The sequence below is a fragment of the Amblyomma mixtum genome, chromosome 6 (genome assembly GCF_055824585.1).
Source record: "Amblyomma mixtum isolate Tamu chromosome 6, ASM5582458v1, whole genome shotgun sequence".
Lineage (NCBI taxonomy): Eukaryota > Metazoa > Arthropoda > Arachnida > Ixodida > Ixodidae > Amblyomma > Amblyomma mixtum.
In genome coordinates, this window is record NC_143017.1 from 66,100,118 (window position 1) to 66,161,065 (window position 60,948).

Consider the following 60,948-nt stretch of genomic DNA (forward strand, 5'->3'; position numbering starts at 1 on the left):
CCTGCGCCTTCGCCAATTGCTTGTCCGGGGGTGGGTAAATCCTCCGCTCGAGTCTGAAATGGTTAGTAATGTCATGAAAGGATACCAGCCCATCTCTCGTGGACCTTCCGGGGACGTCCGGCTGACGAAACTTCTAGCATTCATGTGAGCCGTCTCGTTCCCAGGGTTCCCAGAGTGTGCAGGTACCCAGACAATTTCCGCCTCCGTAGTCCCTCGCCCCGTGGCCCGCTTCAGCAATCGCGCCGCTGTGACAGATATTCTGCCCCTCGCCAAATTTCGGATGGCTGTTTTTGAATCGCTGAAGATCAGGTCAGCATTACAACTAGTTATAGCTAGTGCTATCGCCGCTTCCTCTGCAGTTTCTGGGGAGCGGGTTTTGACTGATCCAGAGGTGATCAAGCGTCCCCGCCCGTCCACCACCGCAATTGCAAATGCGTCCTTGTCCTTATACTCGGCGACATCTACATATACTGCCCCGTTGTACTTCCCTTACTTAGCATGTAAAGCTTTGGCTCGTGCCTTCCTGCGGTCCTCGTGATGTATTGGATGCATGTTCTTGGGCAAAGGTTTTATGTGCAAGCCCTTGTGCATTTCCCGTCTCGTCTGAATTTTCGTGTCACCGGCTGGAACGTCAACTCCAATGCCGATCCTTTCCAATATGTCCCTTCCCGCTTTTGTTTTTGAAAGCCTACCGAGCTGCATCACCAAGTGCGCCTCCCGTAGTTCTTCTAGGGTGTTGTGCACCCTTAATCTCAGCAGCCTTTCGGTAGACGCATTGTGAGGCAACCCAAGGGCCGCTTTATACGCCTGCCTAATCACAGCCTCCGCCTTGCCTTTTTCCGTTGGAAGGTCGGGTCGACAGGATCGAAGCTAGACTAGGCAACATTGAGGAGCGTCTTCACGCCTTCACCAATGACTTGCGGGGTTTCCAGACCCAGGTAATGAGCACGTTTAAACAGCTAAATGTTATGCTAGAGGTTAGATTACCTCCTGTAGTCGGCCAACAGCCGATGTTAGTGAACCTAGTGCCTCACCATGGCCCCTCGCCAAATTGAAGTTTGGCAGTGGAACTGCAGGGGCTTCCGTCGCAAGCGGGGGAACCTGCAGTTGCACATAAAAAATCTGAATAGTAAGCCGGACATTATAGCTTTGCAGGAGGCTAGCGGCTCGGTCAAATTACCGGGATTTAAGACATTTACACCACCACAGGTTGATCGAGGGGGCGTATCGAGCGTCTTCACGGCCGTGCTAGTCCATCGCAACACCACAGTGATTCAGCATACCATAGATAGCAGCAGGGAGGACTTACGTCCTGCTGGAGATTTTGCCCAAAAGAAAGGACGATAAGAGTCTCTTTGTTCTTAATGTATACTCTTCGCCAAAAGATAAGGGGGTGGGCTTGCCAGACCTCATGATAAAGACGCAACGGCTAGCGGCTAGGTCTCAACTCATCGTGGTTGGGGATTTCAATGTGCCTCATCCGGAGTGGGGCTACATCCGAGCCAGCCCGAAGGGAAATAAGCTTCGGAAGGTTGCCCAGGACCTGCGATGGACTATCTTGAACAACCCGCTAGATCATATGAGTATAGGCAACAGCGTGAGATAGAAACCTCTCCAGACCTCACATTTGTGAATGGTATCAGGGATGTGAAGTGGGTAAACACGGGACAGCCACTTGGAAGTGATCATTATATCCTTTCCACGATATTTAGTGCTGCTAAGCACAAAGACAAGATGAAAGGAACTCGAGTGACGGACTGGGACCGATTTCGGAAAGTCAGGAATGACACAGTGAACAGGGAAATCGAGGACTTAGGAGCCTGGGTTGAGGCACTCAAGCAGGCCGTGAAGAGTACCACAGAAGAGGTTCCGACGGCGGAGGAGGGCTTTACGGCTGACTCTAGGTCGTTACACATGTGGGAAGCACATGCGAGTCTCCTACGGAGGTGGAGGAAACAAAGGCATAATGGTGTCCTCCGTAGGAAGATGGCCAAGCTAGAACGAGAAGTCGAAACCTACACATTGGCGTTGCAATGCATACATTGGGGACAGATTTGTGACCGGATGAATGGGCAATACGGATGCAAAAAAAAAAAACATGGCAGTTGTTGAGGCACCTTTTAGACCCGGCGGCAACAAAATCTGCGCAGAAGGGGCAAATGGCTAGGTTAGTGCATCGGTATCAAGGCACGATTGGGGAATTTATACATGAACTCCGAAGTCGTTACATAAACGGAGAGGCGGGCGGTTGCTTGCCGGACTACTCGGGAGAGGAAAACCTTGAATTAGATGCACACTTTACGGTGGCGGAGGTGGAGTTTGCAATGGGCCAGCTTCGTAGCACGTCAGCAGCGGGTACGGACGGGATTACTAATAAAATGCTGAGGAACCTGGATTTCAAGTCAGTGGGGGCACTCACGAATTTGATGAATAAATATTGGGTGGCCGGGGAGTCTCCGCCAGAGTGGAAGCATGCTAGGATTACATTTATTCCTAAAGCAGGGAAGAAGTTCTGCATTGAGAATCTGCGTCCCATCTCGCTAACGTCGTGCTTGGCCAAACTGATGGAGCATGCGGTCCTGAACAGGCTTCAGGGTTATGTAGAGGACAAGGCGTTGATACCTGAAACAATGATTGGCTTCAGGGCTAATTTATCAACGCAGGACGTCATGAAACAGCTCAAAAAAGACGTGGTTGATCATGGGTACGGCACGGGCACCAAGGCTATCTTGGGGCTCGACCTAACTAAGGCCCTTGACAATGTTACCCATGAGGCAATATTGAGGAACCTATCGGACATAAGCCCGGGGGGTAGAACCTTCCGGTACATCAGATCGTTTCTGGAGTGTAGGACTGCGGCGATTGTAGTCGGAGAAATGAAATCGGATCCCTTCCCATTGGGGGGCAGGGGGACACCGCAAGGGTCGGTATTATCGCCGTTCCTATTTAATCTCGCCTTGATCAAGATACCACCCAGGCTGCAATGGATATCGGGACTTAAACATACATTTTATGCGGATGACATTACTCTATGGGTAACAAGAGGCAGTGACGCACAATTGGAAGAAACTCTACAGCAGGCGGTGGATATTGTGGAGGAGCTAGCAGGGGAAGCAGGATTCTCGTGCTCTCAGCCCAAGTCCGAGCTTTTTGTGCTGAGGGATAAACCAAGAGGGATACATGCGAGGCCCTATGTGCCGCCACCGCCTTTAGAGGAGAAAGTGGGGGGAGTACCGGTCGCTGAGGTCCAAACGATCAGGATCCTGGGTATGTATCTGCAGACTATAGAACAGCGAGTCCTTGGAAATGCTTAAAAACACGGTCAATGCTACCGTGCGGCTAATCAGGAGAATCGCCAATCGTAAGAGAGGTGTTAAAGAAAAGGACTTGTGTATGCTAGTGCAGGCGTTTGTGCTCAGTAGAATAGTGTATGCGACGCCTTGATTGTCGTTGTAGAAACGCACCTGCCGCCACATCTCGGAACACGCTATGCTGCACATCCCACGGCTGTGACCTTGTGACGGCTGTAAAGGCTCAAAAATCGCTTGGGCTTCAGGGGGGCAGCGGCCTAACTTCTTGTACCAAGAGGCGACCCGCGCATCGCGTACAGAAACAGCAATTAGTGAGGCAAGCGAAAGGTTCGGGAAAGAAACACTTGTCCGGTGAAGCATGAGTATGCTTGTGTTCCTTGTAAAGAGGGTGTAGTATAGAGAATTCCATTATCTTGTGACAAAGTGTACTACCGGGGACAAAAGTCCCCGTACCATACCGCACGGTTTCGGAGCAGCCCGGAGTAAAACCCCTCAATGAAGTAAAAGTAGCGTAAAGCTGAGAACTTTACGGCTCTTCTCTCCTAGAGCGCCGCCGGATAATCGAGCCTCCCATTTGTCGAGGCGCCATGGTCACGTGTTAGCGCGCGCTTTTTGGCTCCGCAGCAGACGCCGACGCGCGTTTCGCTTTCTTTTTGTGCGACAAAGTTTTGGCGGGAAGCGTTTCGCCAGCTTTGACGACGTCTACGCATTGCGGCGATGACGAGCTTCTGTTGCGCTTACGGGTGCAGCAACCGAAGAGGCAGTGGGAAAAGGTTTTTCGTCATTCCGTCCGGAGAAAGCAATGCGGCTCGCCGAAAGGTTTGGCTGCACAGGATCGGCCGGCCAAATTTTGAAAATATGCTGGATCCCCGTCTTTACGATGTGAGTGGCCGTTCTTCAGTTGTCAGTCGCATTTTTTTCGGAGGGTTTGGTGTGAAGCGCGAGCGACTGCAGTCTTTCTTCGAGGTTAATGACATTTGGCATGGCTGTAGATGGATTCGTTCGCTCGTGGGCTGCGAAAGCCGTGCTTCTTCTTGTCTTAGCACCGCCGTTCTCGCTCCTGGCCCTGCTAGGCTCTCCGGGTGTAGCTTTGATCTCGCGCGCATTACGAGGCGTAGTGGTTTGGTTGTAGTCGGACTCTTTCCCGGGCTCGACTCAAAACTTGCGCTTCATGTTGTTTGATCGCCGCCGTTTACGCTGCTTGCAGTGCGGGTCTAGCTTTCATGTTACGCACATCGCTTTTTTTTCTTTTTACTTCGTTTTTCGCGTTACTTCATAAGTCTTCCGGCAATATTTTCTAAAAGCTAGCCATGGGCCAACCAGCTTTCGCCTCGTCTGGTTTGTCGATTGACGAACTTGGTAACTACTGCGCTGCCTGTGAATGCTTGAATCGTTTCGGCTGCACCTACAGGCAACATTTACTGCACATATATACTGACATTGGCATTGAAAGGCATATAAAGAAATGTTCCCGAGGTCGGGTGTCAGTGAGCATTATGGAGCAGAAAGTTTATGGTTTGTATGGGTTTAACGTCCCAAAGCGACTCAGGCTTTGAGGGACGCCGTAGTGAAGGGCTCCGAAAATTTCAACCAACTGGGGCTCCTTTAACGTGCTCTGACATCGCACAGTACACGGGTCTCTAGAATTTCGCCTCCACCGAAATTCGGCCGCCGCGGCCGGGATCGAACCCGCGTCTTTCGGGTCAGCAGCCGAGTGTCATATCCACTGAACCACACCGGGCTTTTTTTTTTTATGCGAAGCATATTACTAGAGCTACACTACAGCCCGTCGAGCGCGGCGGTGGAGCTACCATTGACCTTTAGCGTGACCACGTGACACCACGTGACAACATGACGTCACAGCAGAGGAGATATGGGCTGCCGGCTCGCGCGGTCGGCCGCGGCGGCGGAGGCTCCACATCAGAGGCGCGGCGGCTCACCACGTGACAACATGACGTGACAGCAGAGGAGAGATGGGCTGCCGGCTCGCGCGGTCGGCCGCGGCGGTGGAGGCTCCACATCAGAGGCGCTGCAGCTGACTGCGTGACGCTACAGCAGCGGTATAAAGCTGAGCTTGCCTCGCTCTCCGGGCACTTACGAGGCGGCCAGGTGTTGGGATGCCGCCTAGAAGCAGGGCTGATTTGAACGAGAAGCGAAAGCTTCAGCGTGCCACAGAGACCGATGAAGAGCGGGATGAACGTCTGGCTAAGCGGCGTGCTCAATATGCGGCTCGGCGACAACGTTCTACAAAAGGAAAGCCATGTATTACCAAGCCTAGCCATCAATATGCTTCGCATCTGACTAGGTTTAACCTTAGCTAAGCCTCAGCCATTTTTTTTCTTTATTGCCGACTATATAGACAGCCACACCGCCACACCGGGCGGTGTGGCGGTGTGGCGGTGCTTTCTGCCACACCGGGCAGAAAGCTTCGCTACAAGAAAGACAGTGCGTTGTGCTTCTTTCTTTGTAGAAGCGGTCGCTCACCGGGAAATTTTCCCGGTTCGCTCATTTCTTGTCTCCGCGTTCTCTGTAGGCGCTCGTCAGTGCTCGCTCACCCTTAAGAAAAAATCTAATGACTTTCTTTAGAAAGTCTAGTGACTTTTGACATTAGGATCTTATGCCTTTCTCATGACTTTCTGGTGATTTTCCTAATGAATTCCTAATGGCTTTCTAAAACAAATTGGCCACCGTGGTTCTAGTGTGTTCTTAATGTATGCTTTTCTGATGATTTTTTCTTGACTCTCTCGGGTCCTACCTGCCGTTGCAAAACCTGATCCAAATAGGGGGATCACTGATGCAAAATAAGAGCCGAAATAAAAAAGTGGGGCAAAAACAAAAAAAAAACAAAAAAAAAGTTGAATAAAAACTGCCGGCCTCCGCGAGGATTCGAACCGCTGACCTCAGACTCCGCATCTTACCACGCTAACCACTACACCACGCCACCTTTTTTTTTATTTATTTATTGCCTGACTTCGGCAAGAACCACAGTCCACAAATACACTTACAGAGCGCAATGAGCAATAATTAACAACACTATCTGCCCGGGGGTGCGTGGCTTCATCATATTAAAACTCCTTAAGCGTCACCAAAGGCTCGACTCTTTCGAGCCACTCGGGAGCTTCAGGAGCAAGTTTCTGAACTTCAATATACTTATGCATCCACTCCCGAAAATAGATCCGTGCTGGCCGTGCATCAGGATCGCAATGATATCCTGCCATTCTGGAGCGCCAAATACAATGGAGGCCCATTAGCATAATGAGGTCGAATGGTGTCCCATCCTCACTCTCTACAGGCAAGTACCGAATACCATGAGCGTCGAGCGGAAATTCCTTTTTTAAAGTCCGTTGCAAAATGTCCCAAAAGTATACCCCCTCCCAACAGTGCAAAAAAACGTGGTCTATTGTTTCTGGTTGTTTACAAATTAAACAATGTGATCCCCAAGGTAGAAATAACTGCTTCCTTTCCAAGAATTCCTTTACTGGTAATGTTTCGGTATGTAATTTAAAGAAAAAAGTTTTTGCACTTGGCGGCACCTGCATCGCCTTCACACGCTTAAGTACGTCACGTCCCTGGCCTCCATTGTATAAGGCCCTGTACATAGGCTGTGGAAGAACTACATTGCACAAATCTTTATACAACTTCTTCCTGCTAACAGAAGATAAATATTCATACGAAAATCGAACAGACAGGAATCGAACACTCACGACAACCTCTCTAAAGTAACCAAAAATACGTCCCGAGAAACTTTCGGTTGTGACAACAAAGTCCGGCAGTGCATTTCCGAGCCTTAATTGGCACACAGTGCGCAAAAACGGATCGCTTACATCGCGCACAAAACAAAATCTGCTTACAATCTGCCGCAGAAATAAGTGTCCCAGACTCAGGCCGCCATCCTTCACCCGCCTAAACAAATTGGTCCGGCTACAGCGTTCCCAGTCCGCAGCCCACACAAAAACGGCAAAGATCCGGTGCAGTCTCTGTACGTGCATCCTTGCACAATGCAACACTTGCATCACGTACCACAGCCTAGACATAAAAAACAGATTGCACACTGTGGCCCTTGCGAAAATTGAAAGGTGTCGCCCTTTCCACCTTTCCACCTTTTCACGCGTGGCTTGCGTCTGTGCTTTCCAGTACGAATCGCTATCGCGATGACCATCCAGTGGAACGCCTAAGTACTTTACTGGGGTCGTCACCCAGGACACGTTTGCAAAATTGCCGGGCTTCGTTGGCCATTCTCCGTGCCAAAGCCCCAGGGACTTTGACCAATTCACTTTACTACCGGTGATCTTGGTGAATTCTTTTACGCATGCCACGGCCTCGGTTATACCTTCCCGGTTCACTGTGAACACCGCGACATCATCCGCATAAGCCAGCAGCTTAACTTCTGCTGCCTGCAGCTGGAATCCTCGAATTTTTTCACTTTCCATGATATTCAAACACAACGCTTCAATGTAAATGCAGAATAGAAGAGGGCTGAGGGGTCAACCCTGGCGCACCGAACGCTGCAGGCTAATGGGGGCCCCCAAACTCTTATTTACAATTAACCACTACACCACGCCACCAGACGTTAACTAGTCAGCTTATGTGGCGTGATAAGCGCAGCCACAGTTGTTTCTTGTTCTTTCCATTGCGAGCATTTACATGCTCGCACGGGACAACAACGTTGTTCAGAAGGACCTTTCAGGCCTGTTGGAAGTGCCAACGTATTCTGAGCCTTGACATACAGCGCATTGGCCGTAACAAACCGCTTGGGAAACTACAAGTCTCAGAGCGACAGCTGTCCGTTTTACTGTCTTAGCGCTCCTAATCCTTGGTACAGACCACAGCGTTGTGCAAAACTGCACTCCGGGGCACAAATTACTCGAATAATGTGCTAGGTAGCTTCAAAACCTGCGAGCATGTTAGCGACTCACATCTTTCTAATCCAGCTAAACGTTTGAATGTTCTAAACACACATGAGGAGGTGACTGAAGATCGAGACTGCGCTGTCTTTTTTTTTATCTTGTACACTGGTACATCGCATGCTTGTCACTTGTTTTTATTTTCTTGTTGCGTTCCTTTCTGCACTGTTCGGAGTTATATTGAAAACAGCGCGCGCTTACGCTTTCGACGTGACGCACTATATGGAGCCTGCGACTGAGCCAGCCTTTGATATTAAGTTGTTCGTTGCTGTATCAGTGTCTTCAAGCCTATATATTGCACTTTGCAGACAAAAAGAAAAGTTCTTCCTTTCACTCCTGCTGGTAGCATGTTTTTTGGTCACTCGTATTAACGCCACCGCGCGGTACGTTCATCGGATTGAATAATGATCACAGGTAACGACCACTAGCCTGGACATTAAAGAGCAAAAAAAAATCGAATTTTCCGTGTAATGTTTCAATAGCTGTCGACAAGCTTATTTTTTTTTTTAATTTCACTGACCAGTAAACAACCTCTCTCTTTCTAGAGTGCCGACACAGTCATAAAAGCGTAAATTATAGCGCCCCCCCCCCCCCCCCCATGCACCCCCTTCCCTCTTAGTGCCTCCGGCGCTTGCTGCATTTATTTCATGCATGCCTTTGTTCGTACCACAAAGGCAATGGCATAAGAGAAATTCGTGTGAAATAACATCTGAATCTGTTGTGGTATATTTCTGCATGGGGGTTAACGGCGAGAACAGTCACTTGAGTGTCTGATGGCCGATGACATAAGGAAATCTTCTGTGTTAACGAAAAAGAGTCTCTGCTGAGTTTTTATTGTCGAAAGACATGAATACCTGACTTCGTGGTGACTTTCTAATGTGTCACAAGGAATGCATGAACATGACACCAGAAACTCAACGCCCATTTTTGTAAGGGCAAGTTTACAGCGTCTTGTCCGACCATTCGAATGAAAGAGGCAACAGAGCGCGACTGCCGCGCTGGAAATGCGTTGCTCGCGGTGTTGTATTCCTTGCTTTATTTCTTCAGTATGGCCTTCTGCACTGAAGAGAGGCGAATACGAGCGACGAGCTTTATCGTAATGGATGGCGCGGGGACTTTTGTCCCCGATAGTATTTGGGTCAAACTGGCAGATGTATCAATGTTCGCTTACGGGAACACGAGAGATCACTAGAGATTGGTAGGAGGTCAAATTTGGTTACGCAGTGTAAGGGGTGTAAAGGCTGCCATCCTTTTCTATCACATACGGTTATGTTAGATGCCCATTCGGCAAAGATCAACCGGGAAATCACTGAGGCCAGACGTATCACGAGGTTAGGGGAAGAATGTGTCAGTGACCCTCCCATTGCTTTAACAGATAATGAGGTTAGATTTCTTGAACAGGGCATGTGTAGGGGGTCATCATGACAGGGGTTTTTGGTTTTTGATGGTTGTGTGGTTTTGGTGCTGCTTGGTTTGGATATATTCTGTGTTTTCCTCAATAAACGTTAGTTGAGAGTCAGCGCTCGTCCTGTTTACTCTTCTTCCTCGTCTTTAGCGCTGTTTATTCATTATGTCACCGTACCAACTAGCCCAGATGTATCTTCTTTTGTAATATCCATGCTTCATCGCACATGGTATATAGCGTTAAGCGTAGCCCGTATGTAGCGTTTTTCCGGGCGATTCGTCGGCGTCGACGGCAGCGGAGCGTTTTTTTTTTTTTTTTGCCGCCGGAGAGGACGTTTTTGCCAAATCGTCGTTTTCTGGCGGAACAGAAAAAAGCGCCGACGCCGCGCCGACGCCGGGAGAGGGCAGCGACAGAGGGCCAATGAGAGCCGGAGAGGGAGTCACATGATTCTGGACGGAGCCACGCCGGCCGAAGGCGGGTGTTTTGCGCCCCGAGGGTACCGAGGCTTGGGTTTCGTGTTTCTCGGCCGAAACGGCCGAGCAGCATGTTGTCTTTCGAAGGGGTCGCTTTTAGCTGGCCGTGCCGTAGCGTACATCAGGGGCACGCGTAAAGAGTTCGTGACTTTAGGCACGCGTAAACGGTAGCGCCATCTAATGACAACACGCGAAAGCACATCAACGCTGTGTTGAAGAAATTTTCATCCGTAATTACTGATAACTAGGGTACGTGCATTGCGAGCCTTTTTTCGTTCCAAGAGGAGAAACTGCAAATAGATGAAAATGTAACAAGTGACTAAAAGCTAGAAAACTGCTTCGCCAGATGTCGTTTTTGCGAGGTAAACACATGGCATTTAGTTAGGCCTAAGAGCTTGAAAACAGCCAAATTATCTGAAAAATAGGGGCTAGTTATTGCTTATACCTCTACGCGAGGGCGACCTGTGCGAAATACCTAAAATCGAACCGCTACCATTTGTGCGAGCTATCGCGTCGAAGAATCCAGCGGTGAGCAGGGTGCCGCCATCTTGCCAAAGTATCCCGTAGCGCGCGCCGCTCGGCTGCTGATCATGCGGGAGTGAATTCGTCGACGCCGGCGCGGGCGTCAGGCGCGCGATGCGATTTCGCGGGCAAAAAAAGTTCCACGCGGGCCACGCTTTGTGGTCTGCTCTTGACGCCATGCAAGACCGTGATGACGTCACTGAGGGTTTTCGGACCACTGCTGATGGACAATACCGGCAACGCCAGGCTTCGCTGTCAATGGTCCATTAATTATCAATGCGCATATGAGACCCACCGACGTTGCTCAGTGGTTTTGGCGTTCGACGACTGATGCCAAGGTAACGGGATCGAATCCCAGCCGCGGCGGCCGCAGTTTGATAGAGACGAAATGCAAAGGTGCCCATTTTTCTGTTGGTCTATATTAGTCCGGAGCCCTCCACTATACGGCCTCCCTCATAGTTCACGTGTCGCTTCGAGACGAGGTTTTATGCGAAGCATACTACTTTAGCTACCACTTCAGCCCTTCACCGTGGTTATGCGCCTCCAAATCACGTGATAGATGACGTCACACCACGTGACACGATGACGTCACGACAGTAGAGAAACGGGGACCCACCTCGCGCCGTCGCTGTGGTTGTGCGCCTCCAAATCACGTGATGCATGACGTCACACCACGTGACACGATGACGTCACGACAGTGGAGAAACGGGGGCCCATCTCGCGCCGTCGCTGTGGTTGTGCGCCTCCAAATTACGCGACACGATGATGCTTCGCATTCTCCAGGCTTAACCAAGTTAAGCCTCAGCCATTTTTTCATTACATAACTGTAAACCGCACAATTTACAGTTGTATAATGAAAAACCCAGTACAAATTTTATAAATTGCGCTAAGTAGTCATCCACGTACGGAGCACTTACTTCAGAAGTCCCTACATTAAATTTCCACGTTTCACATCAGTCAGTTAAAGTGGATGGAACAACGTGAAAACTCTTTTCATCCTTTTCCAGTTGACTATTCGAGCTCCTAAAGCAATAACCTTTACTCTTGCCACAAAGGCATTCCTCGTGGTAAGGTACCTTCCTACGAATGATCCCAGGGGATGGCATTGCAATAGATATCCTTTGAAGTGTTCGTCCAAACGATCTGAAACTATATAGCGAGCGATGTCACATGTCAACGCTGCACGACGGCCGCATAATGCGCTTATTCTCTTTGTCGCCTACACTACGACGATATACAGGGTGTCCCAGCTAAATGTAACCAAGCTTTAAGGAAAGACGAAGTGCCCTAGCCCAGTGAGACCAACTGAGGGTTGTTGCCAGTCGCGTGTCCTAGTCTGTAGTATTTTTTTATTATGCAAACATGATTAATTATCAGAGACTAATTAGCTAACTTTTTAATTATTGCCTACAGGAAGAAAGTGTCAATGCAGGAGTTGTAGATCCCATAAAAAAATAACCGTTTGCCGTGTTTGCAGCCAAGTACCACTGATACAGCTTCTTTTATTTGACTTAAAAGAAAGCCCGCGAAATACAAAAAGAACCACGTGATAGGGAAGCAGTTTCAGCGCTCCCAGACGACCGGCCAAGCAACGACATTCGCTTATCTTTGCAACGTTGCCCTGCGCGGGGTTCGGCGTTTTGCGATGGTTGCGAGATATATGCCAGCACTCTCGCTTGGGCGCTAGGGCGACCGCTTCTTCACTCGAGCCGAGGTTTCGCGTGAAAAAGCGCTCCATGCGAGCCGCGCTTTACTTCCTTGAAAAGCAGTGCCCGCTCACTTTCCATGACGCATAAGCAGTTCCTGGCGCATATCTCGATTTAGAAAGTGACAAAACAGCTGGCAACACACGCAAACCGTTGTGTGATGGCTGCGTTCATGCGTTGCCCACTGGAATGCATGGGCTCAATGGGCAGCTTTCCCTCTAGAGTTGGTTATATTAACTCTATGGTATCAATGGTTATTGGCTGCAAACACGGAAAACGGTTATTTTTTATGGTATCTACAACTCCTGCATTGACACTTTCTTCCTGAAGGCAATAAATAAAAAGATAGCTAATTAATATCCGCTAATTAATCACGTTTGCATAATAAAAAAAAATACTGCAGGCTAGGACACCCCAGCAAACCACAAACCTCCCATAGATGTCCAGATTAAGTCTGAACGTCTATGTACCAAACCAAAATCTCTCAGACGTCTTATCTACCAACCTTTTTTCGTGGAAAAGCTGCAGACGTACCCACGACATCATATCTGCCTTAACCTAGACTTCTCGTAGATATTACTTGTCAAGTCCTGGGTATGTAAGCGAGATATATAATTTAAGAATTCCATATTTTTCAATCGTTCGATATTTCGTGTTGCCTTACTGCATTTAAAGTTTGAAATCGCTGTTGACTACAAATTGGAGGCATGACCAGCGCTGCCTGTGTTTTTGTGTTTTTTCGTGCTCGCTTCACGGCAACGTTATCCTGCCTAGAAAGAAGAAAAATACGGGAAGTAGTAAAGACAAATCTGAATGCACACGCATCAGGTTTCTGACTCAACTGTACGCAGTTGGTTTGAAATGCCAGTCACTTTGGTCAGGATTCGCATTGTTATTTCATTACTATTCTTACATTCAATTTATACCTTGTGCTACAGCCTGCAAGCTATCTCAACCACACTGAAAAGTGAGGACACACTAAAAAACTTGTTTGTTATTTAGCAGCCAGGACTATATAATAACCATTTTTTCTGATTAGGCATGTTTTATTCAGCTTATCCAACTATTTAAAATACAAGAATTGGTTCAGTTCAATTTTTGGGAGTTATTTTTTTTCAAAAATGTCTTAAATTGCTAATCGTGCTAGCAATGATAACTATTGGAATGTTGAGCTGAGGAAAGCTTAGGCATTTGTGTTGCTGAATGTGTGACCTCATATTTCTTGAGAATAAACTTCTTGAGTCCCGCTTTTTATCATCATGTCAACACTGTAATCATGTCCAGTGCAGGCCAAAAATTTCTCCAGTTAACCCTGTGCCAGCGGCGGCCCCCTTATCCCAGCAAACTTCCGAACCTCATCTGCCCACCTGCCCTGATCCTCTCTGCTGTGCTTGCATTCTCTCTGAATCCAGCCCGTTACCCTAATGATAATTGGTCATCTTGCCTTCATGCTACATGCGCTGCCCATATGCCTGTTCTATGCTGCGGACAGGCGGCGGCGGGGAAAGTGCGGTGAATTGTGTAAGCCGCCATCGCGTTGTAGTTCGTATCGTATTTTATCAATAATAGCGCAAATTGCGCATGGCGATTGCAGCTGTGAAAAAAGTAATATGCTACAATTTAAAAATAATTAACTTATTTTTCATGCCACACCAAGCCTGCTACTAAGTACAAAAAAGAGACGATACAAAATATGTGACAGTTTCGCACATCCGCACGAGGCCATACGAGGCTAGGTTCAGCCATGGCGGCAGTGGTAGAGCGCAGGGCATGGAGGAAGGAAAGAACTATGGCGCAGGGCGTGTGCGATTTCAATCGTGTTCCGTGGGAACATTGTGTTTGAAGAACCTCGACACAGAATTAATTATTCCCTTATTATTGCTGGCGAGATTGTTCAACCGTTCTTTCCTTGATGGAGCTGAAGGAAGACAGTTTGCTTGCTCATGGGCGTCCGGAGGGGGGGGCAAGGGAGGGCGGCTGCACCCCCCTGGAAAATCACTCACTCGAACCGTGAGTGATGGCCGCACGCCAGGGGCGGTGGTGAGCTCAGCCAAAAGGGTAAAATCAGCCCCGCTTCCACGCTTTGGGGCACATCTGCGAAATGCCGCGTCCGGGCGCGCGCCGTCCCGCCGTTGTCAAACCACGCCATCATTAGTTCTACAAAAGGGCGACCTGTTGCAGACTTGCAGCGGCACCGGCGAGCATGTATTTCGAGCCGTCTTGAGATGGGTGTCTGTTTCTTTGATCTCTAGAGAGATAGCGACACGGAGGCAAACAGTGCACAGGGCATGTTGTTTTCGCCTTCGGATACGTTCGTACGCCGGCCACCGATGAATTCTTCAGGAGGGAAGGACAAATCAGCTGTGTCCACCCCCGCTTTGTCGGGCTGCTCAGGGGCAAGCGGGCGATGAGTTGGCGCCGCCGCCGCTCACTGTCTCCTCCGATACACGGGAGAGCGCAGTTCGGTAGAAGCGCCGCTTTCAGAATCTTCGGCAAAGGGGATTAGCTGCTTTTGTTCACGGCGACGCAGTCTCCGGAGGCGCCCCCACACCAGCGTTCCTTGCGTCTTCTCCGAAAACCAGCGCCTTTGGTGAACGCAGCCCGATGGCGCCTGCCTGGCTCGCCTGTCACCACTGGCTGGGCCTCAAATCCCAACAGCGCCCATGTGCGATGTCAGTGCATGGTAAAGAGATCCAGGTGGTCGACATTATCCGGAACTCTGTACTACTCCGCCCCTCATAGCCTGAGTCGTTTTGGGGCTCTGAACCCCGTAAAAACACACAAAAAAAATTTCCGACCGGAGTGGCGAGTGTCCCTTCCCCTCGGAAGTCGCGCGGCGTTCCTTTCACCCCCAAAGTGCGCATTCGGGGATATTACCTTGCACGTGTGCGCGCCTCTGTGTTTGTGCTTCGGTGTCTTTAGTGGCCGGTTGTCAACGAAGGTGAGAACAACCACAACAGCGGACGAGAAAACGACGAGCGGCGAGCAGTGTGTGTGCGGTTTCTCGACTGCGCGGATGCGCGAGCAAGATGGAGCGAGGTGTATGAAGCGGCGAGCGTGCATTTATCTTGTAAATAAGTTTCCGTTGTATATATAGTCGTCTTTTGTTTTCAACGTACGAGTTCAACCGTTTTTCCAATCAATGTGTATGATGAGTGTGCACCGAGAGCGTGTAATGAAGCACGGAAATGAATTTATCACCCGTGTAATTACGCAATTCGCCCAGAAAAATCCGAGGCGCCTACAGTTGCTGTTCAAGGAAGACTGACGAGTGACTGTAGTTGCGTGTTTGTGAACATATTGTGCTGTGTGCTGGTCATCAATCCGGGTGAGTCGAGAACCCGTATGCAGCAAGACTGAGCACTCTTCTCCACGAAGTGACAGTATCTTTTTGCATTTTTTAGTAATTTTAATTGTTTCTTCGTTGATAAACTCCAATATATCTCTCCTAGCCACGCTTTAATTTGCTGTTTGTAATTTTTCTTTCATGTGCGTATTTCCCTTCTTTTTTATTTATATATAAATAAATGAATTTACTCCGCAAATAGTGCCTTTTTGCTACGAACATACCCCCCCCCCCCCCCCTCTGGCGCCAAGAACCAATGGAGCCCCCCCCTGCAAAAAATTCTGCGGACGCCCTTGTGCTTGCTTTTACTACTCGGCGAAGTGGACCCGTCAGTACGAATTAGGACTACAAGTCGTTTTCACCGGCTGGGATCGTGACCTTTCTTGGTGCGTACTCAGTCTCAGTTTACTCATTGAAGTGTATTTTATGCTATTTTTGCGTTCGTAATGAAAAAATTCTAACGCATTTATCGGCACGTTATATTTTTACGCTCACTCGTTTGGCTGTTTTGCCAAACTCGCTGTGTATTGAAACAAAGGCTGGTGATGTATGCAACTGGCCTCTACTACCGAAATGTGGGCATGCGTTCGGATGGTGTGCCGAAGTGCGTGTGCAAGCACACTCCGCTCAGCACGACTGCCTTTTAGTGCTGCAAGGGCAACCTTTCACGCTTCATAGACTTGCGTCGGTTAAGTGGCGTAAATTACTGGGTTTGTTTGTTGTGGTTGCTGTGCCATTCTCTTGTCACCTGTAAAAGTGAACAATTATGCTTTCTTTTGCAGCAACCCGGGCCTGTTGGGCTCGGCTGAAGAGTATTGATGCCACCGCAGCTGTTAACCTGACGATTATGCTCAACGAGAAGATTCAGTGAAAGCGCCGAGCGCAATAAAATACTGACGCACTAGGAAGTCATCTGCAGTGTTTTGGGCTCCCATGATGGCCATGTACTCGCTTACTCAACTGTATTTGAGCTAGCTGGAGTGCTTGGACGTCCCGACGACTCCATAGGGAAGTCTGTGGCTGGGATGCAGTAGGTCTCCGTTCCATCTGGAATTGTAACAGGTGTCAGCTGCATCTCGTATTGCAGCTGGTTCCAGTCTGGAAATGTGTCTCTTAAAACAGTAGGACTGGAACCAGTTAGAAATTTTCACCTGGATATTGATCTATGTATAGTCATATTCTCTTTATATAGACGTCTAGGCTACGTAGACTGGGCGTACTTACATGTTCACAAATATCTGATAAATGTAGAGCGTGATGTCTGCAGTACGTACCTACAACGTGAACTGGACCCCAATTTTCATGTTGTAGGTACGTAGATTTTTCGTAAACGGTACTAATATGGATGTCTAATGGAGGTGTCTAATGTCCAGCGTAAATATCTTGCTGATGTCTATGGTACGTTTTATGGTTTACTGGGACGTGACTGTCAACAACCTTTAGTTGGTCTCACTGGGCTAGGGAACATTCTCTTTTTTACAAGCGTGGTTACTTTTAGCTGGGACACCCTGTATAAAGGCCAAAAAGCTACACCAGTCTTCACAAAGTTTGAATTCAAGAGGAACAAACTGTTCAATAACCTGCGTGCTTTATCCAGTGGAACGCCGGCGGCTACGCACCGCTGTCACTTAATTATACTGGTTTCCTACTATTTAAAATAGTGTTTTCATTCGTGCCGCGAACCTGTTGCTTCGTAAACAGACATAAGCGCAGCTCACAAGTCATTTAGTGAATTTTAATTCAACCTCAACGCTCCGCAGAATTGCGCACGGCCATCCGAAAGTACTGAGTGACGCCGCATGGGTATTTGGGCGACATGTCATGCGTTCCACTGGCTTTGCTAGTAATCAATATCCCACTCAAAGATGCAGACGTTAAAGCTATGAACTCCTTTCCACAGGGAGCGATAAAGATGAACATTAACAGTGCTGTAATTGGGTAAATGGGCACTCCCTTACATCGGTAAATCCCATGTAAGGCAGTGTTCATTTCCTTATACGGGATTTACCCTGATTACGGTACGGTGGCGAGCAGCAGCCGCCATTCGCTTCACTTATTTGTGATTCCTTAGGATTTCCATTTCGGCCGCGCTACATCGCCGCGGTGCAATGATGATGATGGTGGTGTCTAATGAGCAACGGTTAACGCGAAGAGATGACGAGGAATTGCCAAAAGCTTCGCTTTTAGTTTCAAACGTTTCAAAAGCGCTTTTGTGATGCCGCCACTACCATGCATGCTGTCGAGGCGAAGCTGAGAAGGGCGCTTGCAATCAGTCTGAAGCTCCTACTGCGCATGCGCAAAACATGTTAGCGACAGGCGCATGCGACAGATGGCGGCTGGGCGGCAGGCAAGGTGACAAGGGCGTGCGCGCAACTTTTTGCAGGAAGGTGGGGGGTGAGGGGACCGTTGCTTATAAGGAACCGAAGGAGAGGGGGAGGGGGCAGGAAGACGGTAAGCAACCACAGAAAAGGTGCTATAAGGAGTCTAAACTACACAGATCGGCAAAAAAGCCCTGTACTTCAAGAAGCCACACCGTGGGTTTTATTAACGAACAAAGCGTTATTAAACTTAATAAGCGAAATGCGACAGGTACTCTTCGTGAACAAGAGTAGATAGTCTTGCTACATAAAAGATTCACGCGAATTGATGACCAACACGCAACACGTATGTCCACGGACACGTATCTGCAGTCAGTCAGTCTTCCTTATAAATAGCAGCTGCAGACGCCTCCGGGCTTTTTGGCCAAACTGCGTGATGACAGAAGTGATGAAGTCATTCTCACGTGTCTTATTTACGGGGCTTGGAATGGTCGAATGATGGGATAGTCGAAATTGTGTCAGGGATTTAGAATCAACAAGGACATGTGACACCCTGTGAGGGTGTTCACTCACCGCACAAAGAAAAAGAAAACGTAAAACTTTTCTCTCAGAACCGTCCGCTATCTTCAATAGCCAGCAAAGCCAGTCTTTCTATTGGCTCGAAATCCTGAATGGCGTTTCATAGCGGGACTTGAGTGTGCTGACCAAGCTGTGTATACCTTTTTGCTAGTGCATATACAAAAGAAAAAAAGCCGAATGGCGCATATCCGAAATATCCGTCAGATAATTAATTTTAAATGAACCAAAGAAGCACTCAATTTTTCAGCTCAAAAAGGTCATAGATTAAAGGGCAACTGCGCTATTTCTTGAAAATTCTGCAGTATTCAAGGATTCAAATCTATGTAGGCTGTAGGTAAAGCATGACGTTGTTTGTTTTTGAGCTAGCATTTGAAACGGTGAAGTAATCGGCGATTAAATGTTAGACTTCTCCTCGCAGCACCAGAGGAGTGCGGAGAAGTTCAGTGCGACGTCACTGACCGTAAGATTTAAAATTCACACTGCTGCCAACTACGCCCTGTCGTGTATCGTTGGATGCTGCCAAACAACGCTCGGCGGGCTTTGCTTTCACTGTCATTGGTTTTCTTCCTTCAAAGCGAGAGTTTATGCGTTGGAAACGTACCGGTATCGTAGATGATGTCACCATGCACCCCCACTTGGTTGTATGCACTGCGGAGAAGCTTGACGGCCCTCCCTTGTTTTCATCGGCGATCACGTCACCGTTTCAACGGCTAGCACAAAAAGACTTCGCATGCTTTGCCTGCAAGTCTCCCACACTCGAGCTTAAGCTCGTTGAACTCTAAAACCTCTGCAGTTGCCCTTTTGAGGTGCTTGATTTTCTGTGGCGGAAAATTTATTTTACGCAGTGTGAACAGAGAATCTGCAATATTCTGCGTGAAGCCTCCCGCGCCTTCACGCGCAGAAGCGGCCGCGCGCTTCGCCCCAATGGCCCAAGGTCGGTGAGAAGTTGGCTCTGCCTAGTAGCTCATAAGCCTAGTGGGTGAGCTCGCTGCGGGCACCAGAGAAAAAAAGAAAAATCACTTTATATTGTTGTAGTTTGGCTCCAAACAAAGTCGAACCTGTATATATCCAACTCGAAGAAGATCACGAACTAGTCTGATATATCGATAATTCGGTTATGCCGGTGTGCTGGCAGCGCCAACATTACGAATAATAAAGTAGAGAAGCCGGCCATGGTAAGATTTTTCTATCTCGCCGGCGAATCTGTCGACCAATCAGAGAAAACAGCCTAAAACAAAACCGCCTTTCCCACAGAATTGTTGCAGAATTTTAGAAAGATAGCGCCAATCACGATATTGTTTTACCATGAATTCCAGTTAATCATACTTCACGCTAATGCCGGCCTCGCTGTTAGAAAAGAGCGCACGCAACCCCGCGGAGCTTGTGAGCCTGGCTTAAGCTCTGAAAGTTGCTTCTACCTGCTTGCTACAGATGGCTTGCAGTACATGTACACATCATCATCATCATGACACTAACTGCTTCTTCTGCCTAACAAAGACTTCTCCTATATCCCTCCAAATGACCCCGTCATGCGACAGCTGCAGCCAACTTGCCCCCCCAAACCTTCTAATCTAATCTGATCACTGCCAGCCCTTGCTTTCTTTCTCTTGGAATCATTTTCAATACCTTAACAGGCTATCGACTACCCTGCCTTCGCATTACATGGCCTACCCATTTCTTCAAGATTTCAACTAGGATATCATCAACTCACACTTGTTTCCTGATCCATTCTGCTCTCTTTTCGTCTCTTGTAGGGACGCACTCGTCCCCTGTGGTTCACTTTCCCGCAATGCACCCTCAACTCGTTTTCTCTGGTTAGCTCCCCCGCAATGCACCCTCCGTAGTTGTGGGCCGCCGCGATCTGCTCCAGCGGCGCGCTTTAACTAACAGAGGAGGGCGCTCGCGTCGCCGCGACACTAGCGCCACGGATGGCGTGTTTGCTGCGCGCGCGCGGGGGAGAGACGGGACTTTCTGCTCGGCACCGGGAAAGCGTACGGACGTGTCGCGCGCGGCTCCGCTCATCGTCGGTGGGCGACCTCATGGTGGGAACATGTTCCCGCCAGCCCGTCCCGTCCGGCCTCGGAGTTTTCCCTTGCCCTAGCATGGGCGAACATTCGCTCGTAACCGTGCTGGTGAGTCGGACGTCCTCGATTCCTCAGCGTATTTTGTTGCTAGCTGGCGTTATTGTTGTTGTAGCAATAAATGCCTTGTTTGTGTCAGCCAGTGTGTCGTTCCTTTGTTCCCTCAGAGCAAGGCCCGCCGTGGTCAGCGTGCGCTCGGTAGCGTACGCGACCACGGGGTGGGGTCCGGCGGTTTTGAACTGTCAGCCGCGCTTAAGCGGGGAGAACGTATTTATCTCCACCAATTAAAACCCCACACTCTTAAGGCTACATAGCTTTACCTTTCCACAGCTGACTCCACTGTCCTCAACTACGGTCCAACCCTTTTCATTAGCCTCAATGTTCCTGCCTCACAGGCATGTACTGGCAAGATACAACTGTAATATACTTTCATCCTGAGGGACACTGGTAAGCTGCTATTCATGACCGAAGTATGTGCCAAATGAACTTCAACTCATTCTTATTTTCCTAATTATGTAGTCTTGGTCAATAGTCTTCAGGCCAAAGGCTTTTCACTTGAGCCACATAATGGAGCCATCTTGGCACCATTAAAAACCAACATGTACATGTAATATGTACGTCAGCACTAAAAGTGGAGACTACGCAAATTGCGGTTTTTCAGAGGAAAAATCTGTGCTTGACGAAAGTTAAGTGGACAAACAGGCTAGCGTATCAGTGAGGCCGGCCTGCACATATCCCAACATTGCTCAGCATTGTCACACAGCACTGCCATGTAGTTTTGCCAGGTCACGTAGTATCTCTATTATTGCTCATACCTGTACACAGGTCACATTTAAAAGTGTTCGAAACACAGATCTTTGAAACATGTGCCATTCACAAAGTGCAAAGTGCCTGGGTAGCAGATATTTACTTGCACCTATCTGTGCACACAGATTGATTCCTTTGTGGGCTAGCATCCTTCAAGAAGCACCATGGGTGACTGTGGGCGACCAGTCCCAGTTCCCATGACGCCATGCAACCAAGCCACCAAGCTTAGCTTTCTTACTTCGTCCTCATGCACACAAAATTAGAATATGCATAATTTATATGTGCATGACCAAATAGTAAAGTAGTGTTACTTGGCTATACTTAATCGTTTTTTTCTCAAATGCACCAACATTTCAATGCTACCATACCACTTTCGAATGCATTGAATTGGCAGTACAATTTGCTTTTCTTCCCAAAGTTTTTTTACTTATTCACCTGTGGAAGTACACATGCAGTGAATCTGAATCACATATCGACAAATCACTAAGCTAACAGTCAAATTTTAAGGCCAATCTTCTAAGCCCCACACACAAAGCAACGTATACAGAGCTGTAACAGTGACCAAGCACACAAGCCAGGACTATTCACCACATGCCCCCATAAAGCTGTGAAAAGTCTACGATCAAGACTAGGCTCATATAAACTTATCCTTTGCAGAAATTTATCGCTCTTATCAGCATTAACCCATAAAGAACCAAGAAAAATCAGATGGATTTTCTTCATTTTAGCACATAATGCTCCCTTATAAAGAAAAACAGATTACTGAAATTTTGTCATGATAGCTTCATTCATTCCAAAGTTACACAGGTGTACATTTTATAGTATGCTGGGGACTACTTCACTCCACTCCTACTTGGTGGCGTGAATTTTGTTAATGTGTCCATGATTTCCAAGCAGGGTGATGCAACACTTCGTGCAGGCCCTCATGAATCTTTTCTGGCTATACTGGCACTGCAGTTATTCTAATTTGCGTGGGAAGCTTTCTCCTTTTCAAAGAAGCATCAGACACGATTCGGCCAGAGTATCTACGAACTGCTGGTTGCCGCATGTCAAGGCGTAGGTAATGACGAGCAACATTTTTACCACAGCAAAAATAGTCACCTGGCTCGTATCTACCAATTTGATAGATCATTCAGGCATTCACAATTGCAAAGTTGAGCTTTCATGTCAACAGCCACCCCCCTTTTTGTCCCTGATGCCAATGTAGCAGCAGTTAATGGCTTGATTCGAAATGTCGACACCTGCCATACCACTGTTGTAAAATAAAAGAAGTTTTGGCTTACAGAAGTTCTGTTTTTCATGCACTCTAGGCAACCACCGTTTTACAAAACATGCAGGTTATAGCTGCAGGCCTTACTGACTACACTGCTGTCCTTAGACTTCAATAAAAGCACGTAACCAACACTATTGAAGCAAGAACCAACTTTTCCTGACTGCTTCTATTCCGTTGCTTTCCTTGGGCAGAGCAGACACTTCCTAAACGCTTTTTGGCGAACGGTTCCTGTAGCCCGAAATTCCTCCCAGCAGAGCGTTGACTGGTAAAAAAAAAATGCCAAAAAAGAAGAAATGGTCACTAAGCATTGAAATCACCTCAGGCAATGACAGGACAACACACGCTACCAAAAGTTTCTTTTCTTCACTGAAGAAATTTCCACAGTAAGTATGAAATGCATAACAGTAACCGTATGCTCTGAAGAACATCCAGGTCTTATAACCAAAACTTTATTATAACCAATCAAAGTCACACCACCGTCATATTCAGGACAGCTGGTGACAAATGCAGCAGTCTCTAGGGCCTCGCTGAGCAGACAAAGTGGTATTTTTTCGAAAAATTTGCAAGGAACCATAAGATCTACAAGCTGGAATAGATAGGCACCGTTGTGCACACAGGAAGACCTAGCGTACTATAGAAAGTACAACAGCGTATAATTCATAACGCAAAAAAAGCCAGGACGTGCTGTTCTATACTTGAAACTAGCATAATATGTACATAAACGCGGCCGCGAGAAAATTAGAAGCCGGAGACTACCGGTGCAGTGCATGGGGAACAAACATCCTCAAGTTTCACCATAGAAATATGACATACTCAGGAGAGGAAGCGTGCCTTCTTAGTTAAGGGGTATCGGCCGATCCCCTGGTGACAAAAACATGGCTATTCGAAGAGAAAAATTCGATCTTTAGTTTGAAATCATAAAAAAAATTAACTGTACCTTTAAAAGTACGCTGGGCGCTAATGGGTTAAGCTCTAATCTGAAGCTTCAAAGGGCAGAAACAACCAATAACACCCCTAAACCTATTGCCGGCATTCAACAAGCAAGGCAAAGGTAGCCAGCTAAATCTACATTTTTAGTCTACATACTGGTCACTCCGCTAGCAATGTTTATGTTCACTCTCCTTCTCTATTTGAGTATTTGATCTTGAATGCACATACAGCGTGGCAAGCTGAAGTGTTGCAGTAACTCTTCCCTGCAAGCACCTTTATCCCTCACTCAAGAACGTATGCAGATATGCACCAAATGGCAACAGTTGTCCTTTATTATCTGCACTGCAACGGATGACAAGCCAACACACTGTAGCCACGCCAAGCATAGCTGGTTTCACCGGCGGTCGGCTTTGCCCACGCTTCGCCGGCCAGCCAGCAGGTGTTTGGGCCTGAGGCTGGGGATGGTACGGTCGCCCTCGCCCTTCCTGGCCTGCCGGTTCATGGATCGCTGGGCCTTCTTGCCCAGCTTCTTCACCTTCTTCCGCATCTGCACAAGCAGCGGGATGACAGACAGGTGACCACTCGCACCAAGAACCAGGAAGAGCAAGTCCCACATTTTATCGACCAATAGGGGATATTCAAAATTCCGCAAGTGCGCTTTCCCACATAACTATGTTGCCCCAAACAAGATGGCTGACTTCGCTATAAAGGAACTACGTGGGCTACAGACAGGTGCTAAAGGTGTGGATGGAATGTAAGAAGCGTATTTTGGAAGAATCAAACAAAAAACCAGTCTTTCTTGCTTTCTTTCAGCAGGAAACGCATGGTCAGCCATCTTGTTTGGGACAACATTGTTATGCGGGAAAGCGCACTTGCGGAATTTTGAATATCCCCTATTTTAGAGAAACACTGAGGACAGCTCCATCCAATTTTAGTGCTCTTGGTAAAAACAGATTGCTTGGTTCTTTTGGACTATGCTCATGTTTGCTTGGCAGAAAAGGACACATTCATTGCTTGGGAAATTGGATTTAAAAATAGAACACTTTTTTTTTCACCACTCCATTCATACTCAAGACACCAAAGATAGAAAGGATTCCATGATAACCTGCCAGGAACAAATGGTAGTGCAGCGTAGCCCGAGAGATTTGCAACAACAACAAAAAACCATTGCCGTGATTGTAGTTTGGTTGTGAAAACAGTCAGAAGCCGGGGCACTTGTACCGAGTTTATTTTAGGCCTTCTCTAGCTGATGAAAGCTCTGGAAGTGAAATTAGCTATTCTGTCATTAGAGTGCACTAATCTGTCAATAAAAGTCCACTTCAAATTTCCCTCACTCACTCGCTCGCGCACGCACACACACACTAATTCCAGGCTTATTTCAGATAATTTGTCCCCAGTGTTCCTTTACAGTGCCTTGAAACAAGGCCCATAGAGTTCTTTCTCTATCAACAACAAAAAGCATGCTAGCTGTTCCCAACCTGGACAAAAATATCAAGAATTCAGAGACTGTACAATGTCCTCACTACCTTGAGATAAAAATAAGCGCTAAGAGACAGTTACGAAAAGAATTGCAACAATATGCACTTCGCAGGTGTGAGCCACACTTTCGGCATTCACTTAGTACTCGGGGAAGCGGAATGCAGCAGTTAATACAGTCATGCCCACTTACAATGACATCAGCTAGAACAATACAATTGAACCCGATTATATCAAACTCGGTTAGATCGAATAATTTCCGAGTACCGTAAAGCTACAACGTGAATGCATAGGAAAATGTACGGCTATACCATACAAAAATTAACAGTCACATCAGATATATCGAACTTCCGGCAACACTGGGCGACTCAAGAAGCTGGCCTTCCCTTACTACGTAGCACGTGCAGACCAATGGCTTTTACCATTACCAAAAAACCTAACAAGAACTTGCTAGGTTTTTTGGGGACATTCAATAATTCAAACTTCCGGATGATTCACACTTTTTTTTTTAATTAACAATTTTTTATAGCCATTACAAAAACTGAGCCCCTCCGAGGCTTTCCTGTCATTAAATGCTCTAAGTTGGTCATGTTTCCTTTTTCTTTTGAAATAACTCGATTGTAACAATTATCAATTATAACAATGATATTTCTATGGACTTCAATATTGTTATACAGTCCACGACCGATTTTTCGGGCTCTCTAGGGACCGTGAAAACGACCTAAAAATCGGGCAGTCCGTAAAATCAAATTTCACCGAGAAAATCACGAACTTAGTACCAGTATGCCAAAGAAAGCGGCCAATTATATTGCACACATTCTAAAGCCCCAAATGACTATATTTTGCCTCGCGACATACCGTATAAACGCGTATAAGGGCCGCACTTTTTTTTTTTTTTTCAGATTCGAGGGTCAATTTTCGGGGTGCGGCCCATACATGCGATGTGCGAAAAAAAAAAATTTGTTTAAAGTAAAAACACACCAACCAGGAAATGAGCGACATTTATTCTACGTTCAATCGTCACTCGCGGAGTATTTTGACTCTTGAGCTGGTGCTGTGGTCTGGTGCACGCTCATCCCAAAAGAAGCCGCGCAGCATGTCCGCTTTCAACGCGTAGCCGTTGTTCCGAAATTCCATCACATAGAGGAGCAGCTCTTTTTCCAGTTCGGGAAACTTGCACTGCTTGCCTCAGAAAGCACACTTTTTGCAGCTAGTGTTTCTCTTTTGGTTGCACCATCATCGGACACACTTCTCAGCCATGTCGAATTTCCTGCCTGCTGCACGCCTGCCGTGTTCGAGAGCTAACTCCCAGCCGTGTAGCTTAAGAAGCTTGCCCATCACGCTAAAACTGCGAAGCTCAGCGGCAGCATGCGAAAGCCACAATCTATTACAGCGAACGTGCTAACATGCTACAAAAGGCTGGAGCTGGCCATACCGATGCCGATGTGAATAGCGGAAAATCTCAGCGGAAAAAAAAGTTGCTGTTGATGATGATGAAGATGATCACGGCCTCGAGCACCATCCATAGACGGCACTTGGAAGCTCCTGTGCGCGCGCGTGGCCGCCACGATCTGCTCCGGCGGCGTGCCCAAAGCGCGCTTCGATCGTGGAGGCCACGGCGTACATGTAGCCTCCGCGATCGTATTCGCGTTCCGTATTCGGGACGAAAGACTCAGCACAGATGAGTTCCGTGAACTCAGACTACGGTTCAAGTTCGTGCGGCGGAAGACATTCAAGAACAGTACAAATTTGAAAACACGCGAGCGCAATGTGCCGACTCGCGCAGAATTTCAGCGCCGCAAGTTAAGAGGCTCCCTTTAAGCTTGAATTTCGTTTTGTTTGATCAAGTTTTCGATCTCTCCTGCAGTTTGAATTAATGAGGTTCCACTTACACATTATATGGCGGCTTGGGTACTGGCGGCGAGTGCGAACGAGGTCCGAAAAATCGAGTGGTCAGTTGCGGTGCGTCCGAAATTTCAAGCGCTCTTACACACGGGCTCTATGGGCCATGTCGCGGTGCCGCGAAAAAGTCCGAATAATCAAGCATGTCCGAAAAATCAGGCGTCCGAATTTTCGGTCGTAGACTGTAAGTGGGTTTGACTGTACTGGTGAAGTCCAGCTAAATAATAAACGATGCAGTACTTGGGTTTGGCAACAATGAAGTACAGAACCTACCTTTGTATCACGGATGCCCGATTCGTCTCTTGGAGTCCTCGAGCTGCTGCGTACCCGGCCTTCACTGTCCTCCCGCTTCCTCTTCAGTGGACGGGGAGTCCTCACCTCTGAGGCAGCCCGCTTGAAGTGCGTCTGAAACAGGGGGACAAAAATTTCACTTCCGGAGGTGCTTTTCCACCCAGTGGATCTGACACCAGGAGCATGGCTAAACTGTCTACAATACAATCTTCTTCTCATTATGGATTCAAATGTCATGTAAAAAGAAAAGCTCCTAGCCACACCATCTCACTCCATGAAAAAGAGAGATGTAGAATATTAGCTATGCGCCCTTATTCTTTCATTAGGACAGTAAGGCACAGTCACAGAGGTGAAGATTACAGCAGCTTGCCCATCGTGTTGCCTCTGACCTTTACAAAACAGCAACTGTGAGACGCTTTGGAACGGCCACATCGAAGGCGTACATCTGTTCACGATAAACGTGCGCCGTGAGAAAAAACGCACAGCAGTCTGTCTATAATGTCATTATTGCCATTACTGTAGAGCAAAGATGACAACAGAATAACCCGCATTGTAAACCAACCTGTGAAGACGTGTGCCGTAAGATCACTGTGCATCTGCGGGCAGAAAGCTAGAACTGAAAGTGACAGCGCCATCTCAACAAACACTTTGGAAACTGCGGCAGCCCTCAACCTTCTCTAGGCTGAGAGGCCTGGCAGAGCAAACTCCGCCATGACGCACCAGACCCATCACAATGAGGCGACATCTAGAGGCTACTGCAGCCACCTCACGGTGTGTAAGCCTGGCTGGGACACCTGATATTTGATTCCTTTACCTGTCCCACCCTAACTCCTGCATGTAAGCCTGCCGCATTCTTTTGCTCTGAAAGAACAAATTTTCCACAGAACACTTACCCGGCCCTTGTCAAGTTCCACACCGAGGTCCGACATCTCTGTGCGCAGTCTGCTCACGCTGCGTTCCCTCTGGAATGAGAACGACAAACCATTTCAGTATGATGTCATGTACCCCAGCTAGCCGCAAAGATTCCCGGCAGCATACCTTCTTCATTATGGGCCTTGAAACCTTGGGCTTCTTGGTGTTGTCAATCTTGGCATTAAGTGCCAGGATGGCTTTCTTCTTTCGAATCCTGCGCAGATGAGAAAACAAAAATCACCTCCCCTCGAAGTCATTTGACAATAATGAGAGTATTGAATTGGATCTTATATTTGTAAATATGTGCCTGTATTTTCTTTTCTGACCTTTTACAGCTTATAAAAAGATTCCCTTCCAGTGAAAGTAGCCTATCCTTTGTTAGAAACTATGGGGAAACTTAGTTACATTGCACATGAGGAACGCAACAGTAAAATCGGCTAACTTGATGACAGGCGTGGCAGTTGGCACGTCATGTGATTTATGACATCATAACTGTCTCAACCAATGAGTGAATTTCATGACAGACCACAACAGTGGGTTTTTTCCGTGATGAGGCTTCTAATGTTATCACATTAAAACATGATAAGTTGCCGACACAGGACAATTTTAATTCGTCCTCGATGTCCACCATCCTACTCATGACGTACCGGAAGCAACAGCTAAGTAAGAGAATTAGTATAGACCTCCTTCACCCTGCGACGTCACGAAGATGCGGTGGCGCTGACGTCAGTAGCGACTTTCGCGCGGTAGGCAAAACAGGTTCCGCCTGCCCGTGCCTACCGCAGCTGCCGCAGCTACTGGCGGCTGCGTCGGGGCTACGCACTGCAGAAGTAGCATGTACTGACCAGCTGTGTCGTTGTTTATCCACGTAGTATCATAAAACGGAAAATTAGATTAGCCTTAATAGGTTTCTCGCATATAAATACCGCATTAGGAAATGGGCCGCGGTAGTAAAAGCGCGAAGTCTGGGTGTCGACAAGTGCTGCCAGTCAACGTACTTCATAGCAGGGAAATTTTTGCGCTCATTCAAATGAACAGCAGCATGGTACGCTTAAAACTGCGCAAGGAAAAAAAAGCATGTAGCTGCGCACGTACTTATCACCCAGCGCTGGTGTGCACGGGCGCCGGCAAGGTCATTCACCATCAACCAGTGCGTTATTTTGTTGATAGCACATCATGTTTTAACGTGTGTAGAAGTTATACGAAAATATAATGGCGCGTTTTAGGGCATTTAATATATTCTTGAAACTACTTCTTAACATGACCGACATGATCATTTGATTCTAGTAGAAAGCAGTCTGGTAAGTTGTGACAATCTTGCGCGGTCACGTTGGCATGCTTCGAACCGCGTACTAAAAACCACATTCTTTTCATTGCATCATGCATGTGTCATAAGTTGCTTCATGAAGTAGTACATGATCGCGAAGCCTGTTTGGAAAGAAGCAACCGCAGGCGGGCTACCAAAAGAGCACGTAGCGAGATTTACAGGGGATGAGGCAATGAAAAGTTTTTTCTTTATTGATGCATGATATATGTAACCAAATTTGGTGCAAATATGAAATTTCTCTGGTAATTTTAGTAATGCGTTTTATTTTCAGCTATACCTGGTACAGTTCTTCGGTAATTACAATTAACACGCTCGTCAAGTCACCCCGCGTCTTGAATAATTAAGTATAAAGTGCGGAAAGTTTTTATGCCAGCATGTCCCCAAAGCCCTGTTCTCTATGATGGCGGTATTACTTCTTTTTTTATTAGATTATCAGTACTTATGCTTGCATAGTCACATGAAAACTTTTGTTATAAAAATAACTAACATACTACTGCTCCTGTAGGAAAAAAATCTGGACATTTATTGCACTTCTCTACGTATCCGGAACCGTTCGCGACAAATAGAATCATTCTATTTCCATTATTTACAAATTTACGAAGAGGGGAGGGGTGCCAATCACTGAAAATGTGGTAGATCAAAAAACAAACCTTTAAGTTCACTCCCTTGTTATGGCCTCTACGCTTTCGCTTTGGTCAAAGAAATGCGGCACTGAAATCAACGAAACCTCTGATCCCTCTTCGTAGTGATGCTACCATTGTGGTACTCCGTCGTCGGAAAGCCGCAGAATTCGCGACGTGCAAGGACCATCAGAAACCCCCTTACCTCACAATTTTTTACGACCACAGAACAAAAACAGTAATTTTATGAATTTCTACTGAATATTTTGCTATATTTTTTTGTCACAAAACCAAAGACCCAGGGCTAGGAAAGAATATAATTTCAGGAATTCAAACTTTTCACTAAATCGACCAGTTTAAGAAGGGGAGACGTCGGCCTGCCTGGTGCCTGATCTGACTGCTAAAAAAAGCGGTTACGCGAGACATATGAGATCGGGACACGATCGACGCTGTCCCCACTTTTCGCACTGCGCGACACGTGTGTCAACAGATGGTGAGCGCACGTCGGCTCTGCCGAAAAAACGCCAGTGCTAACCTCACTACTGTCCTGAGGTAAAATCATTCTGGCTGGTGCAGAGTGTCAAAAACTTATCATTTTATTCAGTGCCTAGGTACAATACACTGTGGCGAAATACGCCGTACATGGCCAATGCGAGTCTGTGTACTTCGAGGAATACTAAGTTGAAAGCATCAACCATTGCTATGGTTCTCAGAAACTCAAAACGCGCACGCAAGCCTTGAAAACCGGCGCTGCGCCACCTCAACTCAACGTCACTCCCTGGCCTCTTGCCTACCGCGAGCCTGCAGCGACTGCAGCGCCACCTCGCTTGTTTGCAAACATGGAGGAGGTCTATACTCAAGATTTCACGCCAAGCACTCAGAAAAAAAAACCTAGATCCCTGAGAGGGACTGTGAAATCCTCAAATAAATGAAAAAGAAAAGCTAACATAACTTTAGAATTCATTTCCATTAGAAATAAACTCAAAAGAAAAAGTGCTGTGCTGACAAAATGGTTTATGGTTTGGTTTATGGGGTTTAATGTCCCAAAGCGACTAAGGCTGTGAGAGACGCCGTAGTGAAGGGCTCTGGAAATTTCGACCACCTGGGGTTCTTTAACGTGCACTGACATCGCACAGTACATGGGCCTCTAGGATTTCTCCTCCAAAGAAATTCTAGCCGCCGCGGCCAGGATCGAACCCGCGTCTTTCGGGTCAGTAGCCGAGCACCATAACCACTGAGCCACCGCGGCGGCTTGTGCTGACAAAATGTTAACTTACTAATATGAATAAATAAACAAAGGTTCATATTTTAAAAAGTGTGCAAGAACAACTCAGAATAGTCACCAGAATTGCATTGCCAAAATGACCAGTTCAAGGCTACAGTAAAATAAATGAACAGTAAATGGCACACACTGACATCACATTATTTTTTGTCTGAAACGCTGCTCGAAAAGTAGCCTCAGCAGTATGGTTGCTGGGGTGTATTCAACTGCAGTAACGCAACAGGGGAGAAACACAAGGGAGATCTTTAAAAAAAATCGGGACAGCATACTTACTGTCGAGCAAGGCCTCTGATCTCCCTCATTTCCTCATCTTCCTCGCTCTCAGGGAAGTCATAAAATCCAGCCTGCTCCCGAAGCTCTTCCTCTGCTTCCAGTTGTTTCAGTTTCTACGAAAAAACGTTAAACCATAAAAATTCGTCCCCAGAAAGACTACATTATCAATTACCAAAGACAAGGACAATGTGAAATCACAGAGTTAGTCCATTGGTAAAAGCTAGATGCTAAATTTCAAATTACCTCCCGCAGGACTTATTCACAACAACCACAATTCGAGAACATGAAAAATAAAATTTCACTTTTCTTCCACATACCCACAGCCATTGGGCCAAAGGCTGGAATAGGTATAGTACCAACAAAAATATTTGAAACCGAATAATAGTACTACATCATTAAATACAAGAATATGAAATAGTACACAGTTTGCTAGTGCATTATACGAATAATTAAGGACATATTCACAAGTGGTTCCTGAAAAAGAGCGACCCAGAACATTTTAAATTCAAACACGTAATACCTATCACTGAGGTGCGCAGCTACTTTGTCAACTTTCTCGCTTCCCAGACTTGAGGCCGAGCTGAACTGTTTATTAACTAATGTACGGCAGCGGCATGCAATTATTATGCCAAATTCCATGTCAGTTTATGGATAGGTATAACTATATTTCTTCAAATTCTAACACCTACCATACATTTCAAGACAGCTGTTGCCAAGCTTAATTTTTGTTACATATCAAGATACATAAAATACCTGCAGAGTACCCCCTAATTAAATGAGTGCATAACCTTAGTTAGCTATGATTATTGGCTTTCTCATTTAAGCACCAGAAACCTCTATTGGTGTAGTTACACCATGATACAGCACCTTTCCTGCAATGCTTTCCTAAGCAACATTCTAACCATTAAATAGAACACACTTTTATATCAAAGCAGTTGGACCACCGAAACTGTACCTGACACCTGGTCAAGTGCTGAACGAAAAAGATCTCACCAAGTAAAGTCATAAGGAATTTAAATGTGTACAACAAAGCTGTGGATTAATCCGGGTGGTAACCATAACAACTTCATTGGATAATCATTTTTTTTACACAATTCTACTGCTCCAAGAACAATCTAACCACATTACTAAAAGTGAAAGCTCACAAATGTGCATTGTGCTTCTTTGAGTAGTAAGGCTTGGACTACACAAGAGGACAATTACAGAATACAGTAAAACCTCGTCGATACAATTATCAAAAATGCGGGAAAAAAATGTGACATCCGAGAAAATGTATGGTCCAAACTGCCTAATTTTGAAAAATGTATCTGTTCAATGATGTACAAAGGCATTTGTTGACAACTTCATTCACAAAAATGTTGATGGTTTATGGTTTATGGGGGTTTAACGTCCCGAAGTAACTCAGGCTATGAGGGACGCCATAGTGAAGGGCTCCGGAAATTTCGACCACCTGGGGTTCTTTAACGTGCACTGACATCACACAGTACACGGGCCTCTAGAATTTTGCCTCCATCGAAATTCGACCGCTGCGGCCAGGATCGAATCCACGTCTCTCGGGTCAGCAACCGGGCACCATAACCATTGAGCCACAGCGGCAGCTACAAAAACGTTGAGTAACATTTCTTGGCACGAGGCCTGAACAGCTCATTTGTTAGTGTTCACAGAATTCCGCCCACATTTACAGTACCTTATGAGCAAAAGGAACATCGCAACACATCTGGTCCTTTGGTAGCAATGATGAAAGTACAGTCTTTGTCAAAAGTAACCAGGCTGCTTGTTTTACTTCTAGCTCATGCAGTGGAGCCCTTACAGCTTCCCTGTAGCTGAAATGGTCGTTAAAGGTAAGGACTGGGGGTCTTCTTACCTTCCAGCACCTTTCGATCTTAAGGAAAGCCACAAGGGCTCCACTATACAAGCTAGAAGCAAACCATACAGCCTGGTTACTTTTGACAAAGACGGTACATAGCCAAAATCTCTCCCTCATCACATTTGTATGCTTCATCCCTTTGAAACTGCGCACAGCGGAGAAGCCGCTGCTGACTGCCGTAGCGTTTTCCACACCTGGCCCACTCATATGTAAACACATCATTGTAGCTTTCAGACACTTCGCCCCCTGACCTTAGGCACCACGAAGATGCAGCCGCGTTTCTTTTTTTCGTGTCGCATCCCTGCAGAAATGGTGTTTGTATAATGGCACACCGTTATTTTTTTAATTTTTTTTTGTGCTTCGCCCTTTTGCAGACAAGCCATCATGCCAGTGAGTACCGCTGCATCTCAGCATTTCATGTCGTGTGCCCCATCTCCGGCCCAGCTTCATGGTCGCACATGTGCGGTTGGTCACTACACACATTACATGACCAGAATTTGTTAAAACTTTAAACGTAGCAGCCATGAAACTGCGTTATTCAGGAGCACATTAACTGGGAGGAATAACAGTGCAACTCTGTGGGACGTTTTCAATGAACTAGATTCAAGCCTACGAATCGGGAACATATCAACAAGGTTTTGCTGTAGCTGCCTCACGATTGACAACACATTATATAGTAACTAAAGGAAAACATATGCAAAGACATGACATAATGTAGTGTCCTGTCCTGTGTTTGCTCTCTTTGGCCTTTACCTAATCGCACGGCGATGTGTTTTTAGGCTCATGCTGTTTGAGCACAGAATAGCTTTACAGTCGCTCAAATAATTTACAACAGGGTTCTGAAGCTGCCTTACACTATAAAACTGCACAGTTTGGGAGCAGCATATCTTTAGCTACAACAGTTAAAAGATAACTGAGGCCAGGATGTGTGAGTAGTGGTGCTTGCCACACTGTAGTATGATAGTATTTTAAGACCACATTTCTTGAGTGCTACAATTCTCTAGTGATCCATATAGCAATCTCATGGTGCAGTACCATGGGATGAGTAAAAATTGTATACAGACTATACACATTTTAAAACTATTCACAAAAAAAATTAGCAAAATGTTTGGCACATTAAACAGCCCCTGACATTAAACAGCCCCTGTTAGTTCTAAACTAACACAAGAGTCCTCATTATTCAATTCATTATTTAAGAAGTAAAAATATTCTCCAATTCCTATGAATACAGTTTCTTTAGCAAGCCTGTAGCAATGGTGCGAAAATAAGCCCCATACAAAGTCTCCAACTAAAATAGAACATCTAGCTATTCAAAACAATGGTCAGGCATTATGCTAATTAAGCATGCTTCATGTTCAAAGTAATGTTTCTGGCTCTCAATAGCAGAATTCTTCAATGCTTCCAAGTCAAATACGCTTAGGCCCAGCACTTTGAGCAACACATCAGCACGCTATACAAAGAAAACATTTTCTAATACGGTTCAAATATTCCCGTACCTCAAAGATCTCCGGGTCGATGTAATCTGCAATGTTATGGCCCTCCCAAATCTCAGGTATAACGTCGTACTTTTCATCTTCTGGAAGGTCATAGTTCTCTAAAAAAAACGGAGTAAAGATAAACGAGGCAAAGATCAGTAAACTCCATGTGAATTTCACTGCTACATCCTGAAACATAAATGCTGTAACTCACTCTTCAGATCCAGAATATAGTCATCACCCAGCTCCTCTTCAATGTGACGTTCCTATGGAACAGACAAGATAATAACGGTCACAAGGGAACGAAGCAGTATTTACTCAAGAAATTCAGACCCACAGCACCTCCAGTAACTGTACAGCGGAGTGGACAAACGCACCAGTTTCTTTTTGGAGCTGTCAGCCTCCATCTTCTTCTGAAGCGCAGCTTCAGGAATGAAAGGTGGCCGTTCCTGGATACAAACGTACAGTTTGCAATCACACTGCAGTCTGTTTCATTCCAGATGGGCCCGCCCAAATAAGTCAGTTACCGTAATTACTCGCATAATAGGCGCACTCGCATAATAGGCGCACCCCTAGTTTGGGCGCGAAAAATCAGATTTTTTTTATTTCCGCGCATAAAAGGCGCACACCGAACTTGGCACGGTGATCAATACTGTATTTACACGATTGCAAGACGACGCCTCGCCACCCCCCGCTTCCCAATCTTTATTTTAAGGGGAGACACTGCTCTTTAAACTAACTTTGACAATTTTTATCATACATTGATGAAATTAGCATATGTAATGTATTTTTATGTTGTGAACACAAATATGCAATCTATTTTTACCTATCTTTTTTAGATTTTGAAATACTCATTAATTTAGGACTAATTATTCTGCCCAGGTTTTGATTGAGTTCCTCATAAAATATTTATTAAAATTTGATGTCTATATGTTCTACAAAAGCCAGAGTGTGCAACCATAGCATAATTTAAATTTTTGGTTCACTGACATAGAAGTTACAGACCTGTGAAATACACCCATTCAAAATTTTTAATTTCTGAAAAATAGCCCCTCCATTTTAATTAAATTTGGAAAGAGAAATGTTACATTGTTTTTATTTTATTGCATAGAGTAATTCAAAAGCTTTAAAATGCAACAAGAATTGTCCAAATCTGACCACCACATCTGGAGATATCTTGGGCAACAGTGTGTGCAGTGGTTAAAAAATCAGTTTTGAGAAAACAAGGAAAGAAGTTTGAAAACAGGTCCAGAGTTTATTTTCTGTAAATTCAGACTTGTAGTTCAAAGGATCTTATGCTAGAAGCCTCCAGGCACATAGTCTTCATCAATCTCTTTCCCTCGTTTTCTTTTCATTGCCTGCCGAAAGTTTTCAGCATCTGCATGCTTCCTGTCAGATGCTACTAGCCGACGCTGGTCCTTCTCGGCGCATCTTTGGCGCATCACACTGCTTCTGTTCACGTGCAGTTCCCTGAGGATGGCCTCACTGGCACGCTCTTTGCCAGCGTTAAACCTTGTGACAGCTTCTGCCACTGCACTCTCAACAGTATAAAGAGAGGCATGCCTGTGTTTTGGTACGAGTGACCATATCACGGAGTGTAGGCACTCGTTTGAGTTCTGCGTTTTGCCTCTCTGGCAGCGTTCAAGCAACTTCTCGTCAGAGAGGCGCGTATATATAGGCAGCAGTGCCTCTGCAACATAATCTGGCAGGCTGTATCTGTGCTTGGGTGGAGGTTCCTTCTTTGCCACGGCCTTATTGTAAGCGCACCAGCTTTCTTCACCTTTTGGGCAGAGCGAATGATTTGGCTTTGCGTCCGTGGAGGCTATATGAAAATAAGTTGCGAGGACAGCATTTTTCATAGCTTCAATGTTGCCCTGGTTTGCTTTCAATGCCCGTCCATAGTAGGTGGACAGTTTCGTGACAAGCTCACCTGTGAGCTTGCCCTTTCCACCAAGGCTCCTCTTGCCGTCTCCCTTGTTTTTTTGCAGTAGACTTCTCAGGGCAGCACCCATGCGCTTGTGAATATGGTTAATGCAGTCTTCCTTCTCGATTTCCACAAAGCCATAAATTTGTTCTTCATGCAGGGTATTGAATGCACGACTATCACCATCGCACAACATGGTTGTGTACCGTAGTCCATGCTTATCCAGTGATCGGCCAAACAGTACTTTCGCAGCCTCCACTTCCATTTGGCCGGGCTTGCTCGAGCTGTTTTTTTGACACAAGTGGCCAGCTCGCCATGCTTCATAGCGAGGGTCACCTTCTTTCGGGCCCAGTTCGCATCCTAAACAAAAGTTCGAAAGAACTACAAAATCGAGCACATACCCGGTAAAGAGTTCAATAACTGTTCCCACACAGATGTGTGAGGAATGGCCTCTCGTTAGCCATGTTCCATCATAGGAAACTGCAATATTGCCGGGATTTCCGAAGTTTAGCTGACCGTACAAGGATTTCACGGCATCCGCACATTCGCTCATCACATGCGTGGCAGCATTCAGGGAGGCAGGGTTCAGCTTTCTCTTCACGTATTTTTGATACGTTTTTTGGTGCAAACCACGTCGCGAAATGTTTAGCGCCGAAAAAATGTCATTGAGGACGGTTTGACCGTTTCCTGTGCTCGTAACGGCACGGGTCGCGAGCACGTTCACTTCAAACGGGTTGCACGTCGCGTTCCCACCTGCTCTCGGCGAGCTCCACCCGGCCTTGAGCTCTCCGCAAGAATCGCACTCGACAACGAGTTTGACTGCAATTCCGTACTCACGGCCCTTCTTTGACAGCGTCACAGGACTACGGCACACAGTGCACTGCACGCATTTGAGAAGCTCGTTCACGGCTGCGAGGCTTAGAACGGTGAACGCCGTCCCGTCTCCCGGCGCCTCGTCGATGCCTCCCAAAATAGATTGCTTGCGGCGGGTAGCGGACATCGCAGAAAGCCGTCGCTCTTCTTCTTGTGCGTGGAGATCAATTGCCATTTTTTCGGCTTCGGAAAGCATTGGCGTGTCGACACGCACTGTTTTCGGCACCGCAACGGGCGCCGATGCAGCGCTTGCTCCCGCCGTCACCGCTCCCTCCGTAGTTGCGCCGCACTGACTCGTGGGAATCGTCGCTGCTGCTGGCGGGTCTGATGGCTCCTCGCGTGTCCGCGGCCGCCGTTTGCGCTTTTTGCCAAAGGCATGAGCGGTTCGAAACTTCCGTTTTCCTCCAGCCATCGCGAGGTAGACACGGCAGTAGCGCGGTGCTCCGCTCGAAATGGCGAACGACGCTTCTTTGTCCAGCAGACGCCGCTTCCCGGCGTCCAATCGGGAGGCAGGATTTGCTACACGTGATGCAAAAGCACCAATGGCGCTCGCTTGCTTGTATTTTTTTGCGGCGGGCTAGCTCCACTGTTGCCAGACGGAGAACTGTTTCCCGCTAAAAAATGGATAGCAGAAGAACGCAGCTTCCAAACGAAACCAAAATGGCCGCGCTCCGTTGCGCCGTTGCGACGGGGCGCGAGTTTGAATTTGTCCAATTTTGAGGGCTTTTTATGAGCGAACACTGTCGTTGTACTGACTTTAAAATTTAATAACATGATAAATACTTGTCAGAGGACCATAATATTTGAGAAACAGGCTCTTCAGAACCTGAAGATTCCGAAAAAAAATATTTCAGAAAACCGATTTTTTCGCGATTTTTCGATCTTAAAGAGCCGCGTCTCCCCTTAACAAAGCTTTTGCTGAACTGACTACTAGTCCTCACTAGTGCTGCTGCGGACCCACAGCACGTACAACGACATCGCGTAGAACAGCCGCACACAGTTTTCAGGGATGCTCACTTCAAGCGTCTGTTTGGAAAGCTTGATCTCCAACCGGAAACGTTCCCGACTTAGGCCCGCAAAGACCTCGGCGCTTGGAGTCGCGTACGAAAATTTAGGGACGCCGCAGTCGCAACTGCCGCACTTCTCGGCCATGTCGTATTTTCCGACCTGCCGCACGCTAGCCGTGTTCGAGAGCAAACTCCCAGCTGTGTAGCTGTTAAGGTGCTTGGCCGTCGAGTTAAAACAGCAACGCTCCGCGGCAAAGCCATAAACCACGATGAACTATCGCGCTACTGCAGATCCCGGCACTTGACAGCAACAAAAAAAAAAAAAAAACGAGCTGGAGATGCTGATGGCGATATGGATAGCGAAAGCTCGCGGCGCGGCGGAGGAAAACGTTGATGATGATGATAAGCTCTACCTCGGGAGCCCTCCGTGGGTGGCGTCTGGAAGCTCCTGTGCGCGTGTGGCCTCCGCGATCAAGCACCCGTTGCGCGCAGCCGGAGCCGATCGCACAGGCCTCGGCGCTTGCATTCCGAAGGCTATTCCCGCGTGGGTCGTGGAAAGTTTCGGTGCGGCCCTTACACGGATCTTTTTTTTTAAATATTTTCTTCGGGAAAACGGGGTGCAGCCCGTACACGAGTGCGTTTACGCGGTGTGTTCACGCGGTGTGTTCAATTTTGAGAGTCGAAAAATTTCCGGAAATTTTACCCCGCGTAATAGGCGCACCCTGAACTTTGAGCCGGATTTTCTGGAAAAAAAAGTGCGCCTATTATGCGAGTAAATACGGTATATCCCATCATGCCATGCTGATGCTAGACACAGTCCATCCAGTTTTACTCTGGCAAACAGGCAAACAGTCTATCTTCCATATTGTTTAAACTGCTCACATGTGACTGTGTTTTTGAAGAATCAAATATCGTTTTAAAACACATCCCAAGGCTAAATGTGAAGGTCATAGACAGGGTGCCAGGTCAGTCAAACCTTGAGTTACATGACACCTATACTTGGGCCAGGAAACTAAAGTACAAATACTACCCTTAGACTGCAGTTCCAGTAAAGTAGCCAAACCTAACAGACAGAAGTGAGCAGCTTCCTTTCTTTACCTGAGCACTGTATGGTGTGTACTGTGTGCAGTTTTAATTTTTTCTTTCATGCCAACACCTTCTCGTCAAAGTATTTCCTATAGAATTGCAGCCTGCTGAGGACAAACTACACAAAAAGCAACTGATGCAGAAAAGCTTAACATTTCAATTGTCCTACAGCGACACCGTATTTTCCGGTGTATAAGACGCAGCTTTTTTTCAAAAATCTTGCTGATGCGTCCTATACAAGGGTGCGTCTTATACGCGAATTTTTCGGGTTTTTTTTTTTGCGAGTTCAGGAATTACTCAGGTTCATGTTCAAGCTTTTTTCACTGAAAAAATATCACTACCAATAACGTGGTTGTAACACTGTTACTACTTCAATACCGGGACGTCATGCGCAACTTTTCTAGGTGAACTTTATCATGAAACGGCAGGGATGACGACTTCCGGGATCACAAACACATGGCCGTTTCGGAGGCCCCAAGCAAAAGTAATGTGAAATGCCAAAAGATGGCAACAATCGCGCTTCTCGCCATTGTCAAGACAAGCGAAGGCAAGCCGGCATTCTTTTTTAGTCACCCTTTGCAACTTTGCTCCGTGTACGTAGTGCGAAGAGAATGTTTCAGCCGCGTTGCCTCCAGAAATGAGCGAACTTTTTGATAGTGCATCCGAAGATGAAGACTCCGAAGGTTTTAAGTAAAAAATAAAATGTTATGGACATAAAGAAGAGTTCATTTATTTTTCTTTCTTTTTTTGCTAAAGCGTGAGCGGCTATGGTGCGAGTGCTGCCTTTTTCGATCACTTAGCGTTGCATAAGAACTTCTCACAGGTACGGTGCATTTCGCGATGGTCGCGCTAGCGTGTTTAGTTAAGCCTCACTAGCCTAACTGGGGAAACTGGGGTGCGTCTTATATACCAACTTTTTCAATGACAGCCTGCATATATGGCGGGTGCGTCTTATACACCGGAAAATACGGTAGCTTCACCTTAAAACAAAAAATGCTTCTCGTAAGGTTTTTTTTTTTTTCCTTGTGCCGAAAATTGTCCTTACAGTCCTCCGTCAGCAGCCACGTACGGCACTAGTTTTGGCACAGATAAAACTGAACAGCCTGGCTGGACAGAGGCCACGCCCACCTTGGAATCCCTCGGAGCAGGCATTGCCACGTGCAGGCGGTTGAGGATGCCCTCCACCTTCTTGCCGTGCATCTTCACCTCCACACGGTGGGCCAGAAGGCGGTCGCAGGCCTCGTTCCTCACCTCAACCACACCTTCTTCGGTCACTGTGCTCATCTCCAGCACTGGGATGGACTCCTCGGCCAGTTTGGAGAACAGAGCCTGCAGGGGTTACCGCGTGTCAGGCGTCTCTGCACGTCTGCATCCAGGCTGACCTGAACTCTCCAAAATACCTCCTTTCTTTTTGTACCAAACTGAAAGTTCATTTTTTCTTTTCTATGAGAAACGTTTCTTCAACCCAAGAAAACCAAGGACATAGCCTAGAAACACTAATTTTCTGTTTGTATTTTTCTTTCCAATGAATCTCTCCAAGGAAAGGAGAGAAAGGCAATCCTGCTCGAATGTCACTAGCAAACCAATGAATATGTAGGCTCATCATCATAGGCGCATGCCATCTTTTCACCCAGGAAGCAACCGTTTCAGTGTGCAGCTATTGATTAACTACCCTGGCTACTACATACAGCTGGTATAGACGGTACTTTATTTCCATGAAACACTGTCCAGAACTGAAGGTTCTGAACTGCATTGCTGACCAATGTTCCACATGCAGCCGTTCTAAAGAACAGCTCAGGGCACCAGTTGCCCTCGCTGCATAGCAAATTTGAATGCCAGCAGTTATCGGGCCTTCGTAATCTTTTCACCTTGCCTCTTCCTTGGAGCAAGCAAGAAATTCCAGCCGAGTGCTCACCTCACCTAAGAGACGGGCTCGGAAATAAACCAACGTATAATATGTTTTTTTTTTTCCAGATTCTAGCTCATCAAATTCCTGCCTCATATTATATGCGGATCCTAACGATTTTCAGCCCAAATTCACAGTTCCAGACTCGCTATTATTCTGTGCTATCACCACCAAGTTTCCAGTGAGAAAAGGCACTATCTAGTGGTGGCGTCGGTTCTGTTTCAATGGTTTCAGTGTCGATGCCATTTCACCACACTGACCCTGGGCCCCGATGCCGATGCTACCAAAAGCTGGAGGAACACAGGTCACACAACGTCGGGACCACGAAAGCAGTACTCAGTTGCTTTTAAGAGGAAAATATTCATAACTGCGATAAGCATCGGCACTGTGTCAAGTCCTGCTACATAAATTGGATGACGTAGGAAGAGCCTGCAGTTACTGCCGCCGGACGACAGCTGAAACAGGCCTTTCCAGCCACATTCATGCATGCAGTTGGTTTAGTAAAACGTTGAGTTGGGCTAGCTGGTACAGATTCATTGTAAAACAGCGCAATAGACAAGGGACGAGGTCTCTCATCTTATGCGCTGTTGTACAATGGATCATGCAGCTGGATCACAGATTCTTGGGCCAGCATTCCCAAGGAGCTCATTGTTCACACTTTCAAGAAATGTGGGATATCAAACACGCTCAGCAGTACCGAAGAATAGTTTCTATGGAAAGATATCGCTGACAAGGGAGCCTCAGAAGACAGCACATCCAACGACAATGATCACTAAAGCTCCTATAGTGAAGATAGTTCCTGGGCGCACACGCCACGCGCCTTTGAGCGTGTGTATGCCGGAGCCAGCCTGCGCATGCACACTGTGCGAGACACAAGCGTGGCCAGCGTGGCGGCGCCTAATGTGCTGGAAGTGGCACACCGATTCACAACAATCGAAGGACCGCGTAGCTTCCATGAGTACCTGGGCAAGTCTATGCTGCTCGTTTCCGAACAGTGTGAAATAGTGTCCATCGAGTCACCGAGTCAAAAACGAAATAAAGCGCAATAAAAAAAATGCACGTGGTAAGATTTCCTCACTCGCATTATATGCAGACGAAAACATTTTTTTTTTTTCCTTTCTTCTATCCCCAAATTACACCTTGTACTAAACATGGGTCCATATTGTCACGTAGTGGTGACTGCAGTCCGGCGAACAGGAACACAGCAAGAATGTCTTCGAAACGAAACTCTTTATTCGGGCTGACTTGCGCCCGCAAAGAACTGAATCACTCGGCGGCGGCGTAGTAACAAGCGTGCTCGGCGGTCGTCGGACAGAATGACTGCCGCTGACGGCCATGCTCTTTTTAAAGCTGATAGCGAACATTCGAGATAAAGCTTTAGAAGTTACTAGAACATTCTGGCGCAAACTAGAACCGGCTCCGTCCGGATGCGATCCATCGAGATAATTCTAGGCGCGTCTTGCATCACAAACGAAGCGATAAAGCGGCATGCCGGCAGCCTTGAAGCATGAACAAATAAACACAACAAACAAACGCTACAAAGATTCGCGGCAATATTATATGTGGGTTTTTACTCTATGCTTCATATAAGGCAAGACAAAACATTTTTCATCTAAAACATCTTGTCAGCACAGAACTAGAAGCCAATTTAAGCTAACATTTTTTTTTTAACCTCAAGCAGGCTCAACTTATTAAGGGGTTGACCCATGTTTGCAGCTGATTTGCTATATTCCATGAACATGGTAGCAGCACAGAAACAACTTCTCTAGATTTACACGCACAAATCTTATAAATCATCAATACAAAGGCTCCTATGCTACGTACTTCACTGCCTTGAGAGGCATTTTGTTGCTCGCATGAAGCTTGTGCTAGAGAAGGGCTAATTACCCCAATCAAATTGCCACATCAACAAAGGGAGCCCAAAACCAGATCAGTCAAACCCCTGGTTATTTTAGAAAAGCCAAGCCAAGCCCACTGTGGCGAGTGCACCCACCTGGCCTTCAGGAGAAAGGTTGGCCGGTCTGACGATGTCCACTTTGTTGACTACCACCAAAAATGGCTGAAAGCGAAACCACCACGTCATACACAGGACTGTTCATGGAATAAAAAATATAAAAGCACTCGGGGAAAAACATTCACCCACCTTGTTCACAAACAGTGGCTTGATGTTGAAGAGAAGCTTCATCTGGAGAAAAAAAAGAAAAAACAACAAATTAAGGACATCACCTGCATGCATAGTCTGCGCTAAAGTTATGCAGTGCTTAGCACTTTCCTGCCTATGCCTATTCCCTCCGACAGCCCATTATTGATGGTTTCAGATTCGTATTTTCCCACTTTCTAAGCTCTCCTGGACAGCTAGTGCCATTATGCGGGTAAATAGAGGATCTCTTTCATTTTTGCTTTTCTATTTCGTTTTTCCACAGCACAGTGACATTTGAAACCCCCCCCCGTCCGGAGCCAGGCGATGAGCGATCGCAGTGTCCATGACAGCATCGACAGCAGGCGCCCGCACTTGCCAATGTTCCAAGGAAGCAGTGCGTTTCTATCGATTCTGATGCATTTACGCACAAGTTTTTGGACGCTGACAAAGTAGCGGCACAGAAGAAGACTCTGTTCACCAGATTATAGCACAGACAGTGAAAGAGCGTCAAATCGGCCTATAGATGCACCTGAGGGTCTCAGACAGAAGCCCCAGGGAATGTAGATATATACTGAAACAGTAAAATGTGCTATGCGGAAAGAAATATCGACCAGGAAACAAACACTTTCTGCGAGACAAGTGAGGCTAATCTGTGTTTCACAGCATCAAGGATCTGTTCTGCATGGTGGCATCATATTCACTCGGGCTAACATCTTCTTATACACCCCAAGAAATTCTGCACATTGAACGCTGACATTTGCTGAAATATTGCACAAATGGTTCATGTAGAAAACATATTCTGAAATTTTTTATGTTTCGTTCATGCGAAGAAAGAAACGTATTTTATAGTGTCCTGTAACTTATCATCGCAGCACCTTTGAAATATCATCTCTTCAAACACTTCCTCCCTGGTTTGTGAGATGTTTGGTTCAGTTTGGCACTAGTCATCCCCCCATTTTATTGCCTTCTATCTCTGTTTGCCTCTGACTGCTGACTTCCAGATTGTATCACTACACGTTTATTGCTTTAGAGCTGAGCATACCCTGCCCTGTCCCCATCCCAACATAACTAGGGGCGGAGCAGGAGGGGTTATGCATCTTATATATTTGGAGTCGGCTTCTTTGCTTTTTTTTTTTGGAGGGGGCCAGTGAGGAGTGAGGGTTGGAGGGCCGAAGTGTAGGCAGCAATATACAGTATATATTACGTGTTATGCCCTTGCTAGAGTCCTTTAGGATGTGTTCGCAGAATCTGAGCGCAATTTGTGACACCCTTTTTGAAGCCTTAATTAAAGAAAACAAGTGTGCAAATTACACGAGTAAATGCAGTAGCTTTCAAGGCTTTTTCAACTGATTATTGCGATAATGCAAGACACACACAAACTGGCAACATTTCCCTCCCTTTATCCCATACCTTCAGGAGCCCGAAAAATGGAACGTTCTGCATCCACAAAAAACTCTGCACATCGGACTTCAAGCGAACATCTACAGTCACTGCAAAACGCTCCATTAAGGGGGTGGGTCTTAAAATTTTTTTTTTTATTCTTGGTCCAATCTGAATGAAACTTCACACTCTTGATAAGTTTTTTATGCTGATTTCAAATCTGCAATTAGATTTTTGATAGCTGTAGCGGTTCAAGAAATGTTAATGTTTAAAAAAAAAATTAATGGGCATTTCTTACGGGGCTTCATAGAAATTTTGTCTCTGAAATACAAAAAGCAAGTGTGTGGCCCCAATGCCAAAGACATGCTCCAGGGGGTGATGCTATTTTTATTCATTTGAAAGCAATTTATAGGCAAGAAACTGGACCAGCATTTCTGTGAATAATTTTGCTCAAATTTTCTCTCATCACTGCCCTAATTTGTAATTAGCAAAATAATGCTAGAGTGATATAAATAGCATCACCCCCTAGATCTTTTCAGTACGATTACAGTGATACCATATTTGTTATTGTCGCTTAACGACAACATAGAAAAAAGCCCCGTAAGGCTGAGTGCGATGTCCAAAAACATCAAACTGAGAAAAAAGCATTTGAAGTTATAGACAACTGTAACTTTTGCTAGAATGAAGGTACAGCAATGTTAATAGCATCATTGTGTAGCTCTGCTCTTCAGGAGAAAGGTCATACTAAATATGTGACTGCAGCTTGTCAAAAAACTGGCAAAAGCATGTCATAAAGCCATGTACCTACCCCTAGGATCAGCAAGAAAAACTGAATTTAGCACTTGATGTGCCTGTTTCAGTGCCCTTCAAGCTAAAGAAATGCCCAAATTGTGTAATAAAGCAGTCCTGCCATAGACAAACTGACACAAGGTTTAGGTTGAAACATAACGTCGTGTTTATTCACATGGCTGGTGACTGTCCCAACGAAAAACTGCTCTACAGCAGACCAGGGCTGTATGCAGGGTCCTTTGCTAGCTTGTGTCGCTTAGCAAGCCTTGCCTTGGCAGCACTACTGTCGAGGTGCTCCCTTTGAGCCTTCTGCAGCCTGCTTTTGTCCTTCTCGAGGCTGCGGCGCACCAAGCAGCTTCCAGCACTGTAGCCGAGCTTCTCGGCAATTTGTGTGCTGCTTCTCATGAGACCTTGGTTGAAGCGGCTGATAGCCTCAGCCACTGCTCTTTCAGTGCTGCGAAGTGAGGCATGCTGATTCTTTGGGACCTGCTCCCAAATCATGGCATGCAGGCTTTCGTTGGCGTTTTGTGTGATCCCATCACTGCATCGCTGCAACAGGGCAGCATCACTCAGCCTCCTAAATACAGGCTCCAATGCCTCGCAAACAAAGCTAGGCAGGCTGTTTTTGTGTGGCGACGGTTCCTCATTCATAGCCATGGCCCTGTTGTATTTACACCATGAGTCCGACCCTTCGGGGCAGAGGTCATGTCTTGGTGCCTCATCTGTGGACGACATGTGCCGCAGTGTGGCCAGGACTGCTTTTTGCATGCCTGGCACATCGTGTTTGTGGCTCCGTAAGGCATAGCCGTAATAACCGGTGATCTTTTTTATCTTTTCTTGCGTGAGCCTTCCTTTGCCACCAAGTGGCTCACCTTGGGCTTTTTTCTTGTCGACAAGGGTGCGCAAGGCAGCTCCCATGCGTTTGTGTACATGGTTGATGCAGTCCTTTTTTTCGACTTTTATAAAGCCATATACTGCATCTTCAGTCAGAGCATGGTATGTCCGACTATCCCCATCAGACAGCATTGTCGTGTACCGCAGCTTGTTTTTTTCGAACGACCGCTGAAACAAGCGCAGGGCTGCTTCGACTTCCATCTGGCCAGCCTTGCAGTCAACATTTTTCTGGCACAGTGGAGCATGCTGCACCAGCCAGGCTGCATGTCGTTGTTCATTTTCTTTGGGCCCTTTTGTGCAGCCGAGGCAAAAGTTGGAAAGTACAATGTGGTCTATTACAAGACCAGTATGCATCTCAACTATGCACCCCACACAGATGTGGGAGCTGTGTCCACGAGTTAGCCAGGTGCCGTCGTAGATTACGTCGATGTTTCCTGGCGCGTTGCCGAACTCCGCATTACAACTCCTTGACGCAGACAACGCTAGCGGCCTCGCACTCGGTAGCGGTCGCTGTGCAGGCTTCTGCCATCATCTTCATATGGCCCTGGTAGGTCTTGTGGTGCAAGCCACGGTGCGATATATTCATCGCGGCGAAAAAGTCCGACAGGGCTGTCGCTCCTTTCCCGATGCTGTGAATGGCTTTCATTGCGCGCACGTTCACCTCGAAAGCCGTTATCTTCGCATCACTAGCCCCGGCCAACCTCGGTGATGAGAAACGCTCCTCGCGCAAGTCGCACGTGTTACAGGAGAGCACGAGCTTATCACACAACCCATACTGTTTGCTCGACTTTGATAAAGTCACGCTTTTCGTGCCACACTCGGGGCAAAGCATAAGCCCAATGAAAGAGTTCACCACGGCTAAGTCCACGATCATAAATTCTGTGCCGTTTTCTTTGCCGCTGTCACTCACCAGTTCAACGTCCAAAAGCTTGAACTTTCGTTCTGTTGCGCTCTGCGACGCCAGACGCTCCTTCACGCCCGCAGCATTTCTCGCGCACTCAGCAGACTCATCAGCAGAATAGAACACTGTGTCGATGCGGTCTTGGATGCCTCCAGAAGGGCCCGCTGACGGTTCGATGACGCCAGATGTACTGCAGCTAGGCTGGCTAGGCAGAGAACAGGCCGCTTCGGAAGCAACAGGCGATCCTGGTAAAGTGCTGTCGTCCTTCGGTCGTGCGTTCCATGGACGCTTTCGTTTCTTTCCGTACGCTTGACGCGTCTTCTTCTTCAGGCGAGCGTCTCCGGACATTCCGGAACGAAGCGGAAACACGATGCGTCGAGAGCACGGTCGAGAGAAACGTTCGGACGAGATAACTATCGCAAAAGCAAGACGCGCGACGCGGCAGCCGCGGCGGCAAACGTAGAAGAAAGAAAGAAAGAATATGACGCGCCGGTCACGCCAGCCAATGGGAGGCGAGGAACGGAACGTTTGAAACGCGCGCGCCCCACGAGCCAATCAGCGGCCCGGAAGCGGCCTTCGGAAAACCTGCGACGGTGGCTGTTCCTTTTGAGCGACGCCATTTTGAGAGGCAGCAAAATGCGCACAAAGAAACCAGCTTCAAAACGAGCCCAAGATGGCGGCGATCGGCCGGCTGCTTTAGCCGTGGCGCGCGCGGGAAGTTCGAACAAAATTTTTTCTTTTCGGGGCATTTCGTGGCTCCCATGGCGTTTTGAAAACAGATTTTATCGCATTTCCCGATTGAATTCAACGTTAATAATTAGACGGCAAGTGCTTGAAGGTACAAACATTCCGAAAATGAGTTTTTCTCAAAATCGATTTTTTGGCCATTTTTGACCGTTGTAAGACCCGCGTCCCCCCTTAAGGAGCAACAGTGACATCAAGCTTACCTGTTCCTCGAGGGTGTGTCCACACTGCTCGGAAAGATCCATGAGATAGAGGACACAAGCACGTATGTGAGCCAGAGCAGTGATGGCTTGCATCTCGATGGTGTTGCGGTCTTCCAAGGGGTGGTCCAGGATTCCAGGTGTATCGATCACCTGCCACCGGATGTACTTGTAGTCCGTGTGTCCCACATAAAGTGACTTGGTTGTAAAGGCATACGGCTGCACCTCCACGTCGGCACGTGTGATCTGTCCAGAAAGCATAGTAAGTTGAGTAGACTGTCACAGTGGTCTGCTTTTGTAGATAGCGAAGTACGCTCAATATGTCATTGAAAGTTAAACCGATGTGCAGTATGAGGAGGTTAGGTACACACTGCTGTAACACCCTGTTTTGAGGGGGGGGGTGCTTAATGTTTATAGCCTGTGTTCATTAAAACTTTTGGTAACCTTCACCACAAATATCATACGCCTGAAGGACACCACCTACAAAGAATGAAAAGGAGCACCATCATTCACTGTGACACATTACAAAAACCAATACAGGGTGTTTCACCTAAGACTTTCTGCAATTTTTAAAAATAAGCTATTTGAATTAGATGCGCGCTTTTTCTGGCATAGCATTGTCAGTGGTGTAGTACATTATAATGCAGCTAAGACGTGCTAACTAGCAGGCTTATTAACCAATATTTAATAGTTAACTTTTAAACTATTGCCGTTGGGCTCCTTAATTATTGAGAGGCATGTAGCCCACCGTAAATAATGTCCATATCTGTTTTTAGAATTTCGAGAATGCGATTATCCTCGGCGCTGTGGCTCAACAAATTTTGGCTATCTCGACGAGTTAGGTTCACTGGAGAGGTTGCTTTGCCTGCAAGCTTCTCAAACCGCATGCACCGTATTTACTCGCATAATAGGCGCACTTTTTTTCCAGAAAATCCGGCTCAAAGTTCGGGGTGCGCCTATTACGCGGGGTAAAATTTCCGGAAATTTTTCGACTCGCAAAATTGAACATACCGCATAAACGCACTCGTGTACGGGCCGCACCCCGTTTTCCCGAAGAAAATATCTAAAAAAAAACGTGTAAGGGCCGCACCGAAACTTTCCACGACCCACGCAGCAATAGCCTTTGAAATGCACGCATCGAGGCCTCCGCGATCAGCTCCGGCTGCGCGCAACGTGCGCTTGATCGCGGAGGCCACACACGCGCAAGAGCTTCCGACGCCGCCCACGAAGGGCGCCCAAGGCCAAGCTTATCATCGTCATCAATGTTTTCTTCCGCTGCGAGGGTTCACTATCCATATCGCCATCAGCATCACCAGATAGCTTTTTTTTTTGTTGCTATCAAGTGCCGGGATCTGCGGTAGCTCGTAGTTCATCGTGGTTTGTGGCTTTGCCGCCGAGCGTTGCTGTTTTAGCTCGGCGGGCAAGCACCTGAATAGCTACACGGCTGGGAGTTTGCTCTCGAACACGGCAAGCGTGCGGCAGGTCGGAAACTCGACGTGGCCGAGAAGTGCGGCAGTTGCGTCTGTGGCGTGCCTAAATTTTCGTACGCGACTCCAGGCGCCGAGGTTTTCGTGGGCCTAAGTCGCAAACGTTTCCGGCTGGAGATGAAACTTTCCAAACAGACGTTTAAAGTGAGCATCCCTGAAAACTGTGTGCGGCTGTTCTACACGATGTCGTTGTACGTGCTGTGGGTCCGCAGCAGCTGCGACGACAGCAGCACTAGTGTGGACCAGTAGTCAGTTCAGCAAAAATTTTGTTAAAATAAAGATTGGGGGTGGGGGGCGGCGAGGCGTCGGCTTGCAATCGTGTAAATACAGTATTGATCACAGTGCCAAGTTCGGGGTGCGCCTATTATGCGCGGAAATAAAAAAATCTGATTTTTCGCGACCAAACTAGGGGTGCGCCTATTATGCGAGTGCGCCTATTATGCGAGTAAATACGGTATTTTGGCGCGATGTACGCGAAATTTGTTGGGCCACAGCGTCAAGGATAATCGCGTTTTCGAAATTCTAAAAACTGATATGGATATTACTTGCGGTGGACTACATGCCTCTCAATAATTAAGGATCCCAATGGTAATAGTTTAAAAGTTAACTATTAAATATTGGTTAACAAGCCTGCTAGTTAGCACGTCTTAGCTGCATTATGATGTACTACACCACTGACAATGCTATGCCAGAAAAAGCGTGCATCTAATTCAAATAGGTTATTTTTAAAAATTGCAGAAAGTCTTAGATGAAACACCCTGTATACTCTGGGCTCACCTTGTTGATGAAGCTTGACTTCCCTACATTGGGGAACCCACATATCAGCAGTGTCCTTGTGTTGGGGTCAATGGAGGGGAGACGAGACAGATGCTGCCGTACCTGCTCCAGGTACTGCAAGCTCTGGCTCTGCCGTTTCATAATAGTGGCCATCCTGCATGAAATAAAGTGGTTCAAGGTGGCACCTACACATAGTTCACATTTCAGAGCTGGAGGCATTTTTTTTTTTTCATACAAAGCAAGGCCCAACTGTAGATATAGTTACATGCCACATGTCACCTGAGATAAGTAGGCAGATGCCTTTTTTGAACAAGGGCAAGGAGCACGCGGCCCCAACATTTTAAGTTTTTCACCCAACAAACAAAGGTGCAGCCTCTTTGAAAACAAATTCAACTACTTGCACCCCATGTAGTTCAGAGTGAAAAAGAGGGTGTCAAGTTTGGCCACACAAGACTGACAGTGCCAATCTTGCTGCAGTGACCACCAAAAGAAAAAAAACCGTTTTTGCTCCTGATGGATTATATATGTGACGGGCTGCTTACAGAGTGTCCTGAAAGCGATGCAATTATATCTGTAAACCATTTTTATTCCAGACAACGTTACAAGCATTTAAAGCGAGCGACAGCTACAGGCATCTATTAGGCACATCTTGGCTGTTGGGCGCAAAAACAACTCAGCTGTCCGATATGCGAGCTTACAGGAGTCCCGAGTCGAAATGAGTGAGCTCAAATGAGTTGTGAGTTGAAATGAGGGAGACAGCCTAGATGAGTCGCGAGTCTGAGTGAGGCGTGAGTCGCTATGTGTGGTTGACCCCGGGCGGCTGGTGAGTCTGAGTGTACCCGAGTGAGTTGTGAGCGTAAACGAGTTTAAATTCATGAGTTTGAGTGAGCCTGGGCCCCTGTGAGTGCGAGTTTGAGTGAGCCCGTCGGCTGACCCAACTTTTGTGAGTGAGCCTGGTGAGCACTCGTGGTTTTGCCGAGGTCATCCTGGAGGGCATTGACCGTAACCTTGTTTAGTGCCTTTGTCAGGGCAGTTTGAATCACTTTGCTGGTCCCAAAATGGAATCCTTTCAGACCGGTCTTCATTTTAAAGAACAGGAAAAAGTCTGCCGGAGCCAGGTAAGAACTGTAGGGAGCCTATGGCAGCGTTGCCGGGTTGTGCTTGGCCAGGAACTCCCGTATGTGGTTAGTAGCAGCACTGTCATGGTGCAACTGCAAAGTACCGGCGATTTCCTTCTGCGTTCAGATGACCCTCTTTCCTAATCCCTCGAGGACATCCATGCAGTAAGCAGCGTTGACAGTTTGTCCTTGGGGTACGAACTCTTTGTGAACCACACCCTTGGCGTCGAATAAGAGAATTAGCATGGTTTTCACTTTCAACTTGCTCATTCTTGCCTTCGTGGGGAGAGGGGACTCCAAGGTGCAGGATTTGGAACTTTCGTGCTTCGTCTCAGGGTCATACAAAAATACGCATGTTTCGTAGCCGGTAATGACACTGTCTAATCAATGAGGTTCAATTTGCACACGTCCCAAAAGTTCACTCACGGTCACCACTCAATTGTTCTCGTGTCCAAGGAGGTTGAGCCCTACACAGTGGAATGGCTCCACAGGCACATCTATAGGGTGCAAAAGACCAGGAGGTGGTGCCGAAGGCTTCTTCCTACGCCGACAGAGGTTGCAAGTGGTGATGTAATGCCGGACTGTACGGTATAATCCAGGCCAAAAGAAACGGCGCCCTATCCAGTCATAAGTTCGTGCCACACCAAGGTGTCCAGCTGCAAGCAGGTCATGGAGTTCTGCAATTATAGAAGAGCGCAGCTGCTGGGGAACAACTAGAAGGAGGGAGGGCGCGCCAGGACGGAAGTTGCAGCCATAGAGGATACCATTTTTGGTAACAAAGAGCTGCAGAGAGCGCTTCAAGCTTTCAGAGATGAGGCCAACGATGATGGTTTGCAAATATGGGTCCTTGCACTGCTCCTCGGCGATGTTGTGTAGATCAGAAATGCCAAACAGGAAAGGGATACAGTCAGTGTCACTGAGATCAGGCGGCTCAACAGGGTACCAAGACAGGCAATCAGCGTCTTGATGGAGACGTCCAGACTTGTACACGACAGTGTACGAATACTCCTGAAGGTGTAGCACCCAGCGGCCAAGACAGCCAGCAAAGGGCATGGTGGTCTGTGACAACAGAAAAAACACGCCCAAACAAGTATGGCCAGAATTTAGCTACAGCCCAAACCAGGGCAAGGCACTCGCGTTCAGTAATCGAGTAATTTCTCTTGGCAGGTGAAAGCAGGCGGCTAGCATACGCAACCACGCATTGTGGACCTAGGAAGCGTTGTGCCAGCACTGCTATGTTCTCGTAGCCACAGGCGTCTGTGCGGAGTTCAGTATGGGCCGCGGGATCAAAATGTGCCAGAATCGGGGATGAGGTCAGCAGGCGGACAAGCGTGGAAAACGCATTTTGCTGATCAGGGCCCCAGGTAAAGTCGGTGTCGGTCTTCAGCAGGCCAGTGAGGGGACGAGCGATAAGGGCAAAATCTTGAATAAAACTCCGAAAGTAGGAACACAACCCAAGAAAACTGCGCACGTCTTTCTGGGAATGTGGACGAGGAAAGTGTTGCACTGCTGGAATTTTAGCTGGATCAGGACGTACGCCAGAGGCGTCGGCGAGATGTCCAAGAATGATGAGTTGCCGGGGGCCGAATTGGCATTTGGACAAGTTGAGCTGTAGCCCGTCTGTACGAAAGACAGTCTGAATACTCCCGGGACATTAAAGGTGCGAGGCAAATGTGGGCGAGAAGACAACAACATCGTCGAGGTAGCACATACACGTAGTCCACTTACATACGCGAAGGAGCGAGTCCATCATCCTTTCGAAAGTAGCTGGTGCATTACAAAGTCCGAACAGCATGACTTTGAAATGGTTTGGTTTATGGGGTTTAACGTCCCAAAGCGACTAAGGCTATGAGAGACGCCGTAGTGGAGGGCTCCGGAAATTTCGACCCCCTGAGGTTCTTTAACGTGCACTGACATCGCACAGTACACGGGCCTCTAGAATTTCTCCTCCAAAGAAATTCTAGCCGCCGCGGCCGGGATCGAACCCGCGTCTTTCTGGTCAGCAGCCGAGCACCATAACCGCTGAGCCACCGCGGCGGCGAATTTGAACTGGTATAAACCGTCAGATGTGACAAAAGCTGTTTTCTTGCCGTCCTGCTTGTTAACGGCAATTTCCCTATAACCGGAATGAAGATCAATGGAAGAAAAGTATTGAGATTCGTGGAGGCAGTCGAGAGCGACATCGATCCTAGGGAGTGGGTACATGTCTCTTCTTGTGATGCAGTTCAGGTGGCGGTAATCGATGCAGAAACGCCAACTGCCGCCTTTCTTTTTAACAAGGAATACTGGATAGGCATAAAATGATATCCACAAGCACGAAAGCTTGGAAAGCGCTGTACCATTCATACTTGCAAAGCCAAGTCTCGACGTCAGCGTCCCCAGAGAAGAGTCCAGGATCACGAGGGTGTGACGACGACGAAGGACGCTGATGCTGCCAAATCTGAGGTGATGCTTCTGTCATTCGTCTGCCGTGGAAGGTAGCATCCGCTGCGTAGTTCCGTCTTACCCAGCACCTCCGCCAAGGATGTTATGGGGACATACTATTTACATTTATTTACAAGCGTTAGGGACTTAGAATGAATGGTTCCTAGCAGGGAGCACCAAAGCCAACAGGGAGCCCCATCAACCTCTTCTATTTCATTCATCCCTTTCACGCGGGAGGTCACTTCGTCTTCCACTTTGTCGTAACAATATCTTTAATTCATGCTGCAAATTTCAAACCTAGTAATAAAAGCAACCAGTGTCACACAATGTGTTGACAACACGGCGGTGTTGTCAACTGCATATTTTTAGACTTTTCTAAGGCTTTTGACAAGGTATCACACACTCTACTCCTCTTTAAATTACACCAACTTAACCTGGATCCCAACGTTTTTGCATGGTTGAGAAGTTTTCTTACTAATCGCTCCCAATACGTAACGATTAACGAAATCGACTCCAATTATGTCCCCGTTGATTCCGGCGTGCCACAAGGCTCCGTTCTTGCTCCCTTGCTCTTTCTAATTTACATAAATGACTTACCCACCAAAATTCAATCTCGCGCTGGCCTTTTCGCAGATGACTGTGTAATTTATCGTGAAATAACCAATCCTAATGACGAAAAGATTCTGCAATCAGACCTTAACGCAGTAACTGCATGGTGTCAGGATTGGTTAATGACTCTTAACTCTAACAAGTGTAACTTAATGCATGTATCTCGAATTAACTCTAATGTTTCTTCTTATATTCTTCAGGATTCCCCGCTTGAACAGGTAACATCTTACAAATACTTGGGCGTCTTATTTTCATCCAAATTATCATGGGAACAGCACATCAACTACATAACTAGCAACGCTAACAGATCTCTAGGCTATCTGAAACGTAATTTTGCGAACATTTCTTTATCTCTTAAATTACAATTTTATAAAACACTTATCCGTCCAAAGCTTGAGTATGCTGCTTCTGTATGGGATCCCGGCCTTGATCATCTGGTAACAACCATCGAAGCTCTTCAGAATCGGTCTGCTCGCTACATTCTCAGTAATTATCATCGTACTGCCAGCACAACTAACATGAAAAACACATTACACCTACCTCCACTCTCCTTGAGACGCCAGATACAGCGACTTTGTTTGCTCCATAAAATATACTACCACGACACACTTCACAATCTTTTACTCCACCGGCCCTCTTATGTGTCACATCGCGTGGACCATCGTCATAAAATTGGATCTTTCGCATGCCACACGAATACCTTTCATAATTCATTTCTCCCGCGCTCAATAACAGAGTGGAACCACCTTCCCGAAGATCTTGTGTCTATTACTGATGTTACATTGTTCAAAAATGCCTTAAAAGCTCATTTTGGTGTTCCTGATTAATCGTTACGCACTGTTTATTTATTTTTTACCCCCGTATTACTACTTGTATTGTGTTCTACAGTTATATTTTGGTGTTCCTTACTTGTAGTACTTGTATTGAATTCTTGGATGTTTATTGTTACCTTCTGGTGTTCCTTACTATTTTTGCACTGTTTTTGACACCCCTATATATATGTGTATATATATGTATATATATATATATATATGTGCCTGTGCTTTTATCTTAATTATGTTGAGTATTCCACTCCCCTCTGTAACGCCCGACCCGGGCCCTGAGGGTATTCGAAAAAAAAAAGAAAAAAAAATGTCATAGTGATAAACAGAAATGTAACAGTTTACAGGGAGGCATATATCTCTTGTTAAAGCAGCACAGTTACGTTTACTTTCCTTGCTTCAGAAATATAAATGGCAGTGACCCTCACATGCTAACCAACCAGTAATTAATGTGTTTTTACCTTCCCAAGGCCGCCCTCTTCAGCTGCTTGCACCTGTACAGCGAGTCACCATACTTCAGGAGCCGGACGTAGTCTCTGGCAACACTGAAACAAAGAAGGCATTAAAGCACATCAGTAAGATCCTCAATTGCACTTACATGGCGAATTAATCATCAACAGCTGGGTACAGTATCAATATTAAATTATGTTTAAAACGCAATGCTGAATTGTATTGTCAACCAATAAAAAAAAATAGTTTACGTGTATGAGTATCTATCAATTACCACCACTATGCTTTCAACCTGTTCTACCTGGACCTTTTTAAAGGGCCATGGGCCACCCACTGGTTGCAAATATTTTTTACCCGTGTAGTTGTGAGGCATCGTCCCCGGAAAGCGCAGCCACAAAAATATTTCGAAAAGACTCATTAATAGTGCAGTTACAGCCATCGCAATCAAGCTACTTCGCCATGCCCCCCCTCATTCTGTTCCCTCTCCAAGATTTTTCTCTCTCCCGTCTCGACTAGCTTCCGCAAGCGAAATTTCCCCTCCTCCTCAGATGTTACTGGGAGGCGTGGAATGCATCACCTGTCTACACCATGGCCCCGTCTTGGAAAGAATTCTTTCCTAGCTTTTTGCTACCCGGTCTATTTAGTGAGGGAGGGGGGAAGCAGCGGGGTCTCCTTGCGGTGTTTTGTCGTGCTTTTTTTTCGTTGTCCATCCTCGCCCCAGTTATATTCTTTCGAAGTTTTTCACCTTCTCCATCCCCTACCCTCAGCTTCCTGGGTGGGTGTGCAACAACCCTCAGCTTCCTGGGTGGGTGTGCAACAAAACAGCTTGACTCCTGCCTTGTGACCGTCTCCCGCTTCTCGAGCATCAATGCGCATTGCTTGGCACGCATGCCTTCCCGGCCTCGCTCCGCTGTGCTCACAAATGTTTTGCTGCTTTCACAAACCTTCGATGTTTCCTGAGGCTGCTTTGCCAAGGCGACGCTGAACGATCGAGACGCGATCAGCTCGACCACGTGAACATGTTAACGAGTGCATCCTTTTCATGCCTGCATGTGGTTTTTTTGTTTGTTTCTTTTCCATGATGCCTTCCCGTTTTACGACTGGAGGGGCAGGAAACGCCGTATGTTTCGAAAGAAACGCACGGCGAAGCATGGACCCGGGAACCCTCCGGCATTTCTTGGAAAGCAAGCCTGTGCGCTTGTGCTCTTCTCTGTGTATGCTGTTAGTTTGTGACTTTTCTCTGTTCCAAAATTCGTGTCTTTCAATGGACTCGACAAAAGTCAAGACAACGGCAGTGTAGGCAAGATGGACGAGCGAGAAGCAATGTGTGTGCAGAGTGGTCGAGTGTGCGAGCAAGGAAAAAGCTCTACAACACGACACGGCCCACGCACAGAGCACGCATGAACTGGAACGAGTAACTAAAAACCGTTTTTGGGGGGCTTGTATGTGTGCGCAAAAACAGAAGGCGCTAAGGAAAGCGTGCACACAACAAACAGATTTGTTTGTTTGTTTGTTTGTTTATGGGGTTTAACGTCCCAAAGCGACTAAGGCTATGAGAGACGCCGTAGTGGAGGGCTCCGGAAATTTCAACCACCAGGGGTTCTTTAACGTGCACTGACATCGCACAGTACACGGGCCTCTAGAATTTCTCCTCCAAAGAAATTCAGCCGCCGCGGCCAGGATCGAACCCGCGTCCTTCGGGCCAGCAGCCGAGCACCATAACCACTCTGCCACCGCGGCGGGGCGCAACAAACAGATGACGCGACGAACCGGCAACGCCTACCCTTCACCCATCAGTCAGAATGACGCACCAATGAAATGCCTTTCATGAAGGTTTTCAAGATGATGTCAGCTTGAAGGCTCAGGAGGAGGATGTTTGTTTCTCAGAGGAAAGAGCAAATGGGCTTTGTTTTGACTTTTTACAGCTTCTTGGGGTGCGCATGGCTCTATTATTTAGCAGAGGTTATCTTCGATGCCTCATGCACTGGGCTTGTTTGTTAAAAATGTCCAGAAAGGGCCAGTGGCCCTTTAAGTACTGGAGGTACTGCCCTTATACAGCAGCACCAAAGGTGAAAGGTCACAAAATTAAACAGTATCTTAGGTATGTAGGAGCCAGAGCATATGCTTTCCATGTAACATGCACTGCTTCTTAAGCAGTCTGGAAAAAACATAATGACAAAAAGGAACCCAGAAACTATAGGACAAGCATCATTCATGGCTGACAGAAAATAGCTAAAATACATTCGAATATGACTTAGCATATGCTTCTTATCTACGGCAGTAGTTCACGCCAAGTAACGAAAAGGTGAAAAAAAATGGCTGAGGCTTAACTTGGTTAAGCCTGGAGAATGCGAAGCATCATCGTGTCGCGTAATTTGGAGGCGCACAACCACAGCAACGGCGCGAGGTGGGCCCCCGTTTCTCCACTGTCGTGACGTCATCGTGTCACGTGGTGTGACGTCATGTATCACGTGATTTGGAGGCGCACAACCACAGCGACGGCGCGAGGTGGGCCCCCGTTTCTCTACTGTCGTGACGTCATCGTGTCACGTGGTGTGATGTCATGTATCACGTGATTTGGAGGCGCATAACCACGGTGAAGGGCTGAAGTGGTAGCTAAAGTAGTATGCTTCGCATAAAACACACACACTTACGAAACCCCTTGGCAATAAACGCAACGAAACTTTCTAACCAGCTGTTCATATTTGATACAAGGAAGTTTTCATTCAAATGAGAGGCACGAGTAAATGCACTTTCCTGAAAGCTTTTGGTGTTGTACACCAAATATTTTTAAGCTACGCACACTAACAGCCCAGCATACACCTTAAACTACAGGCGCGACAACATCAGGCACACTGGATGGTGTCTCCGGACCCAAAATATTTAAAAAGAAAACGAGAACACGCTTAAAATCATAAGACACTTCTACAGCACTTAACGATGTAACAGAATCTAGAAACAAAAAGTAATTCAGAATAAATCGACGTTAAGTGAATGATGTCAAGCCCGCTAGACGTTGCTATGCGTATTGCATATGACTGGCCCTGCATGGCGGCACCAGCATGGGCTCGCGCGTCTTTTCCGTCCGCCCCTGAAACGTAAAGACGAAAAAATAAAAACCAAGAAAGTATCTTACTTGTCAATCAGGTGCAGCGCAGTGTTTATCTGACCGAGAGAGAGCTTGTAATGGTCCTTGTCATAGAGGACGTTCATCAGATCAGCATAAAATGGATGAATATCCTGCAAAAAGCAAGACGAAATAAGTCAAGCACAGCTAAACATTCGCTTGACGCGCTGATCTGTCGTCTGCAGTCATTAAGGTAGCTGATGATAAACGAAATGAATACTTGCCTCAAGTTTGGGAAAGTCTGACAGCAGCTTACTCAGGCGATCATGGAAGTTTTGCTGTGTAAACTTCACTTTGCGCATGTAGAACTGTCGGATCCGGGATATCTTGTAGTGCCTGTGAACTACAGTGGGTGTCTTCCTTTGCGTTTTAGACAGAGTTATGTCGATAAAATCCTGAAAAAATGCGACGAGAAATAGTAAACCCCGTCGCCATGTAGTACGATAGAGACCACGTCCCCACAAAGTTTACGTGCTGCAAACTTCGACATAACTATACAGGCAGCTCGTCAAATAAGCCAAATGCGAACCCAAATGTTTACTCACTTTTGCGGTTGGGACAACCTCTATCTTCTTGAAGTTGAACTGTGCCATTTTGACAAAAATACGGGGTCCACGTGCGAAGTGCAACCCTCTCGTGCAGCATTACCCGCACCAAAAGAAAACCAACAAAGACGTTTGCCTTTACGATGATGATGATAACATCGATGTCGCTGACACGCCGCTTTTTGGTGGGATAACAAGCCCTAGTAGAGAAAAATGAACTAGTTATTTCCAGCATAATATCATTTTTTCTAAAAAACTATGTAATGTGAAGTAGCTTAACTACGTTGTGCATTTGGTATTTTGTTTTTCGGCTTGCCCTTGACCGAGACATCGAGGTCATCACGAATCAACGTCTTCTGATCACCTAGCGTCAAGCTCAAGTTGTTTGTCTTTTTTGGAACTAATAAAGTTTTCCCTCCTCACCTTGTGACGCTTACTTGACGGTACTGACATTTACCTTTGCCGTCATCTGTTACGACTTTCAGCCGCCATTTGAACCACTCAACGCAACATTCCGTTGTAATCTTTGAGGAAGTGAATGTAATTTGTGGGAAATGAATGTGCTGGCTCAATGGTGGTATTTGACGGTAGGCATTGTTATAGTGAGTGCCTAAAGTGCCCTCCGAACCAGCGCATATTTAGAAATTCGAGGAACTGGTTTCCAAC

General features: G+C 46.8%; 2 protein-coding genes across 2 annotated transcripts; both read right to left on the bottom strand.

Annotated features, from left to right (window-relative positions):
- Positions 1-23,960: 23,960 nt before the first annotated feature.
- Non1 (nucleolar GTP-binding protein 1) lies at positions 23,961-60,439 on the bottom strand. The gene is made up of 17 exons (XM_089548026.1): positions 60,283-60,439; positions 59,962-60,132; positions 59,747-59,850; positions 56,622-56,705; positions 51,189-51,342; positions 48,928-49,170; positions 44,020-44,061; positions 43,870-43,935; positions 41,099-41,299; positions 35,458-35,529; positions 35,295-35,346; positions 35,102-35,199; positions 31,739-31,851; positions 28,363-28,450; positions 28,218-28,286; positions 27,307-27,438; positions 23,961-24,202 (listed from the first exon to the last, which is right to left on the bottom strand). Exons 1-17 carry the CDS (start codon positions 60,328-60,330, stop codon positions 24,050-24,052), a joined length of 1,890 nt encoding a protein of 629 aa, XP_089404152.1. The 5' UTR covers positions 60,331-60,439; the 3' UTR covers positions 23,961-24,049.
- On the bottom strand, positions 35,542-41,084 carry LOC149339270 (uncharacterized). The gene has a single exon (XM_089548025.1). The coding sequence runs from the start codon at positions 38,287-38,289 to the stop codon at positions 36,379-36,381; it is 1,911 nt and encodes a 636-aa protein (XP_089404151.1). The 5' UTR covers positions 38,290-41,084; the 3' UTR covers positions 35,542-36,378.
- Positions 60,440-60,948: the final 509 nt, after the last annotated feature.

Coding starts and splice junctions, on each gene's coding strand:
- Non1 (XM_089548026.1), bottom strand. CDS start 60,330: ATGGCACAGTTCAACTTCAAGAAGATAGAGGTTGTCCCAACCGCAAAA. Junction 35,347..35,457: donor ACAGCTCCAAAAAGAAACTG/GTGCGTTTGTCC, acceptor TCTGTTCCATAG/GAACGTCACATTGAAGAGGA. Junction 27,439..28,217: donor TGGAACTTGACAAGGGCCGG/GTAAGTGTTCTG, acceptor CCCCTGTTTCAG/ACGCACTTCAAGCGGGCTGC.
- LOC149339270 (XM_089548025.1), bottom strand. CDS start 38,289: ATGGCTGGAGGAAAACGGAAGTTTCGAACCGCTCATGCCTTTGGCAAA.